The sequence below is a fragment of the Solea solea genome, chromosome 9 (assembly GCF_958295425.1).
Source record: "Solea solea chromosome 9, fSolSol10.1, whole genome shotgun sequence".
NCBI lineage: Eukaryota > Metazoa > Chordata > Actinopteri > Pleuronectiformes > Soleidae > Solea > Solea solea.
In genome coordinates, this window is record NC_081142.1 from 21521249 (window position 1) to 21593337 (window position 72089).

Here is a 72089-nt window from a genome sequence, read left to right on the forward strand (position 1 = left end):
TTAATGCAGCTGTTGTAGTCTGTGCAGCAGTTGTAGTTGTTGCTGGGGCAGCCGGTGTAGTTGTGGCAGCAGCTGGAGTTGGTTTAGCTGTTGTTGTAGTGTTTAGTGCAGCTGTTGTTATAGCCTGTAGAGCAGTTGTCGCAGTTGGGGCACCAGTTGTTGATGTAGTTTGTGCTGCTGTTGTAGTTGTTGATACAACAGTGGTTGTAGTTGGAAGCACACACAACTTTGGAAATAGGAAATAAATGACATGATGAAAATAAAACCTTTGATGGCGCCAGATATACAGTACACAATGTTTCTGTGGAACATGTTACTGGCCAGGTGACTGTGCATGCGTCATCTATGCAAGTCTGACACTCAAGAGCTCCACCTGCAATATGGAAAGGAATGACACATTGATCACATTAAAAATCAGCAAAATCTTTGTTCTCTTTCCACATGTTAAAGCGACGCCTACTTTATCTACTTGTCTTACAACTCCTTGGCTTCTATTCAGTCAATTACAGGTTTTTTTCTACTGATGTAAATACTATCTGTTGTTATAAGTGTTTTATTTCAGTGTACTTTGTTTGGGGGTTGGGGTATAAATAGTCTTTTATAAATAAAGGTGGAATGGATGTTTCAATTGTCTCAACACTGCTCCTGTCGTCTACCTTCATACAGTCAGTGACCATCCATAGCCCTCATTGGGCTGTGTTCATAATTCCCTTTAAGTCTGATTCAACATGTTGAATTACTGTCACTGCACATCAATGAGAGAGACTACTCAGTGACTACTTATGGTTGTTTAGGTCGAGCCAATCCAAAGACATGAATGAAGAAACAGGTAATAAAGAAACTCATAAACACAAACTTTCTTCCTTTCCACCCTATTTTACTCTGGACATTTGGATGTCAAGACAACTACAATGTTATGTTTGACTAAATAACAAGATTGCAAGACTGCAGTTTATATGTGCCAGTGTTTCCCGGCCTTTAAAGCCTCATAATATTCAAAACAAAAAAATTATATTTTAATTGAATAATATATATTTTTATATACATATTTTTATATATATATTTTTATAACATATATATGTTATAAAAATACTGTGAATTTAAATCAGATTATGTTGTAGCAGGTGTAAGAGTAATGTAAAAAAAAGTAGTTGATGAAGAGAGCCCAGATAAGAGTCAGAGAAAGTAGCAGCTTCATCATGATCTACAAGTACTGTGGATTTGTAACTTTATCTTACAGCACAGAGGCACTTGTAATGGTGATGAATACAGTTACGACTGATGCATGTCTAGATGCGCCAGGGATTGGGTGTGTTCTAATTTTTCTCTTTCGTCTAACAGAAAACCACAACATCAAAACACTCCTTCATACACCTTTCACACCTTAATTATTCAGTGTTTGCGTTTTTATAATTGCGTCTACAAAATAGAATGAAACATACAAAATTTCATGTATATCAAAATGAAAATGATTTTTGAGTTGCCTCAATTACGTTGTTACCCTCCTCCTTTTTTATAGTATTTTATATAGATTCTATATTTTGTTTGTTTCTAACCCTTACCCTAACAACGCTGAAACACATCACTTTGACAGGTAAAGGCCACCTCTTCGTGACACCTCATAAAAAAACCTTTGTCTCTCATCAAATGTGCTCATCTGGAATGTTGTAAATCTGGCGAGTCATCTGTCCTCTTCATTTATTAATAGCATCTACGTACACTAACCAGTCAAAAGTTTGGACACACCTTTCCATTTAACCCATCCAAACTTTTGACTGTAGTGTATTTTAACACAAATAATAGCTGCTTGGGTTGTGTTAGCCACGTCTGTACATACACATTTCTTTGTACTTTTGATCTTTTAAGCATTTATGATTGTTGAATAAAAATAATTGCACCATATGGACACAGCATGGAATCCCTTAATAGCTGTAACTATGTGAGTAACTTAATATAGTCTAAGTTAAGTTTGTAGAATGCACTGTATGTCTGAAAAAAAGAGATGAATCAAAAATCCTATCTTTTTTAAGATGTGAATACCAATTACCAATAGGTTTCAAGACCAATTTTGATGTCAATATGATGTTTTTAAAGATTTGGTTTAAATAACAGAATGACGCACATCATTCTACCACATGAATTATTGAATCTTTAAAGAATAAGAAATATGTGAGCAAATATTACAGAAGTGAAATCTTTACTGACAGCAGCATATTACAGTATTGTATTCTGTTTAAGGTCATTTTAATAATTTACCTAAATAAAATAAAAAACCTCCACCCTCTCCTATATGATCATTACTTAGTAATATTTAATTGTACAATAATGAATTACAATGACATGAGAAAAAATTACCACTACAGTTGGTGCCTGTCTGATAATACTCTTGATAAATTCAAGGAGACAGAGCTACCTTTATTTAACTCAATGCCATATATGAGTAAACTTGAAGTTACCGTAGCTACATTGCTGACCTATATCAAATCTTGATTTTGATTACATCAGAGCACAGAAACAACACTAGTTAAAGTTACGGCCTTCTCTTGGCCTCAGGTAATGGTCTTGTCTCTATACTCTATACTCCTGTTAGATCTTAGTGCTGCAATTGACACCACTGACCATGATATTCTATTACAGAGACTGGAGCAGACTCTTGGGATCTCAGGCATTGCCCTCTGCTAGTTTGAATCATACTTATCTGACAGATTCCATGTTTGTTCATGTTAATGATAATGCTTCTTGCACACAAAGGTTACTTATTGAGTTCCACAGGGATCTGCGCTTGGGCCTTTACTTTTCCCTCTTTGCACGCTTCCTTTCAGGAGCATTATTAGAAGGCACAACACACACTTTCATTGTAGTGCACTCACACTCAGGGATACATGATTTTTTTTTATCAACAATCTACACAACTGCTTGTATAATTGTGGTACTATAAAATGTCATGACCGATTCAGAAGTTTCCTGTCTAAACTTTGTAAGTTATATATACACAACTGTTATACATCTGCTCCTTCTTCATCCATCTTTCCCTTTCTCTCCCACCTTTCTGTTCCCCATTTTTCCATTCACCCCAACTGATTGAGGCAGATGCTGCACATGTTTGGGTCTGGTTCTGTCAGAGATGTTTTCCTGATAAACCTTACTGCTCATGTGGCACAGATCTGTGCTGGAGGTCCACCCACGGTAAATTGCCGTGGGAATAACACATAACTCCTTATATGGACATCCTGGGGGCGAGTTCTTATAGGTCATATTTTCGTCTTCTTATGTGTTGTTGAGTCAAAGTTATGATTAATTTTACTGTATATCACATTTTTAGTAGTAGTGATTTAGTAGTAAAATAGTAATAATTGTAATGAATAATAAGTCACAAAATGTTATTTTCTTTTTATTATAAAAACGAGCCAAGTGAACTTTGAACTGTGACATATTTCCAAACTTCACAAATTCAATCCAGTTTTAGACGTATTGAGAACTTTTTGCTCAGGTGTGTTGATATAGTTTGTGAAAATTATTAGTTTTTTCATCAAATTGCCTAGGTTGTGATGAAAAAAGGATGTAACACACTCTGTATTGGACAGGCTTATAATCTCTGTATATACTTTACGTTTTAACATAATAATGGAAAAAGGCAGCGAAAATGCTCTGTGTTCTACGGGTCAAAAGGGATCATTTCTCTCCATTCTCTACCATTGTGTGAGTGAACTGTGTGTGTTCTCTCTATAATATTGTAAATGGTTCTGCCTTATATAGTGCCTTGAAATAATGTATGTTGTGATTTGGTGCTATACAAATATATACTGTTGCTATTCTATTTTGGACACACAGCTCTAAACACGTAAACACTGGAAAAATGAAGGTGTGTGAGGTGTGTTGAGGAGTGTTTTGATGATGTTTTCTCTGAAAGACAAAAGAGGAACTGACGCTATGAATCATGCCACTGTTCACATTATATCACACCCAATCAATTATGCATTTAGATGTGCATCAGTCATAACTGTATTCATCGCCCTCACAATATATAGAGTGTCTCTGTGCTGTAAGGTTTAGTAACAAATCTGCAGTAGTGGTAGATCATGATGAAGCTACTTCTTTCACTGACTCTCATCTGGGCTCTCTCCAGCACAAGTAAGTGTAATCTTTTACTACAATATTATTACAGCTACAACAGAATGTGTTTTAAATTGAATTGCAATGGTCCATTATCACAATTACAATGGCTGATTATCACAGAGGATTTAAAGCTTTACATGAACCAAAAGCCAGTTTGTAATTTCAGATTTTTAAAAATATTATGAGGCCTTGGACACACAGCCCTGATTATCAACCAACAACAAAGAAAGACAACCATCCGTGACACTTCCTCATTTGGCATGTGTTGGTTGGAAAACAAATGCACTATATATTGCATCAACTATAGCCATTGAACAACCACCACATGCATTCTTCATCTTACCAGCAAGTACATTTCTCCGTGTTAAATCAACACTGTGTCTGAGTGTATTTGGTCCTTATCAGAATTGGTGTTAAATTAACTCTTTCATCTGGGGCATTCTACTCAATCTGTTGTTGTAATATCGCTGAACGAGTCATTGAACTTTGACCCTGCATATTTAACACATATTTAACCCTTTGTGACTACACTGTTGTTTGTAAGTCACTTGCTTCATCTTTTGCTTGTCTTTTCTTATCCTGTGATTGGTAAGAGCTAAACAGCCCCAACAAGGGCAATGGTGATTGACCTTTGATAGGTGACTATGAATCAATAAAATATTGTCATAATATTGAGTCAAGTAGCGTCAGATGACACTTTAAACCAAATTTAAAACATTCTATGGATAAATTATATGTTTTATTACTATGATTTAAAACCATCAACATTTATATTTTAATGACAGTCCTCTCGTTTTGAGGACTCTTTTCCTCAGGATTTTGAACTTGACTAATCATAGATTTCTTTCTTAATTGCAGCTGCAGCTCTTGTGTGTCAGACTTGCACAGATGATTCATGTACAAGCACCGTACCACTAACATGTTCCACAGAGACAATGTGTATAACTGCCGCCATTGAAGGTATTATTTTCAACACGTCATTTATTACTTTCCAGTGACAAACTTGCTGCCAAGCCCTTTCAATTAAAGTGAACAAACTGTACTTTTCAGCTGTTTCATCTGGAACTCCTGGACAACAAATCTTTAAGGCATGTGCATCGTCCTCCCTGTGTCCAGCCACAGGATCTCAGATATTTTCAGTCAACTTGGGTGTCTCGAGTGCACTTGCATCTGCTACATGCTGCAACACAGATAACTGCAACTCAGCCACTCTGTCATGTAAGTACAGATGGATGATCATCACCTACAAAACATGAGAAAGACAATTTTATCTTACCCTAATAAACACAATCTCATGGTCTTCTTTTTCAGTCCCCACCACTCCATCAGTCAACAGCCTCCAGTGTTATTCATGTAACCCTGTCACATCACAATGCACCACTTCAGTACAGTGCACAGGAACACAAGATCGCTGCATTCAAGCAAGTTGTGAGTCTTATTATTATCATTATTATTATTATTACAACAACAATATCTTTCAGTCATTTGGTCAATTCAGCATCTCTTAAGATGTGTTTGAATCATCATTCCAAACCAGTCTGTCAGTCAGTCTATACAATGTAGTGGGGCAAAGATAAAATCAAGGTCAAATGTTTTGTATTTTCCCCCCCAAAACTCTTATGTGTTTGATTTATATAATGAAATTCTATCACTGGAGATATGTAAACAATTTACCTTACTTTGCGAGGATTAAGATTTTTGTCTTTATTTTTATTGATTGGATTTTTAAGTTTTAACTTATTGGTTGTTGTGGCTACAATTAATTAAATTAAATGCATACTGTAAGATCAGTATATGTTTTTCCACTTAATAATAATTGAAATGATCTAAATGACTTTTCATCTTCAGTGACAAATGGGGCCACCACTTCTCCTGCCTTTGGTTGTGCATCTGTAAACACGTGTGCAGCTGCTGGTAGCCTGGGGACACTACCTTTTATGCAAAATGTTGGCAACATTACCAGTGGACCAACGTGCTGTGACACAAATCTATGTAACACTGTCACAACAACTGCTGCCCCAACTACAACTACTGCTGCAGCAACTACAACTGCTGCCCCAACTACAACTGCTGCAGCAACAACTACTGCTCCAACTACAACTGCTAGCCCAACTACAACTGCTGCAGCAACTACAACTGCTGCAGCAACTACAACTGCTGCTCCAACTACAACTGCTGCCCCAACTACAACTGCTGCTCCAACTACAACTGCTGCCCCAACTACAACTGCTGCAGCAACAACTGCTGCCCCAACTACAACTGCTGCTCCAACTACAACTGCTGCCCCAACTACAACTGCTGCAGCAACAACTGCTGCTCCAACTACAACTGCTGTTCCAGCAACCGCAACTGCTTCCCCAACTTCAGTTGCTATCCCAACTACAACAGGTGCACCACCTACAGCAACATCCAACTTAGCGACACAAAACAACCCAACTACAACTACAACTACCTCCAGTTCTGCTTATTGTATCAGACTGGGTACTATCCATCTTCTGTTAGGACTTGTTTTATTTACCCTCTTTTAGAATATGACATGAATGAATGACCACTGAAGCCACCAATTGACTGTGAGGTTATTTGTATTAGCCTTATTGCCATTTTTAGTTGGTTGTTGTGTGAAGTCGAAGTTACACATTTAGTCAAAAGTCTATAGAGTCTGGGTGAAACTGACTTTGCTGAAGGCGACACCAATACAATACTCCTAGGAAAGAAACTTTGTCACAACTTTTTTACTTGAACTTATGTGTAATTATTATGTGTATTTCAAATTAATTGAATGCTTTAACATTGTTTGCACTTAAATCTTCCCAATAATTGTACAAATCTGATCCACTTACAAGTGTATTTGCTGGTTAAAATGATGAAATAAATTGACCACACATAAAACACATTATTTGAGTAAGTTGATGATGTTTTACTTATTGTTACCTGATTTATTATTTCAATATGTATTGGTTATGCATGTAACTTATTTTTGATTGTTGATTTAATTTATTTGTGAAGAAATACTTGGTTTAAATCTCTCATTAATGTATTAATGTCTGAATACTCAATGCTTTGTGGGAAATAAAATAAAAGCTTAAAAGCATGGTAAATGATTTACTCAAATGTCTTCTTTATTATTACTTTATTTTTCTTTGAATTTTATACCAAAATAAACAGTAAGCGAAATCAACACTTACACAGTGTGGGTGCAAAATCTAAAGCAAATCATTACTGACAGTGTATTTATAACCAGAGACAGCAATGATAATATGGCATTACATTTTTGCTCTTATAAATATTAGGTCATTGTCCATTGTGTCATTGTAAAGCTTTGGTTTTAAATGACCTAATACTGGAGCATACATTGTCCATGATTGGTCTATGTGAAACCTGGTTGAAACCAAATGTATTCCTTTCTCTAAATGAAGCTTCCCCACCTAACTCTAAATATACTAACATTTCTCTGGCCTCCAAACAAGGGGGTGGTGTTGCCTTAATGAATAGGTATTTTTTCAATGTAATCATAAAAACATTTGAAAAGTAACTCTTTTGAATCCCTCCATGTTGAGATCTCCCTACTCATCCTCCCTGGTTTCAATATTGTTGTGCTTTAGCTAAGGCATTCCTGGCCCTTATTGATACAGTTGGTTTCAACCAATTTGCACATAAACCTACTCATTTAAGCAAAAACATCTTAGATCTTTTTCCCTCTCTCTTGTGGAACAAAGGTTTTGGCCTTGAGTGTATCCTCATTATCTTCTGCTGTGTCAGATCACTTTAAATATGTTCAAAGTTACACTACCTTTAGTCTCGATTAGCATCTGCTAGACGTCACTTCTCTGTCATCATCGTGTGAAGTCCACCTCCAGCGTACCAGGGGCTGTGATTGGTCTCCTATTTTCTCATGAGATTCTGTAGTTAGCCAAAACGGCATCCTCACTAGATGTGTCTACAGAGCAAAAGCAAATGGCTGGCAGATTTGTCTGGGTTCACCTTGGCTAAGCAAGAACATGAGTGTCTGTAAAGTGCCTATAGACGGTTTCCACTCAAACTTTTTTCTTTCATCCAGTTTCCTTTGCTTTCATTTTTACCTCTTTGTAGCATTACTGCGGATACTACCTTAAACACAATAGTAAATTTATCATTTTACCTCTAATATTAACTAAAAAAAATTGTATTCTTTAAAGATTTTATAATTTTAATAGTAGTACCAATGTGTCTTTGCAGCAATGGTTTTCCCATACATCTTAGCTGGCTTAACATGAATAAATAATATTTGATTGTTGCTACAAATATTCCATAATGTATATCAAGGCCACCTCTTTAGATACGTCATAAAATAATGTCCTTACATTTGTCACACGTCATTTGCACATGTGCTTGTTGTTTGTCATCATCTGGAATGTTGTGAAACTGGTGAATCATCTGTCCTCTTCATTCAGTGATAGCATCTACCGATCTTGACGCAACAAAAATAACGTCTGTACGTACGTATTTGTTTTTACTTTAGATTTTTAAGCATTTACTGTACTTTACTCACAGCATGGAAACTGTGTTACTATGTTAGTAACTTACAGTAAGTTAATAGTATTTGTAGGTTTCAAGACAGATTTTGATGTCAATTTGGTTTCAAGAACAGAATGATACATGTTAGTCTACCACAACAATGACCTTAAAAGAAAATAAGAAAAGAATAAGAAATCTGAGAAGGTGAAATCATAAAAAAGAAAGAAAATGTTCAGTGTTATCAAACATTTTAAAACACCTGATTATTTATGCATCATTTAGCTTCAGAAATGTATTGTTTCCATTCACTGGCAGCAGCATATTCTCTGTTTAAGCTCATTTTAATAATTGTCCTCATGTTTTTAAAACCGACATGACAATAACCTGAGATATACATAGAGCACTGTGACAAAATGTAGAATCTTTAAAGACTGGACAAGAAGGTTAACTGTGTTTATATTTCATTTAAGATTTTAGACACACAGTTGTAAACACATAAACACTGGAAGGTGTGTGTTGAGGAGTGATTTGACGTTGTCGTTTTCTGAAAGACAAAAGAGGACATGACGTTATGACTGATGACACTGTATACATAATGACACACCCGATCATTGATGTATTTAGAAGTGCATCAGTCATCACCTTCACAATATATAGAGTGTCTCTGTGCAGTAAGGTTTAGTAACAAATCGGCAGTAGTGGTAAATCATGATGAATCTGCTTCTTTCTCTGACTCTCATCTGGGCGCTCTCCAGCACAAGTAAGTGTACTTTATTACAACAATATCACTACGGGGGTGGAGTGGCTCAGTGGTTAAGACCCTACCTTGTGTACAAAAGGCATCGTGGTCGCAAGTTCGATTCCACCCCTGGCTAATTGTACTTGATCCCATTATAAGTCGCTTTGGATAAAAGCGTCTGCTAAATGACATGTAACGACAACAGAATGTGATCTATGTTCTACAACAGAACCAAAACCAGTCTAAAAATAAATCAAACACATTTAAGAGTCAAGTAGTGTTAGATTACACAAAAAAAATTTAATGTTTTAAAATCAGTCTGAAAAGCAACCATCTTTATATGCCTTCATTAATGAAAGTCCTGTAGTCTTGAGGACTCTGTTTCTAATCATGTATTTTTTTCCACATTGCAGCTTCAGCTCTTGTGTGTCAGACTTGCACAGATGAATCATGTACAAGCACCGTGCCACTAACATGTTCCACAGAGACAATGTGTATAACTGCCGCCATTGAAGGTATTATTTTCAACACATCATTTATTACTTTTCAGGCACAAACATGCTACAAAGTGCCTTCAATTATAATGAACAAACTGTACTTTTCAGCCGTTTCATCTGGAACTCCTGGACAACAAATCTTCAAGGCGTGTGCGTTGTCCTCCCTTTGTCCAGCAACAGGATCTCAGATATTTTCAGTCAACTTGGGTGTTTCGAGTGCACTTGCATCTACTACATGCTGCAACACAGATAACTGCAACTCAGCCACTCTATCATGTAAGTACAGATGGATGATCATCATCTACAAAACATGAGAAAGACAATTTTATCTAACCCTAATGAACACAATCTCATGGTCTTCTTTTTCAGTCCCCACCACTCCATCAGTCAACAGCCTCCAGTGTTATTCATGTAACCCTGTCACATCACAATGCACCACTTCAGTACAGTGTACGGGAACACAAGATCGCTGCTTTCAATCAAGTGGTGAGTCTTTTTATTATATATGTTAGTCATTTGGTCAGTTCATCACTAAAGCTCAAATACTTCATTCAACCAGACAGTCATTCAATCGATACAATGTAGTTGAGCGAAGGTAAATTTCAAACCTATTGTACTACATTATCATAAAGTATTTTACCATACAGCATTTAAATGCTACTGACAGAATTGAAAGTAAGCAAAACACAATTACTTCAGTGGAGTTTCCCTACAGCTCGAATACAATTAGGTTTCCATAAGTCAGCACAGTTTTTATCCATTCTAGTGTTATATGTTTTTTTTATGTGTTCCACTTAAAAAGATGTTTGGACATTCAAATGAAAACCAGTGCCATTTTGGCCAATCAATCAGAAGTAATGAAATGTAACTTTATAGAATAAACTAACATAAAAAACACAATATAAGACTTAATTCAAATCTATATAAAAAAATTTGAAATTAACTAAATGACTTTCATCTTCAGTGACAAATGGGGCCTCCACTTCTCCTGCCTTTGGTTGTGCATCTACAAACATGTGTGCAGCTGCTGGTAGCTTGGGGACACTACCGTTCATGCAAAATGTTGGCAGCATTAGCAGTGGACCAACTTGTTGTGAGACAAATCTATGTAACACTGTCACAACAACTGCTACTCCAACTACAACTGCTGCCCCAACTACAACTGCTGCTCCAACTACAACTGCTGCTCCAACTACAACTGCTGCCCCAACTACAACTGCTGCTCCAACTACAACTGCTGCTCCAACTACAACTGCTGTTCCAGCAACCGCAACTGCTTCCCCAACTTCAGTTGCTATCCCAACTACAACAGGAACATCCAACTTAGCGACACAAAACAACCCAACTACAACTACAACTACCTCCAGTTCTGCTTATTGTATCAGACTGGGTACTATCCATCTTCTGTTAGGACTTGTTTTATTTACCCTCTTTTAGAATATGACATGAATGAATGACCACTGATGCCACCAATTGACTGTGAGGTTATTTGTATTAGCCTTATTGCCATCTTTAGTTGGTTGTTGTGTGAAGTCGAAGTTACACATTTAGTCAAAAGTCTATAGAGTCTGGGTGAAACTGACTTTGCTGAAGGCGACACCAATACAATACTCCTAGGAAAGAAACTTTGTCACAACTTTTTAACTTGCACTTATGCGTAATTATTATGTGTATTTCAAATTAATTGAATGCTTTAACATTGTTTGCACTTAAATCTTCCCAATAATTGTACAAATCTGATCCACTTACAAGTGTATTTGCTGGTTAAAATGATGAAATAAATTGACCACACATAAAACACATTATTTGAGTAAGTTGATGATGTTTCACTTATTGTCACCTGATTTATTATTTCAATATGTATTGGTTATGCATGTAACTTATTTTTTGATTGTTGATTTAATTTATTTGTGAAGAAATACTTGGTTTAAATCTCTCATTAATGTGTTATGTCTGAATACTCAATGCTTTGTGGGAAATAAAATAAAAGCTTAAAAGCATGGTAAATGATTTACTCAAATGTCTTCTTTATTATAACTTTATTTTTCTTTGAATTTTATACCAAAATAAACAGTAAGCGAAATCAACACTTACACGGTGTGGGCGCAAAATCTAAAGCAAATCATTACTGACAGTGTATTTATAACCAGAGACAGCAATGGTAATATGGCATTACATTTTTGCTCTTATAAATATTAGGTTATTGTCCACTAAAGCTTTGGTTTTAAATGACCTAATACTGGAGCATACATTGTCCATGATTGGTCTATGTGAAACCTGGTTGAAACCAAATGTATTCCTTTCTCTAAATGAAGCTTCCCCACCTAACTCTAAATATACTAACATTTCTCTGGCCTCCAAACAAGGGGGTGGTGTTGCCTTATTTTAATAGGTCTTTTTTCAATGTAATCATAAAAACATCTTAAATTTAACTCTTTTGAATCCCTCCATGTTGAGATCTCCCTACTCATCCTCCCTGGTTTCAATATTGTTGTGCTTTAGCTAAGGCATTCCTGGCCCTTATTGATACAGTTGGTTTCAACCAATTTGCACATAAACCTACTCATTTAAGCAAAAACATCTTAGATCTTTTTCCCTCTCTCTTGTGGAACAAAGGTTTTGGCCTTGAGTGTATCCTCATTATCTTCTGCTGTGTCAGATCACTTTAATTATGTTCAAAGTTACACTCCCTTAAGTCTCGATTAGCATCTGCTAGACGTCACTTCTCTGTCATCATCCTGTGAAGTCCACCTCCAGCGTACCAGGGACTGTGATTGGTCTCCTATTTTCTCATGAGATTCTGTAGTTAGCCAAAACGGCATCCTCACTAGATGTGTCTACAGAGCAAAAGCAAATGGCTGGCAGATTTGTCTGGGTTCACCTTGGCTAAGCAAGAACATGAGTGTCTGTAAAGTGCCTATAGACGGTTTCCACTCAAACTTTTTTCTTTCATCCAGTTTCCTTTGCTTTCATTTTTACCTCTTTGTAGCATTACTGCGGATACTACCTTAAACACAATAGTAAATTTATCATTTTACCTCTAATATTAACTAAAAAAAATTGTATTCTTTAAAGATTTTATAATTTTAATAGTAGTACCAATGTGTCTTTGCAGCAATGGTTTTCCCATACATCTTAGCTGGCTTAACATGAATAAATAATATTTGATTGTTGCTACAAATATTCCATAATGTATATCAAGGCCACCTCTTTAGATACGTCATAAAATAATGTCCTTACATTTGTCACACGTCATTTGCACATGTGCTTGTTGTTTGTCATCATCTGGAATGTTGTGAAACTGGTGAATCATCTGTCCTCTTCATTCAGTGATAGCATCTACCGATCTTGACGCAACAAAAATAACGTCTGTACGTACATATTTGTTTTTACTTTAGATTTTTAAGCATTTACTGTACTTTACTCACAGCATGGAAACTGTGTTACTATGTTAGTAACTTACAGTAAGTTAATAGTATTTGTAGGTTTCAAGACAGATTTTGATGTCAATTTGGTTTCAAGAACAGAATGATACATGTTAGTCTACCACAACAATGACCTTAAAAGAAAATAAGAAAAGAATAAGAAATCTGAGAAGGTGAAATCATAAAAAAGAAAGAAAATGTTCAGTGTTATCAAACATTTTAAAACACCTGATTATTTATGCATCATTTAGCTTCAGAAATGTATTGTTTCCATTCACTGGCAGCAGCATATTCTCTGTTTAAGCTCATTTTAATAATTGTCCTCATGTTTTTAAAACCGACATGACAATAACCTGAGATATACATAGAGCACTGTGACAAAATGTAGAATCTTTAAAGACTGGACAAGAAGGTTAACTGTGTTTATATTTCATTTAAGATTTTAGACACACAGTTGTAAACACATAAACACTGGAAGGTGTGTGTTGAGGAGTGATTTGACGTTGTCGTTTTCTGAAAGACAAAAGAGGACATGACGTTATGACTGATGACACTGTATACATAATGACACACCCGATCATTGATGTATTTAGAAGTGCATCAGTCATCACCTTCACAATATATAGAGTGTCTCTGTGCTGTAAGGTTTAGTAACAAATCTGCAGTAGTGGAAAATCATGATGAATCTGCTTCTTTCTCTGACTCTCATCTGGGCTCTCTCCAGCACAAGTAAGTGTACTTTTTTACAACAATATCATTACAACAGCTGCAACAGAATGTGATCTATATTCTACAACAGAACTAAAACCAGTCTAAAAATAAATCAAACACATTTAAGAGTCAAGTAGTGTTGGATTACACAAAAAAATGTAATGTTTTAAAATCAGTCTGAAAAGCAACCATATTTATGAGCCTTAATTAATGAAAATCCTGTAGTCTTGAGGACTCTGTTTCTAATCATGTATTTTTTTCCACATTGCAGCTGCAGCTCTTGTGTGTCAGACTTGCACAGATGAATCATGTACAAGCACCGTGCCACTAACATGTTCCACGGAGACAATGTGTATAACTGCCGCCATTGAAGGTATTATTTTCAACACGTCATTTATTACTTTTCAGGCACAAACGTGCTGCAAAGTGCTTTCAATTAAAATGAACAAACTGTACTTTTCAGCCGTTTCATCTGGAACTCCTGGACAACAAATCTTCAAGGCGTGTGCGTCGTCCTCCCTTTGTCCAGCCACAGGATCTCAGATATTTTCAGTCAACTTGGGTGTTTCGAGTGCACTTGCATCTACTACATGCTGCAACACAGATAACTGCAACTCAGCCACTCTATCATGTAAGTACAGATGGATGATCATCACATACAAAACATGAGAAAGAATATTTTATCTAACCCTAATGAACACAATCTCATGGTCTTCTTTTTCAGTCCCCACCACTCCATCAGTCAACAGCCTCCAGTGTTATTCATGTGACCCTGTCACATCACAATGCACCACTTCAGTACAGTGTACGGGAACACAAGATCGCTGCTTTCAATCAAGTGGTGAGTCTTTTTATTATATATGTTAGTCATTTGGTCAGTTCATCACTAAAGCTCAAATACTTCATTCAACCAGACAGTCATTCAATCGATATAATGTAGTTAAGCGAATGTAAAATACTAACCTATTGTACTACATTATCATAAAGTATTTTACCATACAGCGTTTAAATGCTACTGACAGAATTGAAAGTAACCAAAACACAATTACTGCAGTGGAGTTTCCCCACAGCTCAAATACAATTAGGTTTCCTTAAGTCAGCACAGTTTTTATCCATTCTAGTGTTATATGTTTTTTTATGTGTTCTACTTAAAAAGATGTTTGGACATTCAAATGAAAACCAGTGCCATTTTGGCCAATCAATCAGAAGTAATGAAATGTAACTTTATAGAATAAACTAACAGAAAAAACACAATATAAGACTTCATTCAAATCTATATAAAAAAAATATGAAATTAACTAAATGACTTTCATCTTCAGTGACAAATGGGGCCTCCACTTCTCCTGCCTTTGGTTGTGCCTCTACAAACATGTGTGCTGCTGCTGGTAGCTTGGGGACACTACCTTTTATGCAAAATGTTGGCAGCATTAGCAGTGGACCAACTTGTTGTGAGACAAATCTATGTAACACTGTCACAACAACTGCTAGCCCAACTACAACTGCTGCCCCAACTACAACTGCTGCTCCAACTACAACTGCTGCCCCAACTACAACTGCTGCTCCAACTACAACTGCTGCTCCAACTACAACTGCTGTTCCAGCAACTGCAACTGCTTCCCCAACAGTTGCTATCCCAACTACAACAGGAACATCCAACTTAGCGACACAAAACAACCCGACTACAACTACAACTACAACTACCTCCAGTTCTGCTTATTGTATCAGACTGGGTACGATCCATCTTCTGCTAGGACTTGTTTTATTTACCCTCTTTTAGAATATGACATGAATGAATGACCACTGATGCCACAAATAGACTGTGAGGTGATTTTTTTTATCTTTAGTTGGTGGCTGTGTGAAGTAGAAGTTGCACATTTAGTCAAAAGTCTAAAGAGTCTGGGTGAAACCGACCTTGCTGAAGATGACATCAATGCAATACTCCCTGTAGAGAAAACACTTCCACTTGATCTTAACTTATTTAAACATTTAACTTAAAAATACTCTATTTTATGTGTATCGTACAAATTGTTGTTTAAAACCATATGTGCTATCCAGGGGGGCAGGACCTTACTGACAAGATGCATTGTTTATTTATTTATATGACTTGTTGTTTATATATTGTTGATATAATTAATTTGTGAACACATATGTGGTTAAAGTCAGTCCTCTGGATGTCAAACTTTGACTGGTTTGTGAGAAGCACCATAACTATTCCAGCAACCAAGTAAATGCTAAGTTTCTGTAATAAAACTGATTTATAAAAATGCTTTGTGTTTCTTTTTTATGACTTGGTCTCTAAAACTTCCCATTTTTAAGTTTTTATAAACATAAACAATCAGTGTTGTTTTGGCAGCCATTCTAGATTTGGTCTTGGTTTTAGTTTTTTGGACTAAAATGATTATTAGTTCTAGTCACATTTTAGTCATTTCTATATGTGATAGTTTTAGTCCAGTTTTAGTCGACGAAAAATCAAAAAGGTTTTAGTTCAGTTTTAGTCTCAGTTTTAGTAACAAAAAAAAAAAAAAAAAAATACTACTGTTGGACAGAAACCTTTAATCTCCATATTTCAACTTTTTAACTGTTTTTTTCATGAATTGATGCCTGCTTCATCATTCAAGAGTGTCACCCATAGGTTGTGAAAATTAAATTTCTTACTACTACTACTACTACTACCACTCAGTGAACCCCAACCGCGTTGCGTCACCAGGGCACCTGTCGTAAATGTTTCTTGTGTTTTAAGTCATCCTCCAACCTCTTTACAGTATTCTCACTTTATGAGCATTGCTGTTGCCACAGTCTGTCCTTTTTGCACCCTACAGTCTCACCAATAGATCTCACTAATTCCTACATAGTGCACCTTTAAGTTCAGTAAAATAATAAAATAAATACATAAAAAATAACAATAATAATTATGCAGAAGCATAAATTGTATTAATTTGACCTAGATTCTACTTCATGTTTTAAGTCTCAGTGTCCCCCACCCCCGAACAATTAAAGTTGGAGATGGTTCAGTCAGAATACCAAGCACAAGAGAAACAGATCAATCAAGAAAAGGCTTGTTTATATGTGGAAGAAACTGTCCTGGTTATTGGGTGGAAAGGACGCAGATCAAAATACCTCTGCACACAATTGCACTTACCTACAAACAATCACACTAGTGATCTGGATAATGTATGCAGGTCAATGGAAATCATATCAACAAATGTGCTTGTTATAGTTTTCTAGGAGTGATGGCTATCTAGTAATGGTGTGTAATGATAGGGGAGATCAGGGAGGAGCCCCATAAAATGGTAGCAACTGCTGAATCAAAAATCAGCTGGTCTTTGGTGGCCGCCATGCTGGATAAATACAAAAGTTGCTCAACGCAAATTCTCTGTGATCACTGTGTGAAGTCTACACAATGCTACCCCAGGAGACCAATCCCAAACCGTGATGCACTTGAGCACCAAGTGTTGTGATTGTTCTCCTGTTTTCTCATGAGATTCTGTAGTTGGCCAAAACCACAGCCTCACCAGACATGTCTGCATAGCAAAGCAAATGGCTGGCAGATTTGGCTAGGTTCACCAGGCTAAGCAAGACCATGACATAAAAAACTTTTTTTTTCATCCAGTTTCCACAACTTTCCTTTGTTACCACTTTGTAGCATTACTGTGGACCATGAACATAATTCAGTGTGTATATTCATAATTTCACCTCTAATATTTACTAACAAAATTGTATTCTTTAAAGATTTAACCATTTAAATAGTAGTAGAAATATGTCTGTTCAGCAATGATTTTTTTTACATACACCTTGAATAAAGAATACATAATATTTGCTAAACGTTTTCTTACTGTGAATTAGACATCACTTAGACAGGTGAAGGCCACCTCTTTAAATACCTCATAAAATAATGTCCTTACATTTGTCACACGTCCCTTGTATGAGCCACACATTGCTTGCACATGTGCTTGTTGTTTGTCATCATCTGGAATGTTGTAAAACTGGTGACTCATCTGTCCTCTTCATTCATTGATAGCATCTACGTATCTGGATGCAACAAAAATAACATCTGTACGTATGTAGTTGTTTTTACTTCAGATTTTTTAAGCATTTGCGGTTGTTGAATACAAATAATTGCACAATAAGGACACAGCATGGAATCCCTAAATAGATGTAGCTATGTTGGAAACGTAATACAGTTTAATGACATAGAATTTGTAGATTTCAAGATTGATTTTGATGTAAGTTTGTTTTAAAGAACAGAATCATACACTTATTTCTACCACAATGACTGAATCTTAAAAAAATAAAATATCTGTGACTAAATATTACAGAGGTGAAATCAGAGGAAAAAAAAAGAATGTTATGAATTATATTATGAAAATGTGCAGTGCCATCAAAATTTTAAAAGACCTGATATTAACATATCATTTGGCTTCAAAAATGTATTGTTTCCATTCACTGACAGCAGTATATTGAAGTTTTATTTGTTTCAGTTTGTTTTTTACGGTTAAAGGTCATTTGTCACGCATTCACTCTTCACCGTGACAATATCATGGGATAAATATAGAGCACTGTAACAAAATCTAGAATCTTTAAATAAAGGTCAAGAGGATAAACAGTGTTTATATTTAATTAACTATTAAACTATTAATTATTCTAACTATTTTAGACAAAGTTATAAACACAAACACTGGAAAAAATTAAGGTGTGTTTAGGAGCATTTTGGCGTGGTTTGACGTTGTGGAAGGACAAAAGAGGACATGACGTTATGACTGATTCACTCACTTTAAAAAAATGACACACCCAATCATTGATGTATTTAGACGTGCATCAGTCATAACTGTATTCATCACCTTCACAATATAAAGAGTGTCTCTGTGCTGTAAGGTTTAGTAACAAATCTGCAGTAGTGGTAGATCATGATGAAGCTACTTCTTTCTCTGACTCTCATCTGGGCTCTGTCCAGCACAAGTAAGTGTTCTTTTTTACTACAGTATTATTACAACAGCTACAACAGAATGTGTTTAGATTCTGAAGAGTGTTAAAGAATCGAAAGCCAGTTTGTAATTTATTTTTCATAAAAAAATATCATGAGGCCTGGGACACCTCAACAATGATAAACCAACAGCAAAGACAGACAACCAAAAAGACCCAACAAGGGCAATGGTGACTGACCGTTGATAGGTAACCATCAGGGTGTCCCAGGCTTAAGTGGGGAAGTTCTTGACACATTACAGAAGAACCAAAACCAGTCTAAACACGAGTCAAACAAATGAGATACCTAAGAGTCAAGTAGTGTCTGTTGACACATGAAACCGAATTTAACTACTATGTTTTAAAATCAGTTTGAAAAGCAACCATATTTATGAGCCTTAATTAATGAAAATCCTGTAGTCTTGAGGACTCTGTTTCTAATCATGTATTTTTTTCCACATTGCAGCTGCAGCTCTTGTGTGTCAGACTTGCACTGATGATTCATGTACAAGCACCGTGCCACTAACATGTTCCACGGAGACAATGTGTTTAACTGCCGCCATTGAAGGTATTATTTTCAACACGTCATTTATTACTTTTCAGGCACAAACGTGCTGCAAAGTGCTTTCAATTAAAATGAACAAACTGTACTTTTCAGCCGTTTCATCTGGAACTCCTGGACAACAAATCTTCAAGGCGTGTGCGTCGTCCTCCCTTTGTCCAGCCACAGGATCTCAGATATTTTCAGTCAACTTGGGTATTTCGAGTGCACTTGCATCTACTACATGCTGCAACACAGATAACTGCAACTCAGCCACTCTATCATGTAAGTACAGATGGATGATCATCACCTACAAAACATGAGAAAGACAATTTTATCTAACCCTAATGAACACAATCTCATGGTCTTCTTTTTCAGTCCCCACCACTCCATCAGTCAACAGCCTCCAGTGTTATTCATGTGACCCTGCCACATCACAATGCACCACTTCAGTACAGTGTACGGGAACACAAGATCGCTGCTTTCAAGCAAGTGGTGAGTCTTATTATTATATATGTTAGTCATTTGGTCAGTTCATCACTAAAGCTCAAATACTTCATTCAACCAGACAGTCATTCAATCTATATAATGTAGTTGAGCGAAGGTACATTTCAAACCTATTGTACTACATTATCATAAAGTATTTTACCACCCAGCATTTAAATGCTACTCACAGTATTGAAAGTAAGCAAAACACAATTACTGCAGTGGAGTTTCCCCACAGCTCGAATACAATTAGGTTTCCTTCAGTCAGCACAGTTTTAACCCATTCTAATGTTATATGTGTTTTTATGTGTTCTACTTAAAAAAGATGTTTGGACATTCAAATGATAACCAGTGCCATTTTGGCCAATCAATCAGAAGTAATGAAATGTAACTTTATAGAATAAACTAACATAAAAAACACAATATAAGACTTAATTCAAATCTATATAAAAAATTATGAAATTAACTAAATTACTTTCATCTTCAGTGACAAATGGGGCCTCCACTTCTCCTGCCTTTGGTTGTGCATCTACAAACATGTGTGCAGCTGCTGGTAGCTTGGGGACACTACCGTTCATGCAAAATGTTGGCAGCATTAGCAGTGGACCAACTTGTTGTGAGACAAATCTATGTAACACTCTCACAACAACTGCTGCCCCAACTACAACTGCTGCTCCAACTACAACTGCTGCCCCAACTACAACTGCTTCTCCAACAACTGCTTCACCAACTTCATCTGCTGCTGCAACTACAACGACATCATCACCAACTTCAACTGCTTCACCAACTTCAACTGCTGCCCCAACAACTGTTTCCGCAACTACAACTGCTTCACCAACTTCAACTGCTGCCCCAACTACAACTCCTTCACCTACAACAACTGCTTCACCAACTACAACTGCTTCCCCAACTTCAACCGCTGCAGCAACTTCAACTGTTGCAACAACTACAACTGCTTCTCCAACAACAACTGCTTCCCCAACTTCAACTGCAGCTGCAACTACAACTGCTGCTGTAACTTCAACTGCTGCCACAACTACAACTGCTGTCCCAACTTCAACCCCTGCAGCAACTTCAACTGCTGCAACAACTACAACTGCTTCTCCAACAACAACTGCTTCCCCAACTTCAACTGCAACTACAACTGCTGCTCCAACTACAACTGCTTCACCAACTTCAACTGCTGTCCCAACCACAACTGCTTCACCAGCTTCAACTGCTGCCACAACTACAACTGCTTCACCAACTACAACTGCTGCTACAACTACAACTGTGGTCCCAACTTCAACTGCTGCCACAACTACAACTGCTTCTCCAACAACTGCTTCCCAAACTTCAACTGCAGCTGCAACTGCTTCACCAACTTCAACAGCTGCCCCAACAACTGTTTCACCAACTTCAACTGCTGCCTCAACAACTGCTTCCCCAACTTCAACTGCTGCCGCAACTACAACTGCTTCACCAACTTCAACTGCTGCCTCAACAACTGCTTCCCCAACTTCAACTGCTGCCGCAACTACAACTGCTTCACCAACTTCAACTGCTGCTACAACTACAACTGTGGTCCCAACTTCAACTGCTGCCACAACTACAACTGCTTCTCCAACAACTGCTTCCCAAACTTCAACTGCAGCTGCAACTACAAGTGCTGTCCCAACTTCAACCGCTGCCGCAACTTCAACTGTTGCTGCAACTACAAGTGCTTCACCAACTTCAACTGCTGCCCCAACAACTGTTTCCGCAACTTCAACTGCTGCTCCAACTACTGCTTCCCCAACTTCAACTGCTGCCGCAACTACAACTGCTGCCGTAACTTCAACTGCTGCTACAACTACAACTGCTGCTGTAACTTCAACTGCTGCCCCAACAACTGTTTCACCAACATCAACTGCTGCCTCAACAACTGCTTCCCCAACTTCAACTGCTGCCGCAACTACAACTGCTTTCCCAACTTCAACTGCAGCTGCAACTACAACTGCTGCTCCAACTACAACTGCTTCACCAACTTCAACTGCTGCCCCAACTACAACTGCTTCACCAGCTTCAACTGCTGCCGCAACCACAACTGCTTCACCAACTTCAACTGCTGCTGTAACTTCAGCTGCTGCTACAACTACAACTGCTGTCCCAACTTCAACTGCTGCCACAACTACAACTGCTTCTCCAACAACTGCTTCCCAAACTTCAACTGCAGCTGCAACTACAACTGCTTCACCAACTTCATCAGCTGCCCCAACAACTGTTTCACCAACTTCAACTGCTGCCTCAACAATTGCTTCCCCAACTTCAACTGCTGCCGCAACTACAACTGCTTCCCCAACTTCAACTGCTGCCGCAACTACAACTGCTTCCCCAACTTCAACTGCTGCCGCAACTACAACTGCTTCACCAACTTCAACTGCTGACGTAACTACAACTGCTGCCGTAACTTCAACTGCTGGCACAACTACAACTGCTGTCCCAACTTCAACCGCTGCCGCAACTTCAACTGTTGCCGCAACTACAACTGCTTCACCAACTTCAACTGCTGCCCCAACAACTGTTTCTGCAACTTCAACTGCTGCTCCAACTACTGCTTCCCCAACTTCAACTGCTGTCGCAACTACAACTGCTGCCGTAACTTCAACTGCTGCTACAACTACAACTGCTGTCCCAACTTCAACTGCTGCCCCAACAACTGTTTCACCAACATCAACTGCTGCCTCAACAACTGCTTCCCCAACTTCAACTGCAGCTGCAACTACAACTGCTGCTCCAACTACAACTGCTTCACCAACTTCAACTGCTGTCCCAACTACAACTGCTTCACCAGCTTCAACTGCTGCCACAACTACAACTGCTGCTACAATTACAACTGCTGTCCCAACTTCAACTGCTGCCACAACTACAACTGCTTCTCCAACAACTGCTTCCCAAACTTCAACTGCAGCTGCAACTACAACTGCTTCACCAACTTCAACAGCTGCCTCAACAATTGCTTCCCCAACTTCAACTGCTGCCGCAACTACAACTGCTTCCCCAACTGCTGCCGCAACTACAACTGCTTCCCCAACTTCAACTGCTGCCGCAACTACAACTGCTTCACCAACTTCAACTGCTGTCGCAACTACAACTGCTGCCGTAACTTCAACTGCTGCCACAACTACAACTGCTGTCCCAACTTCAACCGCTGCCGCAACTTCAACTGTTGCCGCAACTACAACTGCTTCACCAACTTCAACTGCTGCCCCAACAACTGTTTCTGCAACTTCAACTGCTGCTCCAACTACTGCTTCCCCAACTTCAACTGCTGTCGCAACTACAACTGCTGCCGTAACTTCAACTGCTGCTACAACTACAACTGCTGTCCCAACTTCAACTGCTGCCCCAACAACTGTTTCACCAACATCAACTGCTGCCTCAACAACTGCTTCCCCAACTTCAACTGCTGCTCCAACTACAACTGCTTCACCAACTTCAACTGCTGTCCCAACTACAACTGCTTCACCAGCTTCAACTGCTGCCACAACTACAACTGCTTCACCAACTTCAACTGCTGCTACAACTACAACTGCTGTTCCAACTGCAACTGCTGCCGCAACTACAACTGCTGCAGTAACTTCAGCTGCTGCTACAACTACAACTGCTGTCCCAACTTCAACTGCTGCCACAACTACAACTACTTCACCTACCACAACTGCTTCACCAACTTCAACTGCTGCCCCAACAACTGTTTCCGCAACTACAACTGCTGCCCCAACAACTGCTTCACCAACTTCAACTGCTGCCTCAACAACTGCTTCCCCAACTTCAACTGCTGCCGCAACTACAACTGCTTCACCAACAACTGCTTCACCAACTTCAACAGCTGCCCCAACAACTGTTTCACCAACTTCAACTGCTGCCTCAACAATTGCTTCCCCAACTTCAACTGCTGCCGCAACTACAACTGCTTCCCCAACTTCAACTGCTGCCGCAACTACAACTGCTTCACCAACTTCAACTGCTGACGTAACTACAACTGCTGCCGTAACTTCAACTGCTGGCACAACTACAACTGCTGTCCCAACTTCAACCGCTGCCGCAACTTCAACTGTTGCCGCAACTACAACTGCTTCACCAACTTCAACTGCTGCCCCAACAACTGTTTCTGCAACTTCAACTGCTGCTCCAACTACTGCTTCCACAACTACAACTGCTTCTCCAACAACTGCTTCCCAAACTTCAACTGCAGCTGCAACTACAACTGCTTCACCAACTTCAACAGCTGCCCCAACAACTGTTTCACCAACTTCAACTGCTGCCTCAACAATTGCTTCCCCAACTTCAACTGCTGCCGCAACTACAACTGCTTCCCCAACTGCTGCCGCAACTACAACTGCTTCCCCAACTTCAACTGCTGCCGCAACTACAACTGCTTCACCAACTTCAACTGCTGTCGCAACTACAACTGCTGCCGTAACTTCAACTGCTGCCACAACTACAACTGCTGTCCCAACTTCAACCGCTGCCGCAACTTCAACTGTTGCCGCAACTACAACTGCTTCACCAACTTCAACTGCTGCCCCAACAACTGTTTCTGCAACTTCAACTGCTGCTCCAACTACTGCTTCCCCAACTTCAACTGCTGTCGCAACTACAACTGCTGCCGTAACTTCGACTGCTGCTACAACTACAACTGCTGTCCCAACTTCAACTGCTGCCCCAACAACTGTTTCATCAACATCAATTGCTGCCTCAACAACTGCTTCCCCAACTTCAACTGCTGCTCCAACTACAACTGCTTCACCAACTTCAACTGCTGTCCCAACTACAACTGCTTCACCAGCTTCAACTGCTGCCACAACTACAACTGCTTCACCAACTTCAACTGCTGCTACAACTACAACTGCTGTTCCAACTGCAACTGCTGCCGCAACTACAACTGCTGCAGTAACTTCAGCTGCTGCTACAACTACAACTGCTGTCCCAACTTCAACTGCTGCCACAACTACAACTACTTCACCTACCACAACTGCTTCACCAACTTCAACTGCTGCCCCAACAACTGCTTCACCAACTTCAACTGCTGCCTCAACAACTGCTTCCCCAACTTCAACTGCTGCCGCAACTACAACTGCTTCACCAACAACTGCTTCACCAACTTCAACAGCTGCCCCAACAACTGTTTCACCAACTTCAACTGCTGCCTCAACAATTGCTTCCCCAACTTCAACTGCTGCCGCAACTACAACTGCTTCCCCAACTTCAACTGCTGCCGCAACTACAACTGCTTCCCCAACTTCAACTGCTGCTCCAACTACTGCTTCCCCAACTTCAACTGCTGTCGCAACTACAACTGCTGCCGTAACTTCAACTGCTGCTACAACTACAACTGCTTTCCCAACTTCAACTGCTGCCCCAACAACTGTTTCACCAACATCAACTGCTGCCTCAACAACTGCTTCCCCAACTTCAACTGCAGCTGCAACTACAACTGCTGCTCCAACTACAACTGCTTCACCAACTTCAACTGCTGTCCCAACTACAACTGCTTCACCAACTTCAACTGCTGCTGCAACTACAACGACATCATCACCAACTTCAACTGCTGCTTCAACTACAACTGCTGCCACAACTACAACTGCTTCTCCAACAACTGCTTCACCAACTTCAACTGCTGCTGTAACCACAACGACATCACCACCAACTTCAACTGCTGCTCCTACTTCAACTGCTCCCCCAACTACAACTGCTGCCCCAAATACAACTCCTTCACCTACCACAACTGCTTCACCAACTTCAACTGCTGCCCCAACTACAACTGCTGCACCAACAACTGCTTCACCAACTTCAACTGCTGCCTCAACAACTGCTGCTCCAAATACAACTGCCGCCCCAACTGCTGCTCCAACTACAACTGCTGTTCCAGCAACCGCAACTGCTTCCCCAACTTCAGTTGCTACCCCAACTGCAACAGGTGCACCACCTACAGCAACCCCTGCCCCAACAGTCCTCTCAACCATAGCAACCTCGGCTCCACCAACAGTGACATCCAACTTAGCGACACAAACCAACCCAACTACAACTACAACTACCTCCAGTTCTGCTTGTTGTATCAGACTGGGTATGATCCATCTTCTGTTAGGACTTGTTTTATTTACCCTCTTTTAGAATATGACATGGATGAATGACCACTGAAGCCACCAATAGACTGTGAGGTGTTTTTTTTTTTCTATTAGCCTTATTGCCATCTTTGGTTGATGGTTGTGTGAAGTAGAAGTTACACATTCAGTCAAAAGTCTAAAGAGTCTGGGTGAAACTGACTTTGCTGAAGGCGACACCAATACAATACTCCCAGTACAGAAAACACTTTAACTTTAACTTAAGTAATTTAAACATTATTTAACATATAACTTAACTTGTACTACCTAATACTCACATTTTCAATATTCACTGGTTATTTATTTTATGTGTATTTCAAATGAACTGAACACTTTACCATTGCATGCACTTTAAATGATCTTAATAATTGTACACATTGTTGTTTCAAACCATATGTGCTATCCAGGGGGGCAGGACCTTACTGAGAATGTTTATTGTTTATTTGTTTATAAAACTTATTATTTATTAACTGTTGATTTAATTTATTTGTGCAGAAATACTTGGTTAACGTCTCTCCTCTGTCTGTCAAACTTTGACTTCTCCAGCAACCAAGTAAATGCTAAGTTTCTATAATAAAAAAGTTTTATTGAGCAGAAGAATTAGGGGGTTTAATTTGTTCCAATAATATTTGTATATGACCCACACATATTTCTTGATTTGAATGCATGTTTTGAGATCCACAAATAAAAAAATCCCATTTATAACTTGTATGTTGATTTTTACAAATATAGATGTGTATTTGTAAATAATATGACATTTGTAAAACTGAAAATTGCATTTGTGAATTGTGATTCCGCATTTGTGGATCGCCAGCACACGCATTCATCGCTTTCCACAGTGACGTATTTTTGAGACGTTATATTTGTCTCAATAATGCCTTCCTTCATCAGCAGGTGGCATTGTTTTACAAGTACAATCTAGCTCAAGTGATGATGCACTCTCGCTTAGGGCTTAGGCATACAGCGCATCGATCACATGACCACGGCTCCGTGGCAAAAATCACGGGTCTGTGATGAAAATTACGTGAATAGCATAGGAAAACACCGTTAGTTACTTTTTGTAGCTTTCAGCATGAAGATAAAGCCGAAATGCAAATGTCTGTTGGCTGGGTATGTATGTGATAACATTGTAAGGCCAATTTCTTATTATGATGTGATGTGATGTTACATATCCCTGATTCTGTGGCTAAGGGCTAGGTAACGTTGCCTGACTATGCTTTTAGCGATAGTCTAGCCCAGCTGAAGGCTAACGTTTAAGTTCAGAACTGTATAGCCAATGACTTTGGCCATTGTTCCACACTGCCTACGATGAGAATCCATGGCTAATTATTAGTAACTTGTTTTTGGATTAGCCTACAACAGGTAGACTTCAGCCACTAGCGGATACTTCTAGAGCCATGGTTAACAACTGCTGAGCTGCGGCTGAGAGAACTGTCCGGGGCGGTAACGTATTGTGTCACTTCCTGTGCTTCCACTGGTGTTACGCTGTGTGCCTTCTGCGCTCTCTGCGGTTTTCTATCTACTGGAACGATCGACTGTTCTAACTGAACAAACGCTCGTTTTTATTACTAATACTAGTACTAAGACTAATATTCTCACCCACTACTTTTGTTCAAACTCTATCGTTTACGTAGATCACGTACGGTGTTTCTCTCTCTGCTAGCGTAAAGTTAGCTTAGCAGCGATGGCTTCTCTCTCTCCCTCTCCTTCTCCTGCTCTCTCCTGTGTTGTGTGCCACATGTTTAGCTACTCCTCTGCCTCCTTTAGCGATAAAAGTACTTGTAAAAAATGTAGCTTGCTGGCTAGGTTGGAGGCGAGGCTTAGTGAAGTAGAAACTCGGCTCCGCACCATAGAAGCTAAATCAGTTAGCCACTCCCCAGTAGTCGGTGCGGACCACATAGCATTAGCTCCCTCAGCAGCTCCCGTGCAGCCGGGAGACAAACAGGGCAGCTGGGTGACTGTCCGCACTAAGAGGCGTAGTGTTAAGCCTAAGAGTCCTGTCCACCACCAAACTGTTCACACCTCAAACAAGTTTTCCCCTCTCAGCACCACACAGACTGAGAAACCAACTCTGGTGATTGGTGATTCCATCCTGAGGAACGTGAAAATAGCGACGCCAGCGACCACAGTCAAGTGTTTTCCCGGGGCCAGAGCGGGCGACATAGAATCTTATCTGAAACTGCTGGCTACAGATAAACGTACATTCAGTAAAGTTATTATTCACGTCGGCAGTAATGACACCCGATTACGCCAATCGGAGGTCACGAAAGTTAATGTTAAGTCTGTGTGTAGGTACGCACAATCTATGTCGGACAACGTAATTTTCTCTGGTCCTTTGCCCAATGTAACCAGTGATGACATGTATAGCCGCATGTCATCATTCAATCGCTGGCTGTCGAGGTGGTGTCCAGAAAACAACATTGGGTTTTTAGATAACTGGCAAAACTTCTGGGGGAAACCTGGTCTCATGAAGAGAGACGGCGTCCATCCTACTTTGGATGGAGCAGCTCTCTTATCTAGCAGCTTAGAGCATTTTATTAGAAACCCATGACAAACCAGAGTTGAGACCAGGACACAGAGTTGCAGTCTTTCATGCTTCTCTGTGCTTCTTTACGAGCAGTCACCAATTAAAAACCCCATAGAGACTGTGTCTGTCCCTCGACCTACTAAAGTAAAAACTAAAGTAAATAAAGTAAATGAAGTAAATAAATCAATAACAAACAGAAGAGGAGTTAGACATTCTAACTTAATAAAGATTAATACTAACAATAAAATAGAGTCAAATAATACCACTTTTAAATGTGGACTATTAAATATTAGGTCTCTCTCCTCAAAATCTGTTTTAATAAATGATCTCATTTCTGACAATTGTATTGATTTATTCTGTGTAACTGAAACTTGGTTACATGAAGAAGATTACGTTAGTCTAAATGAGTCAACTCCACCCACTCATGCTAATACCCATATTCCTAGAAGCTCAGGCCGAGGAGGAGGTGTAGCAGCCATTTTTAATACTAGATTATTAATCAATCCCAAACCCAAACTAGGATATTCATCGTTTGAAAGCCTTATTCTTAATCTAGCTCATCCTAGTTGGAAATCACAAAAACCAGTTATGATAGTCACAGTTTATCGTCCACCTGCTCCTTATTCAGAGTTCCTATCAGAGTTCTCTGAGTTCTTATCTGAGTTGGTGCTTAAGACGGATAAAATCATAATTGTAGGGGATTTCAACATCCATGTAGATGTTGACCGTGATAGTCTTAGCTGCGCATTTAACTCGCTGTTGGAATCAATAGGTTTTATTCAACACGTTAATAAACCAACTCATTACCTTAATCACACCCTCGACCTTGTTTTAACTTATGGTATTGATATTGATAACTTAAACATAGTTCCTCAAAACCCTCTCCTTACTGATCATTATTTACTCACATTTAATTGTACAATAATGAACTACAATAACATAAATAAGAAATACAGCTACAGCCGGTGCCTGTCTGATAATAATATTAATACATTCAAAGAGACAGTGCAACCTTTATTTAACTCGGTGCCATATGTCAGTACATCTGAAGGTACCGTTTGTGATTTTACCCCCGCCCTCATAGATAACCTTGTTGATAGTACAGCGGCCTCACTGCGTACTACATTAGATTGTGTTGCCCCTCTGAAAAAGAAGGTGGTGAATCAGATGAGACGAGCACCATGGTTTAACTCCAATACTCGTGCTCTTAAACAGGGGTTACGTAGATTAGAAAGAAAATGGCGTTCCAATAACCTAGAGGAATTTTATATAGCCTGGAAAGATGGTTTTGTAGCTTACAAAAAAGCCCTACACAAAGCTAGAGCTGCCTATTATTCTTCTCTAATTGAAGAAAATAAGAATAATCATAGATTTCTTTTCAGCACTGTAGCCAGGCTGACACAGAGCCACAGCTCCACTGAACCATCTATTCCTTTAACACTGAGCAGTGATGACTTTATGAACTTTTTTGTGAATAAAATAACATCAATTAGAATAAATATTGATCATCTCCTCCCTCATATTGGGACTGACTCATCTTTTAGCACAAGAGCTTTAGAAGCACCAGGTGCACATTTAGACAGTTTCTCCCCTATAGATCTCCCTGAATTAACATCATTAGTTTCATCATCTAAGCCATCAACCTGTCAGTTAGATCCTATCCCCACCAAACTGTTTAAAGATGTCTTTCCTTTAATTAACAGCTCTATATTAACTCAAATTAATCTATCCTTATTAACTGGATATGTGCCCCAAACGTTTAAAATAGCAGTTATTAAACCCCTTCTCAAAAAAGCGACCCTTGACCCAGACATTTTAGCTAACTACCGACCTATATCTAATCTTCCCTTTGTTTCTAAAATCTTAGAAAAAGTAGTTGCTAATCAACTATGTGAATATTTGCGCATTAATGGCCTGTTTGAAGATTTTCAGTCAGGTTTTAGATTAAACCATAGCACAGAAACAGCACTAGTTAAAGTTAGTAATGATCTTCTCTTGGCTTCTGATAATGGTCTAGTCTCTTTACTTGTCCTGTTGGATCTTAGTGCTGCATTTGACACCATAGATCATAATATTCTACTGCAGAGACTGGAGCAGACTCTTGGTATCACAGGTGCTGCCCTCTGCTGGTTTAAATCATACTTATCTGATAGATTCCAGTTTGTTCATGTTAATGATAAAGCCTCACTTCAAACTAAAGTTAATTGTGGAGTTCCACAAGGCTCAGTGCTTGGGCCTATACTTTTTACCTTATATATGCTTCCTCTAGGGAACATTATTAGAAAGCACAACATACATTTTCATTGTTATGCAGATGACACACAGCTTTATTTATCAATGAGGCCGGATGAAATAAATCAGGTTGTTCAACTCCAGGAATGTCTCAGAGACATTAAGTCCTGGATGACCTGTAACTTTCTACTTTTAAACTCAGAAAAAACTGAGGTCATTATACTCGGCCCTAAACACCTCAGAGAAAAACTTTCCGATCACATTGTCACTTTAGATGACATCACCCTGGCTTCCAGTTCCACTGTGAGGAACCTTGGAGTTACTTTTGACCAGGAAATGTCATTTGACTCACACATTAAACTAATTTCCAGAACAGCCTTCTTCCACCTGCGGAACATTAAGAAAATTAGAAACATTCTGTCTTTACGGGATGCTGAAAAACTAGTTCATGCTTTTGTTACATCTAGATTAGATTACTGTAACTCCTTATTATCAGGATGTTCCAACAAGTCTGTTAGAACCCTTCAGTTAATTCAAAATGCTGCAGCACGAGTTCTGACAGGAACTAGAAAGAGAGACCATATAACTCCAGTGTTAGCTTCTCTACACTGGCTCCCTGTACAGTTTAGAATTAAATTTAAAATCCTCCTCCTCACGTACAAAGCACTTAATGGTCAGGCCCCTTCATACCTGAAAAACTTAGTCTTACCTTATCGCCCTAATAGACCACTTAGGTCACAAAATACAGGCTTACTTGTGGTTCCTAGAGTCTGCAAGAGCAGAATGGGAGGCAGAGCCTTTAGTTACCAGGCCCCTCTCCTGTGGAACCAGCTCCCAATGATAGTTCGGGGGGCGGACACTCTCTCTGTATTTAAAGTTAAACTTAAAACTTTCCTTTTTGATAAAGCTTATAGTTAGAGCTGGTCCAGGTTTCCCTGAACCAGCTCTAACTATAAGCTTATAAGCTCTTAGTTATGCTGCTATAGAACTAGACTGCTGGGGGATTTTTTATCTGTGGTGCACGCACATTCACTCTCTCACACTCAGGATATGATTTTGACTTTTTATATGTCATTAACCTTGTCTCTTTCTCTCCCTAGTTTGTGTATTTCCTTCCTTCCCTCTCTCTCTCTCTCTCTGTATTCTCATCATGCAGGTTGCGGGACCAAGATCCAGTTTTCGAGGCTACCCACATCATCACCATTATTATTGTGCTATAATTAAAAAGTCAATATCATTAATTGTATTAACTTGTAACTTGATACAGTTGTTGTGTATCTGCTCCTGGTCTCTCTCTCTCTTCTGTCTCTACCTCATCTCCCTCTTGTCCTTTCTCTCCCCCCTCCCCTTTCTGTCCTCCACCTCTCCTCTGTCCCCGATTTTCCTTTCACCCCAACCGGTCGAGGCAGATGACTGCACATTTCTGAGCCTGGTTCTGCCAGAGATTTCTTCCTGTTAAGAGGGAGTTTTTTCTCTCCACTGATGCCTAGTGCTTGCTCATTGTGTGAACTGTTGGGGTTCTCTGCTCTCTTTGATGTTGTCTATGTACAGTGCCCTGAGATAATGTATGTTATGATTTGGCGCTATACAAATAAAATTGAATTGAATTGAATTGAATATCAGGACTTAAAATGTCACACTTAGCTTTTTCTATTTTCTATTGATTTCAGCCGATTTTACAAAAAGGTAACCACTTACTGCATGCATTAGATCAATAGAACTGTCAGTTTGCAAACAAAATCAAGAATTACAAATTTTTGAATTTGTGTATCGTTACCTAGCAACCGAGGCTTATACGTCATCCAACTCTGCAGCCGTTCATTGCATCCAGCATGAGACATACTGTAGCATAGTGGATAGAGGATCTGGACTTGCCTCAAGGATCTATGGTTCGAATCTCAAAGATAGTGTTGTCATTTTCTTCATTTTAGACTGCATATTTGCATGCCAACATGAAATGATGTAAAAGTATTATTATTATTATTGTAGAAATATGCTTTAGGCCTGATGACAAACAAAATGACTGAAAACTCAGCCATCTTCTCATTTGTTATTGATTATTCAATTGAACTGGCTACACCAGATGCGACTGCATAGCAAACATTCTAACAGGAAACATTAACACAGCAAGTAATAGAGAGATTACACAACAGAGTATCATATGTGTCGTTTTTAGTCAGGCTTCCATCTTTTTACGAACGATAGGTGATGAGTTGATGGTGCAGAAAGGAACCCCACTGACACAGGACTCATACCGAACAAAGGGGATTTTATTTGGTTACAAGTAAGGCATCAGACCAAGCTCTGCAGAAGCTTGGGAGAATGTGTTCCTGCCGAATTACCGAATAATTCTGGCCCCTGTGAGCGTGACCACACTTTTTAAAGGTTATCTAACTACCCTTCCTATACAACACATGATCGTAAATATTAGATAAATTACAACAGGTTTGACATCGGGACCACTATACAATATAGGAGGTATCTGTGTTTCTTCAACAAGCCTTACCCAGGACTGGCCCGTAAACAGCTTGTGACCCCAAAATCAACCCCAATGAGGAGTTTCCTGCTTGCTTTTCAATGCAATGGAATACACATCTTGACAAGTCAGATATGTCACATGCTCTACAGCAAGCCCCGGTTGATCCAGACTAACTGTGGTGTCCCACAGTATATTATTTACTTCATACACTCCCCACAATTTAAAAAGAAACAATTATGCAGAAGCATCCCTCACCCCCGAGGTCATCTAGGAAAGGCTTGTTTATGTGTGGCAGGAACTATCCTGGTTATTGGGTGGAAAGCATGTAGTAAACTGCCACTTCCAGAGGCATGACAAACAGACGTAGCTCAAAATACCTCTGCACGAGATTGCATTGACCTACAAACAATCACACTAGTGATCTGGATGATGTATGCAGAACGATGGAAATCATATCAACAACAACATGTGCTAGTTTTCTAGGAGTGATGGCTATCTAGTAATCCTGTGTAATGATGGAGGAGCTCAGGGAATTCCACAAAATGGTAGCAACTGCTGAACCAAAAGACGGCTGCTCTTTTTGCCATTTTGGATAAATACAAAAGCTGCTTCTGTCATGATTTGTCACTTCAATTAAGTGTCTTTGCTTTTTCCCTTCATGTTCCATGTCTTGTCTTCCTGTTTTATTTTGTGATCACTCACCCCTGTCTCTGTTTCAGGTTCCTGTCTGCCCCGCCCCCGTCCTCGTCTGCGTGCACCTGATCCCTGACTGTGTCTCCCACATCTGCATGCAGTCACTCCCCAATCATGCCCTGCTTTTATTCCCCTCTGTGTCTTGTCTTGCTGCCAGTTGGTTGATGTTCACAGCTCACATTTCAGCACTCTTACCACAGCCATAGTCACAGTCTTCACTTGCATACCTTTTTCACCTTGCCTTGTTGCCTGAGGTTTTTTGTACCTCTGCCAGATCTGATTGGCCTCCCGTGTACCGAACCTCTGCCTGGAAATAAACTCTGTTACTGACTGAATCGTGTCCTGAATCTTGCCTTTGAGTCCTTTGTTCTGCCTTGCCATAGTCCCTGACAGCTTCACATCATTGTGTGAAGTTTTCACGATGCTTCGTCTAGTTTCTACTACTTTAATTTTTACCACTTTGTAGCAGTACTGTAGATAGTACCTTGAACAAAATTCACTCTGTATATTTATAACTTTTTCTTAAATATTGTACAACAAAATAATATTCTTTAAAGATTTAATCATTTTAATTGTAGTAGAAATTAGATTTTTGCTACACACATTTCAAAAGGTCATTAGACATAAATGTAAGGACATAAAATAATGTCCTTACATTTGTCACACGTCGCTTGCACATGTGCTTGTTGTTTGTCATCATCTGGAATGTTGTAAAACTGGTGAATCATCTGTCCTCTTCATTCATTGATAGTATCTACGTATCTTGATGCAACAAAAATAACATCTGTACGTATGTAGTTGTTTGCACTTCAGATTTTTTAAGCATTTGCGGTTGTTGAATACAATTAATTGCACCATAAGGACACAGCATGGAATCCCTAAATAGATGTAGCTATGTTAGTAACTTAATACAGTGTAATGAAATAAAATGTGTAGATTCAAGATTGATTTTGATGTCAATTTGTTTTAAAGAACAGAATCATACACTTATTTCTACCACAATGACTGAATCTTTAAAAAAATAAAATATCTGTGACTAAATATTACAGAGGTGAAATCAGACGAAAAAAAAGAATGTTATGAATTACATTATGAAAATGTGCAGTGCCATCAAAATTTAAAAAGACCTGATATTAACATATCATTTGGCTTCAGAAATGTATTGTTTCCATTCACTGACAGCAGTATATTGCAGTTTTATTTGTTTCAGTTTTTTTATATGGTTAAAGGTCATTTGTCACAAATTCACTCTTCAATGTGACAATATCATGGGTTAAATATAGAGCACTGTAACAAAATCTAGAATCTTTAAATAAAGGTCAAGAGGATAAACAGTGTTTATATTTAATTAACTATTAAACTATTAATTATTATAACTATTTTAGACAAAGTTATAAACACAAACACTGGAAAAAATTAAGGTGTGTTTAGGAGCATTTTGGCGTGGTTTGACGTTGTGGAAGGACAAAAGAGGACATGACGTTATGACTGATTCACTCACTTTAAAAAAATGACACACCCAATCATTGATGTATATAGACGTGCATCAGTCATAACTGTATTCATCACCTTCACAATATAAAGAGTGTCTCTGTGCTGTAAGGTTTAGTAACAAATCTGCAGTAGTGTTAGATCATGATGAAGCTACTTCTTTCTCTGACTCTCATCTGGGCTCTGTCCAGCACAAGTAAGTGTTCTTTTTTACTACAGTATTATTACAACAGCTACAACAGAATGTGTTTAAATTTTAAAGGGCTGATTATCACAAAGGATTTAAAGCTTTGCATGAACCAAAAGCCAGTTTGTAATTTCATATTCTTACAGAAGATAACAGAAGAACCAAAACCAGTCTAAACACGAGTCTAACAGATGAGATACTTAAGAGTCAAGTAGTGTCGGTCACACATGAAACCACATTTTTTACATTACAAATACTACGTTTTAAAATCAGTTTAAAGCAACCATATTTATATGTTTGAGCCTTAATTAATGAAAGTCCTGTAGTCTTGAGGACTCTGTTTCTAATCATGTATTTTTTTTCCACATTGCAGCTGCAGCTCTTGTGTGTCAGACTTGCACAGATGATTCATGTACAAGCACCGTGCCACTAACATGTTCCACAGAGACAATGTGTATAACTGCCGCCATTGAAGGTATTATTTTCAACACGTCATTTATTACTTTTCAGGAACAAACGTGCTGCAAAGTGTTTTCAATTAAAATGAACAAACTGTACTTTTCAGCCTTTTCATCTGGAACTCCTGGACAACAAATCTTCAAGGCGTGTGCGTCGTCCTCCCTTTGTCCAGCCACAGGATCTCAGATATTTTCAGTCAACTTGGGTGTTTCGAGTGCACTTGCATCTACTACATGCTGCAACACAGATAACTGCAACTCAGCCACTCTATCATGTAAGTACAGATGGATGATCATCACCTACAAAACATGAGAAAGACAATTTTATCTAACCCTAATGAACACAATCTCATGGTCTTCTTTTTCAGTCCCCACCACTCCATCAGTCAACAGCCTCCAGTGTTATTCATGTGACCCTGCCACATCACAATGCACCACTTCAGTACAGTGTACGGGAACACAAGATCGCTGCTTTCAAGCAAGTGGTGAGTCTTATTATTATATATGTTAGTCATTTGGTCAGTTCATCACTAAAGCTCAAATACTTCATTCAACCAGACAGTCATTCAATCTATATAATGTAGTTGAGCGAAGGTACATTTCAAACCTATTGTACTACATTATCATAAAGTATTTTACCACCCAGCATTTAAATGCTACTCACAGTATTGAAAGTAAGCAAAACACAATTACTGCAGTGGAGTTTCCCCACAGCTCGAATACAATTAGGTTTCCTTCAGTCAGCACAGTTTTAACCCATTCTAATGTTATATGTGTTTTTATGTGTTCTACTTAAAAAAGATGTTTGGACATTCAAATGATAACCAGTGCCATTTTGGCCAATCAATCAGAAGTAATGAAATGTAACTTTATAGAATAAACTAACATAAAAAACACAATATAAGACTTAATTCAAATCTATATAAAAAATTATGAAATTAACTAAATTACTTTCATCTTCAGTGACAAATGGGGCCTCCACTTCTCCTGCCTTTGGTTGTGCATCTACAAACATGTGTGCAGCTGCTGGTAGCTTGGGGACACTACCGTTCATGCAAAATGTTGGCAGCATTAGCAGTGGACCAACTTGTTGTGAGACAAATCTATGTAACACTCTCACAACAACTGCTGCCCCAACTACAACTGCTGCTCCAACTACAACTGCTTCTCCAACAACTGCTTCACCAACTTCATCTGCTGCTGCAACTACAACGACATCATCACCAACTTCAACTGCTGCCCCAACTACAACTCCTTCACCTACTACAACTGCTTCACCAACTTCAACTGCTGCCCCAACTACAACTGCTGCCCCAACAACTGTTTCCGCAACTACAACTGCTTCACCAACTTCAACTGCTGCCCCAACTACAACTCCTTCACCTACAACAACTGCTTCACCAACTTCAACTGCTGCCCCAACAACTGTTTCCGCAACTACAACTGCTTCACCAACTTCAACTGCTGCCCCAACTACAACTCCTTCACCTACAACAACTGCTTCACCAACTACAACTGCTTCCCCAACTTCAACCGCTGCAGCAACTTCAACTGTTGCAACAACTACAACTGCTTCTCCAACAACAACTGCTTCCCCAACTTCAACTGCAGCTGCAACTACAACTGCTGCTGTAACTTCAACTGCTGCCACAACTACAACTGCTGTCCCAACTTCAACCCCTGCAGCAACTTCAACTGTTGCAACAACTACAACTGCTTCTCCAACAACAACTGCTTCCCCAACTTCAACTGCAACTACAACTGCTGCTCCAACTACAACTGCTTCACCAACTTCAACTGCTGCCCCAACTACAACTGCTTCACCAGCTTCAACTGCTGCCACAACTACAACTGCTTCACCAACTTCAACTGCTGCCGTAACTTCAGCTGCTGCCACAACTACAACTGCTTCTCCAACAACTGCTTCCCAAACTTCAACTGCAGCTGCAACTACAACTGCTTCACCAACTTCAACAGCTGCCCCAACAACTGTTTCACCAACTTCAACTGCTGCCTCAACAATTGCTTCCCCAACTTCAACTGCTGCCGCAACTACAACTGCGTCCCCAACTTCAACTGCTGCCGCAACTACAACTGCTTCCCCAACTTCAACTGCTGCCGCAACTACAACTGCTTCACCAACTTCAACTGCTGACGTAACTACAACTGTTGCCGTAACTTCAACTGCTGCCACAACTACAACTGCTGTCCCAACTTCAACCGCTGCCGCAACTTCAACTGTTGCCGCAACTACAACTGCTTCACCAACTTCAACTGCTGCCTCAACAACTGTTTCTGCAACTTCAACTGCTGCTCCAACTACTGCTTCCCCAACTTCAACTGCTGTCGCAACTACAACTGCTGCCGTAACTTCAACTGCTGCTACAACTACAACTGGTGTCCCAATTTCAACTGCTGCCCCAACAACTGTTTCACCAACATCAACTGCTGCCTCAACAACTGCTTCCCCAACTTCAACTGCAGCTGCAACTACAACTGCTGCTCCAACTACTGCTTCCCCAACTTCAACTGCTGTCGCAACTACAACTGCTGCCGTAACTTCAACTGCTGCTACAACTACAACTGCTGTCCCAACTTCAACTGCTGCCCCAACAACTGTTTCACCAACATCAACTGCTGCCTCAACAACTGCTTCCCCAACTTCAACTGCAGCTGCAACTACAACTGCTGCTCCAACTACAACTGCTTCACCAACTTCAACTGCTGTCCCAACTACAACTGCTTCACCAGCTTCAACTGCTGCCACAACTACAACTGCTTCACCAACTTCAACTGCTGCTACAACTACAACTGCTGTCCCAACTACAACTGCTGCCACAACTACAACTGCTTCTCCAACAACTGCTTCCCAAACTTCAACTGCAGCTGCAACTACAACTGCTTCACCAACTTCAACAGCTGCCCCAACAACTGTTTCACCAACTTCAACTGCTGCCTCAACAATTGCTTCCCCAACTTCAACTGCTGCCGCAACCACAACTGCTTCCCCAACTTCAACTGCTGCCGCAACTACAACTGCTTCCCCAACTTCAACTGCTGCCGCAACTACAACTGCTTCACCAACTTCAACTGCTGACGTAACTACAACTGTTGCCGTAACTTCAACTGCTGCCACAACTACAACTGCTGTCCCAACTTCAACCGCTGCCGCAACTTCAACTGTTGCCGCAACTACAACTGCTTCACCAACTTCAACTGCTGCCTCAACAACTGTTTCTGCAACTTCAACTGCTGCTCCAACTACTGCTTCCCCAACTTCAACTGCTGTCGCAACTACAACTGCTGCCGTAACTTCAACTGCTGCTACAACTACAACTGCTGTCCCAATTTCAACTGCTGCCCCAACAACTGTTTCACCAACATCAACTGCTGCCTCAACAACTGCTTCCCCAACTTCAACTGCAGCTGCAACTACAACTGCTGCTCCAACTACTGCTTCCCCAACTTCAACTGCTGTCGCAACTACAACTGCTGCCGTAACTTCAACTGCTGCTACAACTACAACTGCTGTCCCAACTTCAACTGCTGCCCCAACAACTGTTTCACCAACATCAACTGCTGCCTCAACAACTGCTTCCCCAACTTCAACTGCAGCTGCAACTACAACTGCTGCTCCAACTACAACTGCTTCACCAACTTCAACTGCTGTCCCAACTACAACTGCTTCACCAGCTTCAACTGCTGCCACAACTACAACTGCTTCACCAACTTCAACTGCTGCTACAACTACAACTGCTGTCCCAACTACAACTGCTGCCACAACTACAACTGCTTCTCCAACAACTGCTTCCCAAACTTCAACTGCAGCTGCAACTACAACTGCTTCACCAACTTCAACAGCTGCCCCAACAACTGTTTCACCAACTTCAACTGCTGCCTCAACAATTGCTTCCCCAACTTCAACTGCTGCCGCAACTACAACTGCTTCCCCAACTTCAACTGCTGCCGCAACTACAACTGCTTCCCCAACTTCAACTGCTGCCGCAACTACAACTGCTTCACCAACTTCAACTGCTGACGTAACTACAACTGCTGCCGTAACTTCAACTGCTGCCACAACTACAACTGCTGTCCCAACTTCAACCGCTGCCGCAACTTCAACTGTTGCCGCAACTACAACTGCTTCACCAACTTCAACTGCTGCCCCAACAACTGTTTCTGCAACTTCAACTGCTGCTCCAACTACTGCTTCCCCAACTTCAACTGCTGTCGCAACTACAACTGCTGCCGTAACTTCAACTGCTGCTACAACTACAACTGCTGTCCCAACTTCAACTGCTGCCCCAACAACTGTTTCACCAACATCAACTGCTGTCCCAACTACAACTGCTTCACCAGCTTCAACTGCTGCCGCAACTACAACTGCTGTCCCAACTTCAACTGCTGCCACAACTACAACTGCTGTCCCAACTTCAACTGCTGCCACAACTACAACTACTTCTCCAACAACTGCTTCCCAAACTTCAACTGCAGCTGCAACTACAACTGCTTCACCAACTTCAACAGCTGCCCCAACAACTGTTTCACCAACTTCAACTGCTGCCTCAACAACTGCTTCCCCAACTTCAACTGCTGCCGCAACTACAACTGCTTCCCCAACTTCAACTGCTGCCGTAACTTCAACTGCTGCCACAACTACAACTGCTGCCACAACTACAACTGCTGTCCCAACTTCAACCGCTGCTGCAACTTCAACTGTTGCCGCAACTACAACTGCTTCACCAACTTCAACTGCTGCCCCAACAACTGCTTCACCAACTTCAACTGCTGCTCCAACGACTGCCTCCCCAACTTCAACTGCTACCCCAACTGCAACTGCTGCTGTAACTTCAACTGCTGCTACAACTACAACTGCTGTCCCAACTTCAACTGCTGCCCCAACAACTGTTTCACCAACATCAACTGCTGCCTCAACAACTGCTTCCCCAACTTCAACTGCTGCTCCAACTACTGCTTCCCCAACTTCAACTGCTGTCGCAACTACAACTGCTGCCGTAACTTCAACTGCTGCTACAACTACAACTGCTGTCCCAACTTCAACTGCTGCCCCAACAACTGTTTCACCAACATCAACTGCTGTCCCAACTACAACTGCTTCACCAGCTTCAACTGCTGCCGCAACTACAACTGCTTCACCAACTTCAACAGCTGCCCCAACAACTGTTTCACCAACTTCAACTGCTGCCTCAACAACTGCTTCCCCAACTTCAACTGCTTCCCCAACTTCAACTGCTGCCGTTACTTCAACTGCTGCCACAACTACAACTGCTGCCACAACTACAACTGCTGTCCCAACTTCAACCGCTGCTGCAACTTCAACTGTTGCCGCAACTACAACTGCTTCACCAACTTCAACTGCTGCCCCAACAACTGCTTCACCAACTTCAACTGCTGCTCCAACGACTGCCTCCCCAACTTCAACTGCTACCCCAACTGCAACTGCTGCTGTAACTTCAACTGCTGCTACAACTACAACTGCTGTCCCAACTTCAACTGCTGCCCCAACAACTGTTTCACCAACATCAACTGCTGCCTCAACAACTGCTTCCCCAACTTCAACTGCTGCTCCAACTACTGCTTCCCCAACTTCAACTGCTGTCGCAACTACAACTGCTGCCGTAACTTCAACTGCTGCTACAACTACAACTGCTGTCCCAATTTCAACTGCTGCCCCAACAACTTTTTCACCAACATCAACTGCTGCCTCAACAACTGCTTCCCCAACTTCAACTGCAGCTGCAACTACAACTGCTGCTCCAACTACTGCTTCCCCAACTTCAACTGCTGTCGCAACTACAACTGCTGCCGTAACTTCAACTGCTGCTACAACTACAACTGCTGTCCCAACTTCAACTGCTGCCCCAACAACTGTTTCACCAACATCAACTGCTGCCTCAACAACTGCTTCCCCAACTTCAACTGCAGCTGCAACTACAACTGCTGCTCCAACTACAACTGCTTCACCAACTTCAACTGCTGTCCCAACTACAACTGCTTCACCAGCTTCAACTGCTGCCACAACTACAACTGCTTCACCAACTTCAACTGCTGCTACAACTACAACTGCTGTCCCAACTACAACTGCTGCCACAACTACAACTGCTTCTCCAACAACTGCTTCCCAAACTTCAACTGCAGCTGCAACTACAACTGCTTCACCAACTTCAACAGCTGCCCCAACAACTGTTTCACCAACTTCAACTGCTGCCTCAACAATTGCTTCCCCAACTTCAACTGCTGCCGCAACTACAACTGCTTCCCCAACTTCAACTGCTGCCGCAACTACAACTGCTTCCCCAACTTCAACTGCTGCCGCAACTACAACTGCTTCACCAACTTCAACTGCTGACGTAACTACAACTGCTGCCGTAACTTCAACTGCTGCCACAACTACAACTGCTGTCCCAACTTCAACCGCTGCCGCAACTTCAACTGTTGCCGCAACTACAACTGCTTCACCAACTTCAACTGCTGCCCCAACAACTGTTTCTGCAACTTCAACTGCTGCTCCAACTACTGCTTCCCCAACTTCAACTGCTGTCGCAACTACAACTGCTGCCGTAACTTCAACTGCTGCTACAACTACAACTGCTGCCCCAACAACTGTTTCACCAACATCAACTGCTGTCCCAACTACAACTGCTTCACCAGCTTCAACTGCTGCCGCAACTACAACTGCTGCAGTAACTTCAGCTGCTGCTACAACTACAACTGCTGTCCCAACTTCAACTGCTGCCACAACTACAACTGCTGCCACAACTACAACTACTTCTCCAACAACTGCTTCCCAAACTTCAACTGCAGCTGCAACTACAACTGCTTCACCAACTTCAACAGCTGCCCCAACAACTGTTTCACCAACTTCAACTGCTGCCTCAACAACTGCTTCCCCAACTTCAACTGCTGCCGCAACTACAACTGCTTCCCCAACTTCAACTGCTGCCGTAACTTCAACTGCTGCCACAACTACAACTGCTGCCACAACTACAACTGCTGTCCCAACTTCAACCGCTGCTGCAACTTCAACTGTTGCCGCAACTACAACTGCTTCACCAACTTCAACTGCTGCCCCAACAACTGCTTCACCAACTTCAACTGCTGCTCCAACGACTGCCTCCCCAACTTCAACTGCTACCCCAACTGCAACTGCTGCTGTAACTTCAACTGCTGCTACAACTACAACTGCTGTCCCAACTTCAACTGCTGCCCCAACAACTGTTTCACCAACATCAACTGCTGCCTCAACAACTGCTTCCCCAACTTCAACTGCTGCCGAAACTACAACTGCTTCACCAACTTCAACTACTGCCTCAACAACTGCTTCCCCAACTTCAACTGCTGCCGCAACTACAACTGCTTCACCAACTTCAACTGCTGCCGTAACTTCAACTGCTGCCGTAACTTCAACTGCTGCTACAACTACAACTGCTGTCCCAATTTCAACTGCTGCTCCAAAAACTGTTTCACCAACATCAACTGCTGCCTCAACAACTGCTGCCGCAACTACAACTGCTGCCCCAAATACAACTCCTTCACCTACCACAACTGCTTCACCAACTTCAACTGCTGCCCCAACAACTGTTTCCGCAACTACAACTGCTGCCCCAACAACTGCTTCACCAACTTCAACTGCTGCCTCAACAACTGCTTCCCCAACTTCAACTGCTGCCGCAACTACAACTGCTTCACCAACTTCAACTGCTTCTCCAACTACTGCTTCCCCAACTTCAACTGCTGCCGCAACTACAGCTGCTTCTCCAACAACTGCTTCACCAACTTCAACTGCTGCTGCAACTACAACGACATCATCACCAGCTTCAACTACTGCTTCAACTACAACTGCTGCCACAACTACAACTGCTTCTCCAACAACAACTGCTTCACCAACTTCAACTGCTGCTGCAACTACAACGACATCATCACCAACTTCAACTGCTGCTTCAACTACAACTGCTGCCACAACTACAACTGCTTCTCCAACAACTGCTTCACCAACTTCAACTGCTGCTGTAACCACAACGACATCACCACCAACTTCAACTGCTGCTCCTACTTCAACTGCTCCCCCAACTACAACTGCTGCCCCAAATACAACTCCTTCACCTACCACAACTGCTTCACCAACTTCAACTGCTGCCCCAACTACAACTGCTGCACCAACAACTGCTTCACCAACTTCAACTGCTGCCTCAACAACTGCTGCTCCAAATACAACTGCCGCCCCAACTGCTGCTCCAACTACAACTGCTGTTCCAGCAACCGCAACTGCTTCCCCAACTTCAGTTGCTACCCCAACTGCAACAGGTGCACCACCTACAGCAACCCCTGCCCCAACAGTCCTCTCAACCATAGCAACCTCGGCTCCACCAACAGTGACATCCAACTTAGCGACACAAACCAACCCAACTACAACTACAACTACCTCCAGTTCTGCTTGTTGTATCAGACTGGGTATGATCCATCTTCTGTTAGGACTTGTTTTATTTACCCTCTTTTAGAATATGACATGGATGAATGACCACTGAAGCCACCAATAGACTGTGAGGTGTTTTTTTTTTTCTATTAGCCTTATTGCCATCTTTGGTTGATGGTTGTGTGAAGTAGAAGTTACACATTCAGTCAAAAGTCTAAAGAGTCTGGGTGAAACTGACTTTGCTGAAGGCGACACCAATACAATACTCCCAGTACAGAAAACACTTTAACTTTAACTTAAGTAATTTAAACATTATTTAACATATAACTTAACTTGTACTACCTAATACTCACATTTTCAATATTCACTGGTTATTTATTTTATGTGTATTTCAAATGAACTGAACACTTTACCATTGCATGCACTTTAAATGATCTTAATAATTGTACACATTGTTGTTTCAAACCATATGTGCTATCCAGGGGGGCAGGACCTTACTGAGAATGTTTATTGTTTATTTGTTTATAAAACTTATTATTTATTAACTGTTGATTTAATTTATTTGTGCAGAAATACTTGGTTAACGTCTCTCCTCTGTCTGTCAAACTTTGACTTCTCCAGCAACCAAGTAAATGCTAAGTTTCTATAATAAAAAAGTTTTATTGAGCAGAAGAATTAGGGGGTTTAATTTGTTCCAATAATATTTGTATATGATCCACACATATTTCTTGATTTGAATGCATGTTTTGAGATCCACAAATAAAAAAATCCCATTTATAACTTGTATGTTGATTTTTACAAATATAGATGTGTATTTGTAAATAATATGACATTTGTAAAACTGAAAATTGCATTTGTGAATTGTGATTCCGCATTTGTGGATCGCCAGCACACGCATTCATCGCTTTCCACAGTGACATATTTTTGAGACGTTATATTTGTCTCAATAATGCCTTCCTTCATCAGCAGGTGGCATTGTTTTACAAGTACAATCTAGCTCAAGTGATGATGCACTCTCGCTTAGGGCTTAGGCATACAGCGCATCGATCACATGACCACGGCTCCGTGGCAAAAATCACGGGTCACCGATTTTACAAAAAGGTAACCACTTACTATATGCATTAGATCAATAGAACTGTCAGTTTGCAAACAAAATCAAGAATTACGAATTTTTGAATTTGTGTATCGTTACCTAGCAACCGAGGCTTATACGTCATCCAACTCTGCAGCCGTTCATTGCATCCAGCATGAGACATACTGTAGCATAGTGGATAGAGGATCTGGACTTGCCTCAAGGATCTATGGTTCGAATCTCAAAGATAGTGTTGTCATTTTCTTCATTTTAGACTGCATATTTGCATGCCAACATGAAATGATGTAAAAGTATTATTATTATTATTGTAGAAATATGCTTGAGGCCTGATGACAAACAAAATGACTGAAAACTCAGCCATCTTCTCATTTGTTATTGATTATTCAATTGAACTGGCTACACCAGATGCGACTGCACAGCAAACATTCTAACAGGAAACATTAACACAGCAAGTAATAGAGAGATTACACAACAGAGTATCATATGTGTCGTTTTTAGTCAGGCTTCCATCTTTTTACGAACGATAGGTGATGAGTTGATGGTGCAGAAAGGAACCCCACTGACACAGGACTCATACCGAACAAAGGGGATTTTATTTGGTTACAAGTAAGGCATCAGACCAAGCTCTGCAGAAGCTTGGGAGAATGTGTTCCTGCCGAATTACCGAATAATTCTGGCCCCTGTGAGCGTGACCACACTTTTTAAAGGTTATCTAACTACCCTTCCTATACAACACATGATCGTAAATATTAGATAAATTACAACAGGTTTGACATCGGGACCACTATACAATATAGGAGGTATCTGTGTTTCTTCAACAAGCCTTACCCAGGACTGGCCCGTAAACAGCTTGTGACCCCAAAATCAACCCCAATGAGGAGTTTCCTGCTTGCTTTTCAATGCAATGGAATACACATCTTGACAAGTCAGATATGTCACATGCTCTACAGCAAGCCCCGGTTGATCCAGACTAACTGTGGTGTCCCACAGTATATTATTTACTTCATACACTCCCCACAATTTAAAAAGAAACAATTATGCAGAAGCATCCCTCACCCCCGAGGTCATCTAGGAAAGGCTTGTTTATGTGTGGCAGGAACTATCCTGGTTATTGGGTGGAAAGCATGTAGTAAACTGCCACTTCCAGAGGCATGACAAACAGACGTAGCTCAAAATACCTCTGCACGAGATTGCATTGACCTACAAACAATCACACTAGTGATCTGGATGATGTATGCAGAACAATGGAAATCATATCAACAACAACATGTGCTAGTTTTCTAGGAGTGATGGCTATCTAGTAATCGTGTGTAATGATGGAGGAGCTCAGGGAATTCCACAAAATGGTAGCAACTGCTGAACCAAAAGACAGCTGCTCTTTTTGCCATTTTGGATAAATACAAAAGCTGCTTCTGTCATGATTTGTCACTTCAATTAAGTGTCTTTGCTTTTTCCCTTCATGTTCCATGTCTTGTCTTCCTGTTTTATTTTGTGATCACTCACCCCTGTCTCTGTTTCAGGTTCCTGTCTGCCCCGCCCCCGTCCTCGTCTGCGTGCACCTGATCCCTGACTGTGTCTCCCACACCTGCATGCAGTCACTCCCCAATCAAGCCCTGCTTTTATTCCCCTCTGTGTCTTGTCTTGCTGCCAGTTGGTTGATGTTCACAGCTCACATTTCAGCACTCTTACCACAGCCATAGTCACAGTCTTCACTTGTTTAGAAACTTGCATACCTTTTTCACCTTGCCTTGTTGCCTGAGGTTTTTTGTACCTCTGCCAGATCTGATTGGCCTCCCGGGTACCGAACCTCTGCCTGGAAATAAACTCTGTTACTGACTGAATCGTGTCCTGAATCTTGCCTTTGAGTCCTTTGTTCTGCCTTGCCATAGTCCCTGACAGCTTCACATCATTGTGTGAAGTTTTCACGATGCTTCGTCTAGTTTCTACTACTTTAATTTTTACCACTTTGTAGCAGTACTGTAGATAGTACCTTGAACAAAATTCACTCTGTATATTTATAACTTTTTCTTAAATATTGTACAACAAAATAATATTCTTTAAAGATTTAATCATTTTAATTGTAGTAGAAATTAGATTTTTGCTACACACATTTCAAAAGGTCATTAGACATAAATGTAAGGACATAAAATAATGTCCTTACATTTGTCACACGTCGCTTGCACATGTGCTTGTTGTTTGTCATCATCTGGAATGTTGTAAAACTGGTGAATCATCTGTCCTCTTCATTCATTGATAGTATCTACGTATCTTGATGCAACAAAAATAACATCTGTACGTATGTAGTTGTTTGCACTTCAGATTTTTTAAGCATTTGTGGTTGTTGAATACAATTAATTGCACCATAAGGACACAGCATGGAATCCCTAAATAGATGTAGCTATGTTAGTAACTTAATACAGTGTAATGAAATAAAATGTGTAGATTCAAGATTGATTTTGATGTCAATTTGTTTTAAAGAACAGAATCATACACTTATTTCTACCACAATGACTGAATCTTTAAAAAAATAAAATATCTGTGACTAAATATTACAGAGGTGAAATCAGACGAAAAAAAAAGAATGTTATGAATTACATTATGAAAATGTGCAGTGCCATCAAAATTTAAAAAGACCTGATATTAACATATCATTTGGCTTCAGAAATGTATTGTTTCCATTCACTGACAGCAGTATATTGCAGTTTTATTTGTTTCAGTTTTTTTATATGGTTAAAGGTCATTTGTCACAAATTCACTCTTCAATGTGACAATATCATGGGTTAAATATAGAGCACTGTAACAAAATCTAGAATCTTTAAATAAAGGTCAAGAGGATAAACAGTGTTTATATTTAATTAACTATTAAACTATTAATTATTCTAACTATTTTAGACAAAGTTATAAACACAAACACTGGAAAAAATTAAGGTGTGTTTAGGAGCATTTTGGCGTGGTTTGACGTTGTGGAAGGACAAAAGAGGACATGACGTTATGACTGATTCACTCACTTTAAAAAAATGACACACCCAATCATTGATGTATTTAGACGTGCATCAGTCATAACTGTATTCATCACCTTCACAATATAAAGAGTGTCTCTGTGCTGTAAGGTTTAGTAACAAATCTGCAGTAGTGTTAGATCATGATGAAGCTACTTCTTTCTCTGACTCTCATCTGGGCTCTGTCCAGCACAAGTAAGTGTTCTTTTTTACTACAGTATTATTACAACAGCTACAACAGAATGTGTTTAAATTTTAAAGGGCTGATTATCACAAAGGATTTAAAGCTTTGCATGAACCAAAAGCCAGTTTGTAATTTCATATTCTTACAGAAGATAACAGAAGAACCAAAACCAGTCTAAACACGAGTCTAACAGATGAGATACTTAAGAGTCAAGTAGTGTCGGTCACACATGAAACCACATTTTTTACATTACAAATACTACGTTTTAAAATCAGTTTAAAGCAACCATATTTATATGTTTGAGCCTTAATTAATGAAAGTCCTGTAGTCTTGAGGACTCTGTTTCTAATCATGTATTTTTTTTCCACATTGCAGCTGCAGCTCTTGTGTGTCAGACTTGCACAGATGATTCATGTACAAGCACCGTGCCACTAACATGTTCCACAGAGACAATGTGTATAACTGCCGCCATTGAAGGTATTTTTTTCAACACGTCATTTATTACTTTTCAGGAACAAACGTGCTGCAAAGTGTTTTCAATTAAAATGAACAAACTGTACTTTTCAGCCTTTTCATCTGGAACTCCTGGACAACAAATCTTCAAGGCGTGTGCGTCGTCCTCCCTTTGTCCAGCCACAGGATCTCAGATATTTTCAGTCAACTTGGGTGTTTCGAGTGCACTTGCATCTACTACATGCTGCAACACAGATAACTGCAACTCAGCCACTCTATCATGTAAGTACAGATGGATGATCATCACCTACAAAACATGAGAAAGACAATTTTATCTAACCCTAATGAACACAATCTCATGGTCTTCTTTTTCAGTCCCCACCACTCCATCAGTCAACAGCCTCCAGTGTTATTCATGTGACCCTGCCACATCACAATGCACCACTTCAGTACAGTGTACGGGAACACAAGATCGCTGCTTTCAAGCAAGTGGTGAGTCTTATTATTATATATGTTAGTCATTTGGTCAGTTCATCACTAAAGCTCAAATACTTCATTCAACCAGACAGTCATTCAATCTATATAATGTAGTTGAGCGAAGGTACATTTCAAACCTATTGTACTACATTATCATAAAGTATTTTACCACCCAGCATTTAAATGCTACTCACAGTATTGAAAGTAAGCAAAACACAATTACTGCAGTGGAGTTTCCCCACAGCTCGAATACAATTAGGTTTCCTTCAGTCAGCACAGTTTTAACCCATTCTAATGTTATATGTGTTTTTATGTGTTCTACTTAAAAAAGATGTTTGGACATTCAAATGATAACCAGTGCCATTTTGGCCAATCAATCAGAAGTAATGAAATGTAACTTTATAGAATAAACTAACATAAAAAACACAATATAAGACTTAATTCAAATCTATATAAAAAATTATGAAATTAACTAAATTACTTTCATCTTCAGTGACAAATGGGGCCTCCACTTCTCCTGCCTTTGGTTGTGCATCTACAAACATGTGTGCAGCTGCTGGTAGCTTGGGGACACTACCGTTCATGCAAAATGTTGGCAGCATTAGCAGTGGACCAACTTGTTGTGAGACAAATCTATGTAACACTCTCACAACAACTGCTGCCCCAACTACAACTGCTGCTCCAACTACAACTGCTGCCCCAACTACAACTGCTTCTCCAACAACTGCTTCACCAACTTCATCTGCTGCTGCAACTACAACGACATCATCACCAACTTCAACTGCTGCCCCAACTACAACTCCTTCACCTACTACAACTGCTTCACCAACTTCAACTGCTGCCCCAACTACAACTGCTGCCCCAACAACTGTTTCCGCAACTACAACTGCTTCACCAACTTCAACTGCTGCCCCAACTACAACTCCTTCACCTACAACAACTGCTTCACCAACTTCAACTGCTGCCCCAACAACTGTTTCCGCAACTACAACTGCTTCACCAACTTCAACTGCTGCCCCAACTACAACTCCTTCACCTACAACAACTGCTTCACCAACTACAACTGCTTCCCCAACTTCAACCGCTGCAGCAACTTCAACTGTTGCAACAACTACAACTGCTTCTCCAACAACAACTGCTTCCCCAACTTCAACTGCAGCTGCAACTACAACTGCTGCTGTAACTTCAACTGCTGCCACAACTACAACTGCTGTCCCAACTTCAACCCCTGCAGCAACTTCAACTGTTGCAACAACTACAACTGCTTCTCCAACAACAACTGCTTCCCCAACTTCAACTGCAACTACAACTGCTGCTCCAACTACAACTGCTTCACCAACTTCAACTGCTGCCCCAACTACAACTGCTTCACCAGCTTCAACTGCTGCCACAACTACAACTGCTTCACCAACTTCAACTGCTGCCGTAACTTCAGCTGCTGCCACAACTACAACTGCTTCTCCAACAACTGCTTCCCAAACTTCAACTGCAGCTGCAACTACAACTGCTTCACCAACTTCAACAGCTGCCCCAACAACTGTTTCACCAACTTCAACTGCTGCCTCAACAATTGCTTCCCCAACTTCAACTGCTGCCGCAACTACAACTGCTTCCCCAACTTCAACTGCTGCCGCAACTACAACTGCTTCCCCAACTTCAACTGCTGCCGCAACTACAACTGCTTCACCAACTTCAACTGCTGACGTAACTACAACTGTTGCCGTAACTTCAACTGCTGCCACAACTACAACTGCTGTCCCAACTTCAACCGCTGCCGCAACTTCAACTGTTGCCGCAACTACAACTGCTTCACCAACTTCAACTGCTGCCTCAACAACTGTTTCTGCAACTTCAACTGCTGCTCCAACTACTGCTTCCCCAACTTCAACTGCTGTCGCAACTACAACTGCTGCCGTAACTTCAACTGCTGCTACAACTACAACTGCTGTCCCAATTTCAACTGCTGCCCCAACAACTGTTTCGCCAACATCAACTGCTGCCTCAACAACTGCTTCCCCAACTTCAACTGCAGCTGCAACTACAACTGCTGCTCCAACTACTGCTTCCCCAACTTCAACTGCTGTCGCAACTACAACTGCTGCCGTAACTTCAACTGCTGCTACAACTACAACTGCTGTCCCAACTTCAACTGCTGCCCCAACAACTGTTTCACCAACATCAACTGCTGCCTCAACAACTGCTTCCCCAACTTCAACTGCAGCTGCAACTACAACTGCTGCTCCAACTACAACTGCTTCACCAACTTCAACTGCTGTCCCAACTACAACTGCTTCACCAGCTTCAACTGCTGCCACAACTACAACTGCTTCACCAACTTCAACTGCTGCTACAACTACAACTGCTGTCCCAACTACAACTGCTGCCACAACTACAACTGCTTCTCCAACAACTGCTTCCCAAACTTCAACTGCAGCTGCAACTACAACTGCTTCACCAACTTCAACAGCTGCCCCAACAACTGTTTCACCAACTTCAACTGCTGCCTCAACAATTGCTTCCCCAACTTCAACTGCTGCCGCAACTACAACTGCTTCCCCAACTTCAACTGCTGCCGCAACTACAACTGCTTCCCCAACTTCAACTGCTGCCGCAACTACAACTGCTTCACCAACTTCAACTGCTGACGTAACTACAACTGCTGCCGTAACTTCAACTGCTGCCACAACTACAACTGCTGTCCCAACTTCAACCGCTGCCGCAACTTCAACTGTTGCCGCAACTACAACTGCTTCACCAACTTCAACTGCTGCCCCAACAACTGTTTCTGCAACTTCAACTGCTGCTCCAACTACTGCTTCCCCAACTTCAACTGCTGTCGCAACTACAACTGCTGCCGTAACTTCAACTGCTGCTACAACTACAACTGCTGTCCCAATTTCAACTGCTGCCCCAACAACTGTTTCGCCAACATCAACTGCTGCCTCAACAACTGCTTCCCCAACTTCAACTGCAGCTGCAACTACAACTGCTGCTCCAACTACTGCTTCCCCAACTTCAACTGCTGTCGCAACTACAACTGCTGCCGTAACTTCAACTGCTGCTACAACTACAACTGCTGTCCCAACTTCAACTGCTGCCCCAACAACTGTTTCACCAACATCAACTGCTGCCTCAACAACTGCTTCCCCAACTTCAACTGCAGCTGCAACTACAACTGCTGCTCCAACTACAACTGCTTCACCAACTTCAACTGCTGTCCCAACTACAACTGCTTCACCAGCTTCAACTGCTGCCACAACTACAACTGCTTCACCAACTTCAACTGCTGCTACAACTACAACTGCTGTCCCAACTACAACTGCTGCCACAACTACAACTGCTTCTCCAACAACTGCTTCCCAAACTTCAACTGCAGCTGCAACTACAACTGCTTCACCAACTTCAACAGCTGCCCCAACAACTGTTTCACCAACTTCAACTGCTGCCTCAACAATTGCTTCCCCAACTTCAACTGCTGCCGCAACTACAACTGCTTCCCCAACTTCAACTGCTGCCGCAACTACAACTGCTTCCCCAACTTCAACTGCTGCCGCAACTACAACTGCTTCACCAACTTCAACTGCTGACGTAACTACAACTGCTGCCGTAACTTCAACTGCTGCCACAACTACAACTGCTGTCCCAACTTCAACCGCTGCCGCAACTTCAACTGTTGCCGCAACTACAACTGCTTCACCAACTTCAACTGCTGCCCCAACAACTGTTTCTGCAACTTCAACTGCTGCTCCAACTACTGCTTCCCCAACTTCAACTGCTGTCGCAACTACAACTGCTGCCGTAACTTCAACTGCTGCTACAACTACAACTGCTGTCCCAACTTCAACTGCTGCCCCAACAACTGTTTCACCAACATCAACTGCTGTCCCAACTACAACTGCTTCACCAGCTTCAACTGCTGCTGCAACTACAACTGCTGCAGTAACTTCAGCTGCTGCTACAACTACAACTGCTGTCCCAACTTCAACTGCTGCCACAACTACAACTGCTGTCCCAACTTCAACTGCTGCCACAACTACAACTACTTCTCCAACAACTGCTTCCCAAACTTCAACTGCAGCTGCAACTACAACTGCTTCACCAACTTCAACAGCTGCCCCAACAACTGTTTCACCAACTTCAACTGCTGCCTCAACAACTGCTTCCCCAACTTCAACTGCTGCCGCAACTACAACTGCTTCCCCAACTTCAACTGCTGCCGTAACTTCAACTGCTGCCACAACTACAACTGCTGCCACAACTACAACTGCTGTCCCAACTTCAACCGCTGCTGCAACTTCAACTGTTGCCGCAACTACAACTGCTTCACCAACTTCAACTGCTGCCCCAACAACTGCTTCACCAACTTCAACTGCTGCTCCAACGACTGCCTCCCCAACTTCAACTGCTACCCCAACTGCAACTGCTGCTGTAACTTCAACTGCTGCTACAACTACAACTGCTGTCCCAACTTCAACTGCTGCCCCAACAACTGTTTCACCAACATCAACTGCTGCCTCAACAACTGCTTCCCCAACTTCAACTGCAGCTGCAACTACAACTGCTGCTCCAACTACAACTGCTTCACCAACTTCAACTGCTGTCCCAACTACAACTGCTTCACCAGCTTCAACTGCTGCCACAACTACAACTGCTTCACCAACTTCAACTGCTGCTACAACTACAACTGCTGTCCCAACTACAACTGCTGCCACAACTACAACTGCTTCTCCAACAACTGCTTCCCAAACTTCAACTGCAGCTGCAACTACAACTGCTTCACCAACTTCAACAGCTGCCCCAACAACTGTTTCACCAACTTCAACTGCTGCCTCAACAATTGCTTCCCCAACTTCAACTGCTGCCGCAACTACAACTGCTTCCCCAACTTCAACTGCTGCCGCAACTACAACTGCTTCCCCAACTTCAACTGCTGCCGCAACTACAACTGCTTCACCAACTTCAACTGCTGACGTAACTACAACTGCTGCCGTAACTTCAACTGCTGCCACAACTACAACTGCTGTCCCAACTTCAACTGCTGCCACAACTACAACTACTTCTCCAACAACTGCTTCCCAAACTTCAACTGCAGCTGCAACTACAACTGCTTCACCAACTTCAACAGCTGCCCCAACAACTGTTTCACCAACTTCAACTGCTGCCTCAACAACTGCTTCCCCAACTTCAACTGCTGCCGCAACTACAACTGCTTCCCCAACTTCAACTGCTGCCGTAACTTCAACTGCTGCCACAACTACAACTGCTGCCACAACTACAACTGCTGTCCCAACTTCAACCGCTGCTGCAACTTCAACTGTTGCCGCAACTACAACTGCTTCACCAACTTCAACTGCTGCCCCAACAACTGCTTCACCAACTTCAACTGCTGCTCCAACGACTGCCTCCCCAACTTCAACTGCTACCCCAACTGCAACTGCTGCTGTAACTTCAACTGCTGCTACAACTACAACTGCTGTCCCAACTTCAACTGCTGCCCCAACAACTGTTTCACCAACATCAACTGCTGCCTCAACAACTGCTTCCCCAACTTCAACTGCAGCTGCAACTACAACTGCTGCTCCAACTACAACTGCTTCACCAACTTCAACTGCTGTCCCAACTACAACTGCTTCACCAGCTTCAACTGCTGCCACAACTACAACTGCTTCACCAACTTCAACTGCTGCTACAACTACAACTGCTGTCCCAACTACAACTGCTGCCACAACTACAACTGCTTCTCCAACAACTGCTTCCCAAACTTCAACTGCAGCTGCAACTACAACTGCTTCACCAACTTCAACAGCTGCCCCAACAACTGTTTCACCAACTTCAACTGCTGCCTCAACAATTGCTTCCCCAACTTCAACTGCTGCCGCAACTACAACTGCTTCCCCAACTTCAACTGCTGCCGCAACTACAACTGCTTCCCCAACTTCAACTGCTGCCGCAACTACAACTGCTTCACCAACTTCAACTGCTGACGTAACTACAACTGCTGCCGTAACTTCAACTGCTGCCACAACTACAACTGCTGTCCCAACTTCAACTGCTGCCACAACTACAACTGCTGTCCCAACTTCAACTGCTGCCACAACTACAACTACTTCTCCAACAACTGCTGTCCCAACTTCAACTGCTGCCACAACTACAACTACTTCTCCAACAACTGCTTCCCAAACTTCAACTGCAGCTGCAACTACAACTGCTTCACCAACTTCAACAGCTGCCCCAACAACTGTTTCACCAACTTCAACTGCTGCCTCAACAACTGCTTCCCCAACTTCAACTGCTGCCGCAACTAGAACTGCTTCCCCAACTTCAACTGCTGCCGTAACTTCAACTGCTGCCACAACTACAACTGCTGCCACAACTACAACTGCTGTCCCAACTTCAACCGCTGCTGCAACTTCAACTGTTGCCGCAACTACAACTGCTTCACCAACTTCAACTGCTGCCCCAACAACTGCTTCCCCAACTTCAACTGCTGCCGCAACTACAACTGCTTCCCCAACTTCAACTGCTGCCGTAACTTCAACTGCTGCCACAACTACAACTGCTGCCACAACTACAACTGCTGTCCCAACTTCAACCGCTGCTGCAACTTCAACTGTTGCCGCAACTACAACTGCTTCACCAACTTCAACTGCTGCCCCAACAACTGCTTCACCAACTTCAACTGCTGCTCCAACGACTGCCTCCCCAACTTCAACTGCTACCCCAACTGCAACTGCTGCTGTAACTTCAACTGCTGCTACAACTACAACTGCTGTCCCAACTTCAACTGCTGCCCCAACAACTGTTTCACCAACATCAACTGCTGCCTCAACAACTGCTTCCCCAACTTCAACTGCTGCTCCAACTACTGCTTCCCCAACTTCAACTGCTGTCGCAACTACAACTGCTGCCGTAACTTCAACTGCTGCTACAACTACAACTGCTGTCCCAATTTCAACTGCTGCCCCAACAACTGTTTCACCAACATCAACTGCTGCCTCAACAACTGCTTCCCCAACTTCAACTGCAGCTGCAACTACAACTGCTGCTCCAACTACTGCTTCCCCAACTTCAACTGCTGTCGCAACTACAACTGCTGCCGTAACTTCAACTGCTGCTACAACTACAACTGCTGTCCCAACTTCAACTGCTGCTACAACTACAACTGCTGTCCCAACTTCAACTGCTGCCCCAACAACTGTTTCACCAACATCAACTGCTGCCTCAACAACTGCTTCCCCAACTTCAACTGCAGCTGCAACTACAACTGCTGCTCCAACTACAACTGCTTCACCAACTTCAACTGCTGTCCCAACTACAACTGCTTCACCAGCTTCAACTGCTGCCACAACTACAACTGCTTCACCAACTTCAACTGCTGCTACAACTACAACTGCTGTCCCAACTACAACTGCTGCCACAACTACAACTGCTTCTCCAACAACTGCTTCCCAAACTTCAACTGCAGCTGCAACTACAACTGCTTCACCAACTTCAACAGCTGCCCAAACAACTGTTTCACCAACTTCAACTGCTGCCTCAACAATTGCTTCCCCAACTTCAACTGCTGCCGCAACTACAACTGCTTCCCCAACTTCAACTGCTGCCGCAACTACAACTGCTTCCCCAACTTCAACTGCTGCCGCAACTACAACTGCTTCACCAACTTCAACTGCTGACGTAACTACAACTGCTGCCGTAACTTCAACTGCTGGCACAACTACAACTGCTGTCCCAACTTCAACCGCTGCCGCAACTTCAACTGTTGCCGCAACTACAACTGCTTCACCAACTTCAACTGCTGCCCCAACAACTGTTTCTGCAACTTCAACTGCTGCTCCAACTACTGCTTCCCCAACTTCAACTGCTGTCGCAACTACAACTGCTGCCGTAACTTCAACTGCTGCTACAACTACAACTGCTGTCCCAACTTCAACTGCTGCCCCAACAACTGTTTCACCAACATCAACTGCTGTCCCAACTACAACTGCTTCACCAGCTTCAACTGCTGCCGCAACTACAACTGCTGCAGTAACTTCAGCTGCTGCTACAACTACAACTGCTGTCCCAACTTCAACTGCTGCCCCAACAACTGTTTCACCAACATCAACTGCTGCCTCAACAACTGCTTCCCCAACTTCAACTGCTGCCGAAACTACAACTGCTTCACCAACTTCAACTACTGCCTCAACAACTGCTTCCCCAACTTCAACTGCTGCCGCAACTACAACTGCTTCACCAACTTCAACTGCTGCCGTAACTTCAACTGCTGCCGTAACTTCAACTGCTGCTACAACTACAACTGCTGTCCCAATTTCAACTGCTGCTCCAAAAACTGTTTCACCAACATCAACTGCTGCCTCAACAACTGCTGCCGCAATTACAACTGCTGCCCCAAATACAACTCCTTCACCTACCACAACTGCTTCACCAACTTCAACTGCTGCCCCAACAACTGTTTCCGCAACTACAACTGCTGCCCCAACAACTGCTTCACCAACTTCAACTGCTGCCTCAACAACTGCTTCCCCAACTTCAACTGCTGCCGCAACTACAACTGCTTCACCAACTTCAACTGCTTCTCCAACTACTGCTTCCCCAACTTCAACTGCTGCCGCAACTACAGCTGCTTCTCCAACAACTGCTTCACCAACTTCAACTGCTGCTGCAACTACAACGACATCATCACCAGCTTCAACTACTGCTTCAACTACAACTGCTGCCACAACTACAACTGCTTCTCCAACAACAACTGCTTCACCAACTTCAACTGCTGCTGCAACTACAACGACATCATCACCAACTTCAACTGCTGCTTCAACTACAACTGCTGCCACAACTACAACTGCTTCTCCAACAACTGCTTCACCAACTTCAACTGCTGCTGTAACCACAACGACATCACCACCAACTTCAACTGCTGCTCCTACTTCAACTGCTCCCCCAACTACAACTGCTGCCCCAAATACAACTCCTTCACCTACCACAACTGCTTCACCAACTTCAACTGCTGCCCCAACTACAACTGCTGCACCAACAACTGCTTCACCAACTTCAACTGCTGCCTCAACAACTGCTGCTCCAAATACAACTGCCGCCCCAACTGCTGCTCCAACTACAACTGCTGTTCCAGCAACCGCAACTGCTTCCCCAACTTCAGTTGCTACCCCAACTGCAACAGGTGCACCACCTACAGCAACCCCTGCCCCAACAGTCCTCTCAACCATAGCAACCTCGGCTCCACCAACAGTGACATCCAACTTAGCGACACAAACCAACCCAACTACAACTACAACTACCTCCAGTTCTGCTTGTTGTATCAGACTGGGTATGATCCATCTTCTGTTAGGACTTGTTTTATTTACCCTCTTTTAGAATATGACATGGATGAATGACCACTGAAGCCACCAATAGACTGTGAGGTGTTTTTTTTTTTCTATTAGCCTTATTGCCATCTTTGGTTGATGGTTGTGTGAAGTAGAAGTTACACATTCAGTCAAAAGTCTAAAGAGTCTGGGTGAAACTGACTTTGCTGAAGGCGACACCAATACAATACTCCCAGTACAGAAAACACTTTAACTTTAACTTAAGTAATTTAAACATTATTTAACATATAACTTAACTTGTACTACCTAATACTCACATTTTCAATATTCACTGGTTATTTATTTTATGTGTATTTCAAATGAACTGAACACTTTACCATTGCATGCACTTTAAATGATCTTAATAATTGTACACATTGTTGTTTCAAACCATATGTGCTATCCAGGGGGGCAGGACCCTACTGAGAATGTTTATTGTTTATTTGTTTATAAAACTTATTATTTATTAACTGTTGATTTAATTTATTTGTGCAGAAATACTTGGTTAACGTCTCTCCTCTGTCTGTCAAACTTTGACTTCTCCAGCAACCAAGTAAATGCTAAGTTTCTATAATAAAAAAGTTTTATTGAGCAGAAGAATTAGGGGGTTTAATTTGTTCCAATAAAATTTGTATATGACCCACACATATTTCTTGATTTGAATGCATGTTTTGAGATCCACAAATAAAAAAATCCCATTTATAACTTGTATGTTGATTTTTACAAATATAGATGTGTATTTGTAAATAATATGACATTTGTAAAACTGAAAATTGCATTTGTGAATTGTGATTCCGCATTTGTGGATCGCCAGCACACGCATTCATCGCTTTCCACAGTGACGTATTTTTGAGACGTTATATTTGTCTCAATAATGCCTTCCTTCATCAGCAGGTGGCATTGTTTTACAAGTACAATCTAGCTCAAGTGATGATGCACTCTCGCTTAGGGCTTAGGCATACAGCGCATCGATCACATGACCACGGCTCCGTGGCTAAAATCACGGGTCACCGATTTTACAAAAAGGTAACCACTTACTATATGCATTAGATCAATAGAACTGTCAGTTTGCAAACAAAATCAAGAATTACGATTTTTTGAATTTGTGTATCGTTACCTAGCAACCGAGGCTTATACGTCATCCAACTCTGCAGCCGTTCATTGCATCCAGCATGAGACATACTGTAGCATAGTGGATAGAGGATCTGGACTTGCCTCAAGGATCTATGGTTCGAATCTCAAAGATAGTGTTGTCATTTTCTTCATTTTAGACTGCATATTTGCATGCCAACATGAAATGATGTAAAAGTATTATTATTATTATTGTAGAAATATGCTTGAGGCCTGATGACAAACAAAATGACTGAAAACTCAGCCATCTTCTCATTTGTTATTGATTATTCAATTGAACTGGCTACACCAGATGCGACTGCACAGCAAACATTCTAACAGGAAACATTAACACAGCAAGTAATAGAGAGATTACACAACAGAGTATCATATGTGTCGTTTTTAGTCAGGCTTCCATCTTTTTACGAACGATAGGTGATGAGTTGATGGTGCAGAAAGGAACCCCACTGACACAGGACTCATACCGAACAAAGGGGATTTTATTTGGTTACAAGTAAGGCATCAGACCAAGCTCTGCAGAAGCTTGGGAGAATGTGTTCCTGCCGAATTACCGAATAATTCTGGCCCCTGTGAGCGTGACCACACTTTTTAAAGGTTATCTAACTACCCTTCCTATACAACACATGATCGTAAATATTAGATAAATTACAACAGGTTTGACATCGGGACCACTATACAATATAGGAGGTATCTGTGTTTCTTCAACAAGCCTTACCCAGGACTGGCCCGTAAACAGCTTGTGACCCCAAAATCAACCCCAATGAGGAGTTTCCTGCTTGCTTTTCAATGCAATGGAATACACATCTTGACAAGTCAGATATGTCACATGCTCTACAGCAAGCCCCGGTTGATCCAGACTAACTGTGGTGTCCCACAGTATATTATTTACTTCATACACTCCCCACAATTTAAAAAGAAACAATTATGCAGAAGCATCCCTCACCCCCGAGGTCATCTAGGAAAGGCTTGTTTATGTGTGGCAGGAACTATCCTGGTTATTGGGTGGAAAGCATGTAGTAAACTGCCACTTCCAGAGGCATGACAAACAGACGTAGCTCAAAATACCTCTGCACGAGATTGCATTGACCTACAAACAATCACACTAGTGATCTGGATGATGTATGCAGAACAATGGAAATCATATCAACAACAACATGTGCTAGTTTTCTAGGAGTGATGGCTATCTAGTAATCGTGTGTAATGATGGAGGAGCTCAGGGAATTCCACAAAATGGTAGCAACTGCTGAACCAAAAGACAGCTGCTCTTTTTGCCATTTTGGATAAATACAAAAGCTGCTTCTGTCATGATTTGTCACTTCAATTAAGTGTCTTTGCTTTTTCCCTTCATGTTCCATGTCTTGTCTTCCTGTTTTATTTTGTGATCACTCACCCCTGTCTCTGTTTCAGGTTCCTGTCTGCCCCGCCCCCGTCCTCGTCTGCGTGCACCTGATCCCTGACTGTGTCTCCCACACCTGCATGCAGTCACTCCCCAATCAAGCCCTGCTTTTATTCCCCTCTGTGTCTTGTCTTGCTGCCAGTTGGTTGATGTTCACAGCTCATATTTCAGCACTCTTACCACAGCCATAGTCACAGTCTTCACTTGTTTAGAAACTTGCATACCTTTTTCACCTTGCCTTGTTGCCTGAGGTTTTTTGTACCTCTGCCAGATCTGATTGGCCTCCCGTGTACCGAACCTCTGCCTGGAAATAAACTCTGTTACTGACTGAATCGTGTCCTGAATCTTGCCTTTGAGTCCTTTGTTCTGCCTTGCCATAGTCCCTGACAGCTTCACATCATTGTGTGAAGTTTTCACGATGCTTCGTCTAGTTTCTACTACTTTAATTTTTACCACTTTGTAGCAGTACTGTAGATAGTACCTTGAACAAAATTCACTCTGTATATTTATAACTTTTTCTTAAATATTGTACAACAAAATAATATTCTTTTAAGATTTAATCATTTTAATTGTAGTAGAAATTAGATTTTTGCTACACACATTTCAAAAGGTCATTAGACATAAATGTAAGGACATAAAATAATGTCCTTACATTTGTCACACGTCGCTTGCACATGTGCTTGTTGTTTGTCATCATCTGGAATGTTGTAAAACTGGTGAATCATCTGTCCTCTTCATTCATTGATAGTATCTACGTATCTTGATGCAACAAAAATAATACATAATAATAATACATAATACATCTGTACGTATGTAGTTGTTTGCACTTCAGATTTTTTAAGCATTTGCGGTTGTTGAATACAATTAATTGCACCATAAGGACACAGCATGGAATCCCTAAATAGATGTAGCTATGTTAGTAACTTAATACAGTGTAATGAAATAAAATGTGTAGATTCAAGATTGATTTTGATGTCAATTTGTTTTAAAGAACAGAATCATACACTTATTTCTACCACAATGACTGAATCTTTAAAAAAATAAAATATCTGTGACTAAATATTACAGAGGTGAAATCAGACGAAAAAAAAGAATGTTATGAATTACATTATGAAAATGTGCAGTGCCATCAAAATTTAAAAAGACCTGATATTAACATATCATTTGGCTTCAGAAATGTATTGTTTCCATTCACTGACAGCAGTATATTGCAGTTTTATTTGTTTCAGTTTTTTTATATGGTTAAAGGTCATTTGTCACAAATTCACTCTTCAATGTGACAATATCATGGGTTAAATATAGAGCACTGTAACAAAATCTAGAATCTTTAAATAAAGGTCAAGAGGATAAACAGTGTTTATATTTAATTAACTATTAAACTATTAATTATTCTAACTATTTTAGACAAAGTTATAAACACAAACACTGGAAAAAATTAAGGTGTGTTTAGGAGCATTTTGGCGTGGTTTGACGTTGTGGAAGGACAAAAGAGGACATGACGTTATGACTGATTCACTCACTTTAAAAAAATGACACACCCAATCATTGATGTATTTAGACGTGCATCAGTCATAACTGTATTCATCACCTTCACAATATAAAGAGTGTCTCTGTGCTGTAAGGTTTAGTAACAAATCTGCAGTAGTGTTAGATCATGATGAAGCTACTTCTTTCTCTGACTCTCATCTGGGCTCTGTCCAGCACAAGTAAGTGTTCTTTTTTACTACAGTATTATTACAACAGTTACAGAATGTGTTTAAATTTTAAAGGGCTGATTATCACATAGGATTTAAAGCTTTACATGAACCAAAAGCCAGTTTGTAATTTCATATTCTTACAGAAGATTATAGGAGAACCAAAACCAGTCTAAACACGAGTCAAACAGATGAGATACTGAAGAGTCAAGTAGTGTCGGTCAAACATGAAACCATATTTTTTACATTACAAATACTATGTTTTAAAATCAGTTTAAAGCAACCATATTTATATGTTTGAGCCTTAATTAATGAAAGTCCTGTAGTCTTGAGGACTCTGTTTCTAATCATGTATTTTTTTTTCCACATTGCAGCTGCAGCTCTTGTGTGTCAGACTTGCACAGATGATTCATGTACAAGCACTGTGCCACTAACATGTTCCACAGAGACAATGTGTATAACTGCCGCCATTGAAGGTATTATTTTCAACACGTCATTTATTACTTTTCAGGAACAAACGTGCTGCAAAGTGTTTTCAATTAAAATGAACAAACTGTACTTTTCAGCCTTTTCATCTGGAACTCCTGGACAACAAATCTTCAAGGCGTGTGCGTCGTCCTCCCTTTGTCCAGCCACAGGATCTCAGATATTTTCAGTCAACTTGGGTGTTTCGAGTGCACTTGCATCTACTACATGCTGCAACACAGATAACTGCAACTCAGCCACTCTATCATGTAAGTACAGATGGATGATCATCACCTACAAAACATGAGAAAGACAATTTTATCTAACCCTAATCTCATGGTCTTCTTTTTCAGTCCCCACCAATCCATCAGTCAACAGCCTCCAATGTTATTCATGTGACCCTGCCACATCACAATGCACCAATTCAGTTCAGTGTACAGGAACACAAGATCGCTGCTTTCAAGCAAGTGGTGAGTCTTATTATTATATATGTAAGTCATTTGGTCAGTTCATCACTTAGGCTCAAATACTTAATTCAACCAGACAGTCATTCAATCTATATAATGTAGTTGAGCGAAGGTAAAATTCAAACCTATTGTACTACATTATCATAAAGTATTTTACCACCCAGCATTTAAATGCTACTCACAGTATTGAAAGTAAGCAAAACACAATTACTGCAGTGGAGTTTCCCCACAGCTCGAATACAATAAGGTTTCCTTCAGTCAGCACAGTTTTAACCCATTCTAATGTTATATGTGTTTTTATGTGTTCTACTTAAAAAAGATGTTTGGACATTCAAATGATAACCAGTGCCATTTTGGCCAATCAATCAGAAGTAATGAAATGTAACTTTATAGAATAAACTAACATAAAAAACACAATATAAGACTTAATTCAAATCTATATAAAAAATTATGAAATTAACTAAATTACTTTCATCTTCAGTGACAAATGGGGCCTCCACTTCTCCTGCCTTTGGTTGTGCATCTACAAACATGTGTGCAGCTGCTGGTAGCTTGGGGACACTACCGTTCATGCAAAATGTTGGCAGCATTAGCAGTGGACCAACTTGTTGTGAGACAAATCTATGTAACACTCTCACAACAACTGCTGCCCCAACTACAACTGCTGCTCCAACTACAACTGCTGCCCCAACTACAACTGCTTCTCCAACAACTGCTTCACCAACTTCATCTGCTGCTGCAACTACAACGACATCATCACCAACTTCAACTGCTGCCCCAACTACAACTCCTTCACCTACTACAACTGCTTCACCAACTTCAACTGCTGCCCCAACTACAACTGCTGCCCCAACAACTGTTTCCGCAACTACAACTGCTTCACCAACTTCAACTGCTGCCCCAACTACAACTCCTTCACCTACAACAACTGCTTCACCAACTTCAACTGCTGCCCCAACAACTGTTTCCGCAACTACAACTGCTTCCCCAACTTCAACCGCTGCAGCAACTTCAACTGTTGCAACAACTACAACTGCTTCTCCAACAACAGCTGCTTCCCCAACTTCAACTGCAGCTGCAACTACAACTGCTGCTGTAACTTCAACTGCTGCCACAACTACAACTGCTGTCCCAACTTCAACCCCTGCGGCAACTTCAACTGTTGCAACAACTACAACTGCTTCTCCAACAACAACTGCTTCCCGAACTTCAACTGCAGCTGCAACTACAACTGCTGCTCCGTCTACAACTGCTTCACCAACTTCAACTGCTGCCCCAACTACAACTGCTTCACCAGCTTCAACTGCTGCCGCAACTACAACTGCTTCACCAACTTCAACTGCTGCTACAACTACAACTGTGGTCCCAACTTCAACTGCTGCCACAACTACAACTGCTTCTCCAACAACTGCTTCCCAAACTTCAACTGCAGCTGCAACTACAACTGCTTCACCAACTTCAACTGCTGCCCCAACAACTGTTTCACCAACTTCAACTGCTGCCTCAACAACTGCTTCCCCAGCTTCAACTGCTGCCGCAACTACAACTGCTTCACCAACTTCAACTGCTGCTACAACTCCAACTGCTGTCCCAACTTCAACTGCTGCCACAACTACAACTACTTCTCCAACAACTGCTTCCCAAACTACAACTGCAGCTGCAACTACAACTGCTTCACCAACTTCAACAGCTGCCCCAACAACTGTTTCACCAACGTCAACTGCTGCCTCAACAACTGCTTCCCCAACTTCAACTGCTGCCGTAACTACAACTGCTTCCCCAACTTCAACTGCTGCTGCAACTACAACTGCTTCACCAACTTCAACTGCTGCCGTAACTACAACTGCTGCCATAACTTCAACTGTTGCCGCAACTACAACTGCTTCACCAACTTCAACTGCTGCCCCAACAACTGTTTCCGCAACTTCAACTGCTGCTCCAACTACTGCTTCCCCAACTTCAACTGCTGCCGCAACTACAACTGCTGCCGTAACTTCAACTGCTGCTACAACTACAACTGCTGCCCCAACTTCAACTGCTGCCCCAACAACTGTTTCACCAACATCAACTGCTGCCTCAACAACTGCTTCCCCAACTTCATCTGCTGCTGCAACTACAACTGCTTCCCCAACTTCAACTGCAGCTGCAACTACAACTGCTTCACCAACTTCAACTGCTGTCCCAACTACAACTGCTTCACCAGCTTCAACTGCTGCCGCAACTACAACTGCTTCACCAACTTCATCTGCTGCTGCAACTACAACTGCTTCCCCAACTTCAACTGCAGCTGCAACTACAACTGCTTCACCAACTTCAACTGCTGTCCCAACTACAACTGCTTCACCAGCTTCAACTGCTGCCGCAACTACAACTGCTTCACCAACTTCAACTGCTGCTACAACTACAACTGCTGTCCCAACTTCAACTGCTGCCACAACTACAACTACTTCTCCAACAACTGCTTCCCAAACTTCAACTGCTGCCGCAACTACAACTGCTTCCCCAACTTCCACTGCTGCCGTAACTTCAACTGCTGCCACAACTACAACTGCTGTCCCAACTTCAACCGCTGCCGCAACTTCAACTGCTGTCCCAACTTCAACTGCTGCTCCAACTACTGCTTCCCCAACTTCAACTGCTACCCCAAGTGCAACTGCTGCTGTAACTTCAACTGCTGCTACAACTACAACTGCTGTCCCAACTTCAACTGCTGCCCCAACAACTGTTTCACCAACATCAACTGCTGCCTCAACAACTGCTTCCCCAACTTCAACTGCTGCCGCAACTACAACTGCTGCCCCAACTTCAACTGCTTCTCCAACTACTGCTTCCCCAACTTCAACTGCTGCCGCAACTACAGCTGCTTCTCCAACAACAACTGCTTCACCAACTTCAACTGCTGCTGCAACTACAACGACATCATCACCAACTTCAACTGCTGCTTCAACTACAACTGCTGCCAGAACTACAACTGCTTCTCCAACAACTGCTTCACCAGCTTCAACTCCTGCTGTAACTACAACGACATCAGCACCAACTTCAACTGCTGCTCCTACTTCAACTGCTCCCCCAACTACAACTGCTGCCCCAAATACAACTCCTTCACCTACCACAACTGCTTCACCAACTTCAACTGCTGCCCCAACTACAACTGCTGCACCAACAACTGCTTCACCAACTTCAACTGCTGCCTCAACAACTGCTGCTCCAAATACAACTGCCGCCCCAACTGCTGCTCCAACTACAACTGCTGTTCCAGCAACCGCAACTGCTTCCCCAACTTCAGTTGCTACCCCAACTGCAACAGGTGCACCACCTACAGCAACCCCTGCCCCAACAGTCCTCTCAACCATAGCAACCTCGGCTCCACCAACAGTGACATCCAACTTAGCGACACAAACCAACCCAACTACAACTACAACTACCTCCAGTTCTGCTTGTTGTATCAGACTGGGTATGATCCATCTTCTGTTAGGACTTGTTTTATTTACCTTCTTTTAGAATATGACATGGATGAATGACCACTGAAGCCACCAATAGACTGTGAGGTGTTTTTTTTTTTTTTTCTATTAGCCTTATTGCCATCTTTGGTTGGTGGTTGTGTGAAGTAGAAGTTACACATTCAGTCAAAAGTCTAAAGAGTCTGGGTGAAACTGACTTTGCTGAAGGCGACACCAATACAATACTCCCAGTACAGAAAACACTTTAACTTTAACTTAAGTAATTTAAACATTATTTAACATATAACTTAACTTGTACTCCCTGATACTCACATTTTAATATTCACTGGTTATTTATTTTATGTGTATTTCAAATGAACTGAACACTTTACCATTGCATGCACTTTAAATGATCTTAATAATTGTACCCATTGTTGTTTCAAACCATATGTGCTATCCAGGGGGGCAGGACCTTACTGAGAATGTTTATTGTTTATTTGTTTATAAAACTTATTATTTATTAACTGTTGATTTAATTTATTTGTGAAGAAATACTTGGTTAACGTCTCTCCTCTGAAGAATTAGGGGGTTTAATTTGTTCCAATAATATTTGTATATGATCCACACATATTTTTTGATTTGAATGCATGTTTTGAGATCCACAAATAAAAAAATCCCATTTATAACTTGTATGTTGATTTTTACAAATATAGATGTGTATTTGTAAATAATATGACATTTGTAAAACTGAAAATTGCATTTGTGAATTGTGATTCCGCATTTGTGGATCGCCAGCACACGCATTCATCGCTTTCCACAGTGACGTATTTTTGAGACGTTATATTTGTCTCAATAATGCCTTCCTTCATCAGCAGGTGGCATTGTTTTACAAGTACAATCTAGCTCAAGTGATGATGCACTCTCGCTTAGGGCTTAGGCATACAGCGCATCGATCACATGACCACGGCTCCGTGGCTAAAATCACGGGTCTGTGATGAAAATTACGTGAATAGCATAGGAAAACACCGTTAGTTACTTTTTGTAGCTTTCAGCATGAAGATAAATGGAAATGTCTGTTGGCTGGGTATGTATGTGATAACATTGTAAGGCCAATTTCTTATTATGATGTGATGTGATGTTACATATCCCTGATTCTGTGGCTAAGGGCTAGGTAACGTTGCCTGACTATGCTTTTAGCGATAGTCTAGCCCAGCTGAAGGCTAACGTTTAAGTTCAGAACTGTATAGCCAATGACTTTGGCCATTGTTCCACAATGCCTACGATGAGAATTCATGGCTAATTATTAGTGATTTGTTTTTGGATTAGCCTACAACAGGTAGACTTCAGCCACTAGCGAATACTTCTCACGCCATGGTTAACAACTGTGCTCCACGTTGAAAAGGAAGGATAGGGGGGGTGTGGATATCAGGACTTCTAACGTCACACTTAGCTTTTTCTATTTTCTATTGATTTCAGCCAATTTTACAAAAAGGTAACCACTTACTGCATGCATTAGATCAATAAAACCGTCAGTTTGCAAACAAAATCAAGAATTACAATTTTATTTTTTTTTATCGTTACCTAGCAACCGAGGCCTATACGTCATCCAACTCTGCAGGTGTTCATTGCATCCAGCATGAAACATACTGTAGCATAGTGGATAGAGGATCTGGACTTGCCTCAAGGATCTATGGTTCGAATCTCAAAGATAGTGTTGTCATTTTTTTCATTTTAGACTGCATATTTGCATGCCAACATGAAATGATGTAAAAGTATCATTATTATTATTATTGTAGAAATATGATGACAAACAAAATTACTGAAAACTCAGACATCTTCTCATTTGTTATGATTATTCAATTGAACTGGCTACACCAGATGCGATTGCATAGCAAACATTCTAATGGTGATAAACCCTTTATTTATCAGCTTCACTTTTCAGCATTTCTAAATGTTTTCTTTTTGCAGGAAACATTAACACAGTAAGTAATGGAGAGATTACACAACAGAGTATCATATCTGTCGTTTTTAGTCAGGCTTCCATCTTTTTTACAAACGATAGGTGATGAGTTGATGGTGCAGAAAGGAACCCCACTGACACAGGACTCATACCGAACAAAGGGGATTTTATTTGTTTAAAAGTAAGGCATCAGACCAAGCTCTGCAGAAGCTTGGGAGAATGTGTTCCTGCAAAATTACCGAACAATTCGGGCCCTTGTGAGCGTGACAACACTTTTTAAAGGTTATCTAACTACTCTTCCTATAAAACACATGATCGTAAATATTAGATAAACAACAAAAGGTTTGACATCGGGACCACTTCCAATATACAGAATGTGTATGTATAAAATCTTCACTTTATTACAAGTTTACTTGCCATTCCAGGCCTTCATTGTAACATATCTAACAGTAAAAATAAACTGCATACATAAATGTTTATGTAATGTGTTACATAGAGCATTCAAGGGAGTTGAATTGATAGTTGTTTTCTTCAAAATGTATAATGCTTTTGCAATACAATGACGTGTGAAGGAAATAATTTTCCATCAAAGAGAAAACGAAAACTCATAACTACCAGAAATTCCAATTTATCACAGAATTGAATCGCAGTATTTGCTGTATATTAAGATCTAGAGAAACGCAATAAAATTGAATTGTGGCCCAAATATCGTAATAGTATCGAATCGTCAACTTTTTTGCAATTCCCACCACTCAAAATGATTGGTTCTGCCTACAATTTTTGTTCACTTATATTGGGATTCAATGTACCCTAAGGTAGTGCTGTAGCAAAATGTAACATTATGCAGAGGTACGCTTGCCTGGCTAAGAAGTTATGGCATACAACCCAATAAATTTTATGTGTGCACACTAACTTCGTTGTCATATCATCCATTAACCAAAAAAAAAACAAAAAAAACAGGAGCAAATGGTAGCAGTGTTAAAAAAAATATAAATAACCAATAATAATAAAAGTGCAGTGCCTTGATTAACGTGAATTCTCGTGATTTTTGTGACTGTTTATGACAGTTACTGCTTCTGGAAAAAAGCTGTTTCTAAATCTGCTCGTTCTTGTTTTGAGACACCTGTAATGCTTCCCTGAGGGCAAAAGTTCAAACAGTAAGTTGGCAGGGTGAGTACAGTCTTTTGATATGTTTGTGGATTTGGAGAGAAGTCTACAATTTGCAACTTCCTCTAAAGAAGGCAGTGGACAAACGATTATTTTCTGTGCTGTGTTTATGACTCTCTGTATTGTTCTCAGCTGCTGAGCTCCCAGTAAACCAAACATTAGTACAGTACATGAGAATGCTCTCTATGGTGGAGCAGTAGAAATGCACCAAACTTTATAATGGTGTTACTGGGGGGGGACAAGGTGCAGTCATAGGTGTACAAAGAGTAGAGTAGAGCACTCAACGCGCAGCCTTGTGGGGAGCCAGTGCTGAGGGTGAGACTGGAGGACGTGTGGGGGCCAAGCTTCACTGACTGGGGTCGGTTGGTGAGAAAATCCATGATCCATGAGCATATTTGGGGAGAGAGGCCGAGATCACACAGCTTCCTGATGAGAATGTCGGGGATGATGGTGTTAAACGCAGAGCTATAATCCACAAACAGCATCCTGACGTACGTCCCGCTGTGCTCCAGGTGGTTCAGGGCTGTGTGAAGAGAGATGGTGATGGCGTCCTCTGTTGACCTGTTGGACCTGTATGCAAACTGCAACGGGTCTAATGTTGGTGGGAGGCTGGTTTTGATGTGGTTTAATACCAACCTCTCGAAGCATTTCATAATGATAGGGGTCAGTGCCATGGGTGCCTCTGGTCTTACTGGAGTCTCCGCTGCAGTTTCAGTGATCACAAGCACACAGCAGTCCCGGACGTAGTTGTTATCTGCCAGCTGTAATTCCAGGCTAAATAAGAGGCCTGAATATCCCAGCTGCAGTGGACTTCCTCAAACTTTCACAGCCAGACAGCCAGCAGACATGTTGTGCTTGATTTTAATAAACCTGTAAAATGTTTTTTTGACTTGTTGCTGGTGGTTTCTTGGGAGTTGAGAAGAGAGAGTCTCATTATATGTGTATATGGTTAGTGGCTTTTTATTTGACTGTGATAGTGTTTTATACTAAATTTGTAAATAAAGAACATGGTAAATGTAAAGAATTCTTCAATGAAAAACTCAGTTTTCTCTGTTCCACACATCAGGACCATTTGGCAACCACTGCACCACTGCACTGCAAAAATGAAGAACAGGGTTTTAGTTACAACTAGAAAAGCACTCAACTCACTCATTCGGTATGTATATTTCTATTTCATATTTCATATTTCATATTTATACAGTCATGGCTG

The 72089-nt window shown here is 41.1% G+C and overlaps 4 protein-coding genes and 1 long non-coding RNA gene across 5 annotated transcripts; all 5 read left to right on the top strand.

Annotated features, from left to right (window-relative positions):
• The first annotated feature begins 4077 nt into the window (after positions 1–4077).
• Positions 4078–7009, top strand: LOC131465179 (threonine-rich protein-like). The gene is made up of 5 exons (XM_058637572.1): positions 4078–4131; positions 4975–5076; positions 5167–5334; positions 5428–5544; positions 5965–7009. The coding sequence occupies exons 1-5, from the start codon at positions 4080–4082 to the stop codon at positions 6642–6644; spliced, it is 1119 nt and encodes a 372-aa protein (XP_058493555.1). The 5' UTR covers positions 4078–4079; the 3' UTR covers positions 6645–7009.
• A 2272-nt stretch (positions 7010–9281) lies between these two features.
• On the top strand, positions 9282–11303 carry LOC131465728 (threonine-rich protein-like). The gene is made up of 6 exons (XM_058638597.1): positions 9282–9370; positions 9763–9864; positions 9955–10122; positions 10216–10332; positions 10811–11050; positions 11284–11303. The coding sequence occupies exons 1-6, from the start codon at positions 9319–9321 to the stop codon at positions 11301–11303; spliced, it is 699 nt and encodes a 232-aa protein (XP_058494580.1). The 5' UTR covers positions 9282–9318.
• Positions 11304–13910: 2607 nt separating this feature from the next.
• On the top strand, positions 13911–15759 carry LOC131465729 (integumentary mucin C.1-like). The gene is made up of 5 exons (XM_058638598.1): positions 13911–14000; positions 14254–14355; positions 14446–14613; positions 14707–14823; positions 15302–15759. The coding sequence occupies exons 1-5, from the start codon at positions 13949–13951 to the stop codon at positions 15757–15759; spliced, it is 897 nt and encodes a 298-aa protein (XP_058494581.1). The 5' UTR covers positions 13911–13948.
• Positions 15760–18849: 3090 nt separating this feature from the next.
• Positions 18850–34090, top strand: LOC131465730 (threonine-rich protein-like). Its single transcript, XM_058638599.1, has 7 exons — positions 18850–18938; positions 19408–19509; positions 19600–19767; positions 19861–19977; positions 20456–20807; positions 25886–26053; positions 34048–34090. The coding sequence occupies exons 1-7, from the start codon at positions 18887–18889 to the stop codon at positions 34088–34090; spliced, it is 1002 nt and encodes a 333-aa protein (XP_058494582.1). The 5' UTR covers positions 18850–18886.
• A 1990-nt stretch (positions 34091–36080) lies between these two features.
• On the top strand, positions 36081–37412 carry LOC131466237 (uncharacterized). The gene is made up of 4 exons (XR_009241402.1): positions 36081–36174; positions 36265–36432; positions 36526–36642; positions 37121–37412. It is a non-coding gene; the product is annotated as an uncharacterized LOC131466237 (long non-coding RNA).
• Positions 37413–72089: the final 34677 nt, after the last annotated feature.

What these genes read in the sequence shown, in the direction of transcription:
- LOC131465728 (XM_058638597.1), top strand. Translation starts at nt 9,319, where the DNA reads ATGATGAATCTGCTTCTTTCTCTGACTCTCATCTGGGCGCTCTCCAGC. An exon ending in CTGGGCGCTCTCCAGCACAA is followed by an intron (nt 9,371 to 9,762) that starts GTAAGTGTACTT and finishes TCCACATTGCAG; the next exon opens with CTTCAGCTCTTGTGTGTCAG. An exon ending in TCGCTGCTTTCAATCAAGTG is followed by an intron (nt 10,333 to 10,810) that starts GTGAGTCTTTTT and finishes TTTCATCTTCAG; the next exon opens with TGACAAATGGGGCCTCCACT.
- LOC131465729 (XM_058638598.1), top strand. Translation starts at nt 13,949, where the DNA reads ATGATGAATCTGCTTCTTTCTCTGACTCTCATCTGGGCTCTCTCCAGC. An exon ending in CTGGGCTCTCTCCAGCACAA is followed by an intron (nt 14,001 to 14,253) that starts GTAAGTGTACTT and finishes TCCACATTGCAG; the next exon opens with CTGCAGCTCTTGTGTGTCAG. An exon ending in TATAACTGCCGCCATTGAAG is followed by an intron (nt 14,356 to 14,445) that starts GTATTATTTTCA and finishes TGTACTTTTCAG; the next exon opens with CCGTTTCATCTGGAACTCCT.
- LOC131465730 (XM_058638599.1), top strand. Translation starts at nt 18,887, where the DNA reads ATGATGAAGCTACTTCTTTCTCTGACTCTCATCTGGGCTCTGTCCAGC. An exon ending in CTGGGCTCTGTCCAGCACAA is followed by an intron (nt 18,939 to 19,407) that starts GTAAGTGTTCTT and finishes TCCACATTGCAG; the next exon opens with CTGCAGCTCTTGTGTGTCAG. An exon ending in TCGCTGCTTTCAAGCAAGTG is followed by an intron (nt 19,978 to 20,455) that starts GTGAGTCTTATT and finishes TTTCATCTTCAG; the next exon opens with TGACAAATGGGGCCTCCACT.
- LOC131465179 (XM_058637572.1), top strand. Translation starts at nt 4,080, where the DNA reads ATGATGAAGCTACTTCTTTCACTGACTCTCATCTGGGCTCTCTCCAGC. An exon ending in TATAACTGCCGCCATTGAAG is followed by an intron (nt 5,077 to 5,166) that starts GTATTATTTTCA and finishes TGTACTTTTCAG; the next exon opens with CTGTTTCATCTGGAACTCCT. An exon ending in TCGCTGCATTCAAGCAAGTT is followed by an intron (nt 5,545 to 5,964) that starts GTGAGTCTTATT and finishes TTTCATCTTCAG; the next exon opens with TGACAAATGGGGCCACCACT.